This window comes from Mercurialis annua, linkage group LG1-X (assembly GCF_937616625.2).
Source record: "Mercurialis annua linkage group LG1-X, ddMerAnnu1.2, whole genome shotgun sequence".
NCBI classification, from domain to species: domain Eukaryota; kingdom Viridiplantae; phylum Streptophyta; class Magnoliopsida; order Malpighiales; family Euphorbiaceae; genus Mercurialis; species Mercurialis annua.
In genome coordinates, this window is record NC_065570.1 from 15556162 (window position 1) to 15628250 (window position 72089).

Consider the following 72089-nt stretch of genomic DNA (forward strand, 5'->3'; position numbering starts at 1 on the left):
ATAACCAACCCACCTGAATTCACATCCTCGACCTCTCCCGAGACGGCAAATGGTGCTGGAGGGGGAAGTAGAGATGAAACAGCCTCATCACCTGCCGGTTCAACCACATCATCATCTATAATAATAACACCGTCGCCCACAGGCAATACTGTCTTGGCAGGAACAATAGGCGCCTCAGCAGGGATTACAGCAACGTCGATGTCGCCAGGAATAATGTTAGCAATGTGAGTTTTGGGACTGCCCATCGGAACATCCAAATCTACTTGAAATCCGGAAAGGAAATCGTCAGAAGAAGAAGACATCCTACAAAAAGAAACATCAAGAGAACTTAAACAAATTAATATACCTTGAAGAAAGGAGTAGCAAAGATCCGTCAGGCCTCGAGGAGGATCCTCCAAAGGAAACCATCGATGCCGAAGATGACTATTAACCAAAACATCCAAGACAGGACGCTGAAGAACACAATAGAATGATATATTTAAAGCAAGTGTCGACTCGGACAAACTTAAAGGAGACGGACAGCTCCGGACTTGGTGAGAAGAAAAACCATCCGAAAAATGAAGAAAAGCAAAGTTATGATAAACAATAAAGAAACGCCTTCGCCAGCGACTGGTCAGGCAAGGAAGATAAATACGAGACCGCCCTTTTCTACCAAGGGCAAAAACGAAACAACCATCGCATTTCCTAAAGTCTACAAAATAATACAATACATTAAGAGAAGGGGCATAACCCCGAAGCCTACACGCCTCTGCAAAGGCAAGCACTACTTTAATCGTGCCAAGATAAAGTTGTCCCAGGGCAACCCTTAAATCCCTACACACTTCTACTAAAAATGAATCTAAGGAAAACCTAAGACCAGCAGCGAACTGCTCTTCAAAAAGAACCATCCTACAGGACGGGCCCGGAGAATCGGAGGCAGCCATATCGGCACCAGGTAATATTACCCTATAATCAAAAGGAAAGCTATACTTAAAGTAAATATCTAAGACTTCGCTCATACGAAGCCTTGATCTGGTAATAGCCATAGTAGCGTATGCATCTTCCACTCGACTAAGAGGCATCCTAGAACAGGAAATCACAATTATAAATACAAAGTAAAGATCAAACATGAAATATATCGAAAAACATATTGAAGAACACCAAGAACAGAAAAGTATTTTCCAAAACAACGATTGTGAAAAATATATATATATAAGCAGAAAATCCACTTCAACATCCAACTAACTAGAAGAAACATACCTGAAAATCTGGAGAAAACGAGTTATGAAGAATGAAATGAGCAGACGAAGAACAAGGAAGAGATAATTACAGTAATAAGAATAAGTTCGAAAAGCAAGTGAGTGGGAAAAGAAGAAATATAAAGAGATTAAATATGAAGAGTTTCGAACATTCATCAAATCACTAAATGCTGACACGTGGCAATATAAAGAATCTTACCAGAGAAGAAATGCAATCCACCAATATATGAAACGACTCTCCCAGAATATGAATCGACTCGCCCAGAATATAAAAAGGCTCAGCTCCTAAAGAGCTAAAATCTACTAAGGCATAAATACCAATCACTTCAGCTCACTTGCGGTGGGGCTAATGATAGATACCGAATCCTACAATAAATACAGTGGAGCCGAGTCACAGGAGATCCACTCTCAGGTGATACCGGACTCCCCACGAAGATCTGAATATATGAAGGAGACACCGAATCCCTTGAGATTCGGTAATATGCCGACAAAGACCGAATCCCATAGGATCCGCCTAAAGCGCGTTAATCCGGGATTCGGGTAGATCGCCAAACCTGGAAGTATTTTCCTATTTGGACACAAACTCCGAATATGGAAGGATAAGCTCTACCTTAGGAAGATAAGACTATTTAGGAAGACGTTCCTAAACAGAACTCATATCAGAATAAGGTAGATCTCGACAAATCAGGGTGAATCCCTACAATGTAGCCAGATCCCTACAAAGTAGGATTCACTTACCTATTACGACTCTACAAGGTATATTCGGCTACTATAAAAGGAGTATGAGGTATGCCTAGAATCACAATTACATTCATATACTCTAAACGCTGCTCAAAGCTCTAAACTGACTTTAGCATCGGAGAGTTAATCGGACAACCACCGTCCGGTTAGCTTCTATATTATTTTGCAGGTCTTACTCACCGGTTCAGAAGGCAGACTCCATCACACAGTTACCGAAATTATAAATCATAAAACTTAAAAAAAAATCTAATTCATGATTTAAATCTAAAAACAACAAACAGATTGAAAATAAACATAATTATTAAAAATCGAATTAACTACAAAATCAAACACAAATTACATAAAAAAAATCCAATTACAAAACTTAAAATAAAAACTAACCTAAATCAAAAAAAAACTACAAATCATCTAAAATCGTAAATAATAATCAAATTAAATGATGGATACCGAATCCTACAATAAATACAGTGGAGCCGAGTCACAGGAGATCCACTCTCGGGTGATACCGGACTCCCCACGAAGATCTGAATATATGAAGGAGACACCGAATCCCTTGAGATTCGGTAATATGCCGACAAAGACCGAATCCCATAGGATCCGCCTAAAGCGCGTTAATCCGGGATTCGGGTAGATCGCCAAACCTGAGAGTATTTTCCTATTTGGACACAAACTCCGAATATGGAAGGATAAGCTCTACCTTAAGAAGATAAGACTATTTAGGAAGACGTTCCTAAATAGGAATCATATCAGAATAAGGTAGATCTCGACAAATCAGGGTGAATCCCTACAATGTAGCCAGATCCCTACAAAGTAGGATTCACTTACCTATTACGACTCTACAAGGTATATTCGGCTACTATAAAAGGAGTACGAGGTATGCCTAGAATCACAATTACATTCATATACTCTAAACGCTGCTCAAAGCTCTAAACTGACTTTAGCATCGGAGAGTTAATCGGACAACCACCGTCAGGTTAGCTTCTACATTGTTTTGCAGGTCTTACTTACCGGTTCAGAAGGCAGACTCCATCACACAGTTACTGAAATTATAAATCATAAAACTTAAAAAAAATCTAATTCATGATTTAAATCTAAAAACAACAAATAGATTGAAAATAAACATAATTATTAATAATCGAATTAACTACAAAATCAAACACAAATTACATAAAAAAAATCCAATTACAAAACTTAAAATAAAAACTAACCTAAATCAAGTAAAAAACAACTACAAATCATCTAAAATCGTAAATAATAATCAAATTAAATGATGGATACCGAATCCTACAATAAATACAGTGGAGCCGAGTCACATGAGATCCACTCTCGGGTGATACCGGACTCCCCACGAAGATCTGAATATATGAAGGAGACACTGAATCCCTTGAGATTCGGTAGTATGCCGACAAAGACTGAATCCCATAGGATCCGCCTAAAGCGCGTTAATCCGGGATTCGGGTAGATCGCCAAACCTGGAAGTATTTTCCTATTTGGACACAAACTCCGAATATGGAAGGATAAGCTCTACCTTAGGAAGATAAGACTATTTAGGAAGACGTTCCTAAATAGGACTCATATCAGAATAAGGTAGATCTCGACAAATCAGGGTGAATCCCTACAATGTAGCCAGATCCCTACAAAGTAGGATTCACTTACCTATTACGACTCTACAAGGTATATTCGGCTACTATAAAAGGAGTACGAAGTATGCCTAGAATCACAATTACATTCATATAATCTAAACACTGCTCAAAGCTCTAAACTGACTTTAGCATCGGAGAGTTAATCGGACAACCACCGTTCGGTTAGCTTCTACATTGTTTTGCAGGTCTTACTCACCGGTTCAAAAGGCAGACTCCATCATTAAACATGTTAATTAACAAATGCATACGCCGATAAGAAGAAGAGGAAATTTCCTACACTACATTATTTTCTATTTTATTTAGGCCTAATGCCTTAAAAAAACCCCGATCTTTAAGCCCCTTTTTAATCATACCATGACGTTGAAAACTCGTCAATTTTACCCTATTTTTCATTTTATCGTTTCAATTGTACCCTTAAATATTAGATTGATGTCATTTTTATTTGGAAAATATATGAAAACGTTCTCCATATCTAGCATATATTAATTGTATGCGTTTAAAATTTATTTAGGTGTAGTTAAATTAAATAAGAATTTATTTAAGTTTTAATTTGTTTATGGTTTTTAGTTTGTTTTTGAAAAAAAAAATTATTTGTACTTTTTTGAATGAAAATGGATTTAGTTTTATCTTTAAACTTAGTTAATTGAATGATTTCATCATTTAAGAAAACAAAATTGACAAATATTGACAAAAATTAAAAAATTGAGGTACAATTGAAACGATTAAATGCGAAGTAAGGTAAATTGACGAGTTTTTAACGTCAGGATAAGATTGAAAAGGGGATAAAAGGAGGCATTAAGCCATTTTATTTACAACTTTATATTGTTTTTGTTTTGTGTTTTCTTTTCTAACTTTTTTTTACAAAAAATACCTTCTATTTTTTTAATTTCACAAATTCCTTTTTTCACTTTTTAATGATTTATTCTCTTTTTTTATAGATTTTTCTGGTATTTTTTTATTTTTTTATCGTATTTTTTAATGTAAATATGATGTATTATAGTGTATTTATTGTGTTCTTTTAGTGTAATTATGATGTAACAATAGTGTATATATAATGTATTTAGGCTTAATTACTTAAAAAACACTCACCTTGAACTTTTTTTTCGTTTATACCCTGACCTAGGAAAAATAACCTGACGTATGTGTTTATATTTCACCTCTACCCCGAGGCACTAAATTAACCTATTTTCATTTAAAAAAAAGTTTAAAATAGTCCTTCATTTAGAGAAAAATTCATTTCTAATTAAACTCTAATTAGCTTAGGTTAAAAATGAAGAACTATTTTAAACTTTTTTCTTAATGAAAAGAGATTAATTTAGTGCCTCGGGGTAGAAGTGAAACATAAATACACACGTCAGGGTATAAATGAATTTTTTCCTAGGTCAGGGTATAAACGAAAAAAAAGTTTAAGGTGAGTGGATTTTTAAGTAATTAAGCCGTGTTTTTATGACATTTTTTTAGTGTTTTTATGGTGTATTCCATAAAAACAGTGCAAATACACATTAAACACTTCAAATACACCATAAACACTGCAAATGCACTATAAATATACTAAAAAACGTCCAGTCTTTGTAACTTCTGATGCTTTTTCAGTATTTCTATATTGAGAACAGTAACTGTCAAGACGAATCATGGACAAAATTACAAAGACCGGACGAGTAAGGTATGGAGTAGCGGAGATGGAGAATGAAGATTGTGGAGAAAGCGAAAGAAGTAACTCCGATTCAAAGAGAAAAAAAGAAAATCGTAGAAAAATAAAATTCAAGAAATAGGCATATGTTAAGAAGAAAAGTTGTTAGGTAATGTAAATTTATAAATTTAATTGTATAAAAGTAATTGGGCCATAAATTTTCATATTTCATATAAAAAACTCTAAAGTGCAAAAGAGGCTTATTTTGGGCTATTAATATCAGCTATAACACTCCAACTTAGGATATCAATAAACCCTCTGAACTTTAAAATCGGCCACTAAACCACCGAAATTTTAGCTAATAATCAACAAAACTCCTTTTGGCATAAAACCGCCCCAAGCCTCTTTTTTTGTCAAAAATGCTTAAATTACCCTTAAAGTAAAAAAAAACTCAAACCAACCCAATCTAACAAAATTTAAAATCACTTACTCACCCAACCAAATTAAACATAATTTATCTATCCAACCAAATTATACCTACATTTTCAGTCCACCCAATTAAATAAGACCACTCAAATAAAGACCACCACCTGCCGCTGTCAATTTTTCCGTTCATCCAAATTTTATTTTTTTAAATCGAATCCGGTGAACAGACCCACCGGTGGGTCTATTCACCGAACATTTAAAAAAATTTATTTATTTAAATTTTTATTATTATTTTTATTTTTAAATGAATTTAGGTTTAATTTTTTTGGGTTAATTCCTAAAAAAATCACGAACTTTACACGGAATTTCATTTTAATCATGACCTTTAAAAGTTGTCATTTAAAGGCACGAACTTTCATTTTATTTCAAATTTATCACCAAAGTAAAATTCGGTGTATTTTATCTGACTAAAAATTCCTAATCCTAGATACTCTAACTGAAAGATAATAAGATTTGATGTCGATTAATAATTTGGGTCTTTCATTAATGGTTTAGTGAAAAATTTACTCAATAAAAATACACTGAAATGATGAATTTGTAACAATATAAAAGTTCGTGCCTTTAAATGGCAACTTTTAAAGGTCATGATTAAAATGAAACTTCGTGTAAAGTTCGTGATTTTTTTAGAAATTAACCCAATTTCTTTTTACTTGATTAGATTGAGTTTTTGGTTGGATGGGTGATTTTAGGTTTGGTTATATGTGAGTTGTCTGATTTGTTTGTATTTTGTTATGGATTTGAAGGGTATTTTGATCAATTTAAGCCAAAAGGGGTTTTGTTGATTATTAGATAAAGTTTAGGGAGTTTAGCGGCCGATTTTAAAATTCAAGGGGTTTGGTGATAGGAGATCCTAAGTTGGAGTGCCATAGCTGATTAATAGCCCTTATTTTGGCTAGATAAATCATGAAAAACTAAAGAAAAAAAAACAGTTGAACAAAAATTTAAGATATAAACACTAATTATCTGTTGCAAATTAAAGAAAATTAAAGGTGGAAAGTTAAGAAGTTTGAAAGAATTTTTTTAGAGAAGAGACGAAATGGAGAGAAATCTAATTCGTCTCTATTTCTATGAAAGACAAACAAAACATTATATGAGATTGTCTATAATTAATTTGATTGTGTGAGTTGATGGAATTGTGATTTTCATTGAATGTAGTTGTAATTTAATTATTATTTTTGTAGTGTGCTACAAATATAAATATAATTAGCTATATTTATTAAGTATGCAGCTCTCTCTTGCCATCTATTTTTTAAGAGATAAACTGTTATAACTCCATCCATTTAGATCCGTGCAGTGAGTTAATTAATTTAATTAGGTGCGTAAACAATAACTCCAAGTTTATTTACTTTTTTGGCCTAATTATTTAAAAGACCTCCATCTTATAATATTTTTTCGTTTATACCCTCACGTAGAAAATAGTTCATTTGTACCCTTTTTTTGATTTTTCGTTTTCATCTCTATCCTAAAATTTAAATTTTGACAGTTAAATTAATTAAAAGATGAAAACATTATTTAAAAATGTTTAATTAGAATATAAGTTAAATATAAAGAATCATGAGAAAATTACAAGATTGAACCAAACACGCTAAATGTTTTCATAAATGCTAAGTTTGAAATTTCTTTTCATTCATGCTAAGTTGGCAATATCAAATAATAACTAATCGGATGTATTTATTCACTAAATACCATTTCTCCTTAAATTAACACCTGTAACATTTTAAAAAGAAATAAATAAAAAACAAACACATATTGAACTCTCCTAAAATTTCCTTTTTCATTTTCTCTATTTTAATATATCTCCATTTTTTTTATTCTTTCAAATAAATACACAACCATCATCTCAATTTTTAAAATTCAATTTTGCTAGTATTTGCCTTTTATCAATTACAATAATCTAGCCACAATTTCAATTTGAAAACAAATTTTTAATCTCAGTATGTAATTGAACAATAATTATTGATGCAAAAAATTAGGTATGGTATACATGATGTTGAATCAGAGATCATTCATGATTGCTACGTCTGTTTCTATTGATCATGTCATTGATGTCGATCCTAAATCTAAAAGTTGCAATGTTCAGCTTTCTTAATTTTTATGGCTAATTCTCCACTTTCCCATGGTTCTATTACATCAACAACTAATTTTTAATCCTCAATTCCTCAAAACAAGTTATTTTTATATATATTTATATAATTGTTCTGTATTAAATGTGTGAATGATCAGTAGCTCAATATCGATTTGAATATAATTTATAAGTTTATATTGAACATAGATTTTTTTTACTAAAAACACATATAAGACAAACTAATCAAAAGTTAATTATCGGTAATTATGCAGCGATATAGTTTTTCTTGGTTGATTGGTCATTCTTTTAAGCTCCATTAAAATAGAACTTTTCAAGTTGGATTAACCACTTGCTATAATATCACCATTTAAAAAAAAATTATGTCATAAGCGTACCTATACTTGATGACACATTTATTTCAGAAATGCAAAAAATTGCTTGGAAACCCATTGCAGGAGAAGGACATAGAGACATCTTGTTCAGTTTCGTAGAGATACAACAAATGCAGCTGACACTTTCACCTATTTTTATGTCTAATTTATTAGTTATATATGGGTTCGTTTATACTTTACACAAAATCCCCAATATGAATATCTATAATTTATCTCATAAATATGGGGTAAGAGGATTTTGTACATTGATATATAGACTTATACGGATTACGGACAATTTCAACATGCAAAATTGAAGATCAGATATGGATTTTGATTTAATTTAATTTTAGTTTAAGTTTATGGTCCGTTTGATTAATTAATCTTTAAAGAAGTGAAAAAATAAAGATATTTTTTGGGTTTAAATTTCAAAAAACCCGTTGGCTATTGTTTCACTAGAACTGATGTAAAGGAAATTGTGATTCTTGATGTATAAAATAAGAAATCTACTTTTAACTTTAAAATGTTCACTATGCCCACAAGTGCTCGATAAATTTTTTTTGTTGAATTAAAAATTTTAGCTAATAAATTAATACGAGGAGTGAAATATGTTATATTTTTTTTTTCAGATACATATAATTGATGTAAATGAGATGTTTTTAAGATGTGTTTAAACTATTTAAGAGATTTGAGTATTTTTTTTTTACATAAAATAGTATAAAATTATAAATATTTATATTTTTTTTTTAAAATGTGTCAAAGTATGATACATATTCAATGCATCTTATATGTATAATTTATTGTCTAAGAGTTTATTACTTTTTCATGTTAATTTTATATATTTTGATTAATAATTTGTCATATGTAACCAGAGAAATTCTTAGGATATACATCCAGAGCCTGACAATGATTGTAACATTTGATGCTTTACCATTGCTTGTTTTTATTGCAATGAACTCGTTCAGTCCCAGTTCGCGATTATATTGTTATTAGTTCATCTTTTTTTATGACGACATTATATTGTTATTAGTTCATCTTTTTTTATTACTTATATATCATGTATATAAATATTGAATACATCAATGATACATTATAGATACATCACCTGATACGTCATAGATGTACCACTGCTACATTTTAGATACATTATTGATACATCGATAATACATTACCGATACATCTTTGATACATCGTAGATACATCAATCGATTTTTAAACTAGTGAAGTAGCCCATACAAGTGATAATTATATGCTAACGTTAGTTCATCTTTAATCACAAAGTCAATTTAATTATTATGCTCGAGAGAGTGTTAGAAAATGAGACCATGAGTAAAGCATTCCTTCTTATGATACATTGCAGACTAATTTTTTTTTAAATTATAATTTTTTTAATAACATAAGCGTTAAGTTATAATACATTATAGATACATGTTTGATGTATAATTTATACATTGTAATTTTTATATTAAAATAGATGAATTATTAAAATTATATTTAATATGTATTATTTATGTATCGTAAATGTATCATTAAAATTATATTTAATATATATTATTTGTATATTTTGATATGCATTATGTATAAATAGTGTATCAAAAACGTATTGTTTGTGTATTTTGTACGCATTACATGATATCTATTGAAATTCTTTTCTGATTTTTTGATCTATTTTTTATATAATTGATGGCACAATAATGTACTCCCTCCGTCCCACAAAGATAGGCCATCTTTCTATTTTGGGCGTCCTAAATTATAGGTCACCTTCTATTTTTGGTTAGTAATTTTAAAACTAAAGGTCTTAGTTACCCCTAATAAATATACATTGTTAAAAAAAACTCAACTCAAATATGTTTATAATAGTACTATTTGATATTCTAGATTATAGTAGCAGAGATAGATATTATTTTTGTAGTTAATATGTATTTTTGGTGTATTTTAAGATGTACCATTAAAGTTGTATTTAATATGTATTTTTTGTATTTAAGAAGTACTATTAAAGTTGTATTTAATATGAAAAGATTCTGAATTAAATTGAGTCTGTTTGAATAGTTTTTGAGACGCATAAATGTACTCTATATTAAAAATATAGTTTTGAGACACATAAATAATACATATAAATAATATAGTTTTGAAACACATAAATAATATATATATATATATATATATACATTATTTTTATCAATGGTGATAGGTTTGATGAAGGGGATACATATTGTCATTAGTTCTTTTTTTTATATATCACATGTATATAAAGATATTATATTGCTATCATTTGATGCGTGAATTTTAATTAAAGCATGTGATACATATATTTTTTAATTTAATATATATTATACATACTGTTTAGAGACACATAAATAATACATATTAATAATTTATTTATTTATTTATTTATTTATTTTGTCTTAGAAATATAAAAAAATAATCAAATATGTTCTCGATACATATCTGATACATAACAGATACAGATCTAATACATGCTTGAATAGTTTTGATAAACTGACGCGTGACTGATGCATTTGTAAGACGCGCGTCAGACGCGTTTTGACAGCTGTGTGACGCGTTTTAACAGCTGTTTAGCACGTTTTTTTTTTTTTTTGCTTTTTTGGCTATTTGAGTAAGACATGTGTCTCTTATTTAGTGGTTAGGTATAAAATGTAAACTTTTTAAGTTTTTAGGTGCTAATATAATAAATGAGTTTAGCTAGCAATTTTGTAAACTTTATTAATTTTGGCTTAATACATAGTTTGACCCCTGAACTTGTACCCTTTTACCCATCTAACCCTTAAATTTAACGTCTCACCTATCGAACCTCTGAAGTTGTTAAATAATCCAATTTAACCCCTGAACTTGATAAATATGTAAGTATTGAACCCTTCGTGTCCACCTGTCACTTAAAACGTTCTAGAAGAAATTGTGTACGGAGGGGTTAAATGTTTACGTATTTATCAAGTTCGGGAGTCAAATCGGGTTATTTAACAAGTTCATGGGTTCGATAGGTGAGACGTTAAGTTTGGAGGTTAGACGGGTAAAATGGTACAAGTTCAGGGGTCAAATTATGTATTCAGCCATTTTTTATATAGTTTTGTAATCTTCTCAAGAATCATTTTGAATATTTTTCTAAATAAAAAGAGGTCAAATTAGCTCTTTAGTGTAGAGACGAAAATAAAAAATAAAAAAAATGGTACAAATGAACTTTTTCCTAAGTCAGGGTATAAACGAATAAATGTTAAAAGGTAGGGTTTTTTGAGTAATTAGGCCTACTTTTTTTATGCATATATTTATTTGGTGGAGTGTTTGAACAATTATCTATTATTTCGAAAATTAGTCTACATGTATTGTGATTTGGAACTCGACAATCATTAGTGAATTTAAGGAGTCAATATTATTTATAGGTTGCTAACAAATGATTGAAAAGAGAAATTATGAGATTCTATTATGAATTATATTTGAATTGTTTTTTTATATGTGCGATTACGGTTTATGAATGCAGACAACACATGTGTAAAGAGATTTGATAATCATTTACAAATTAACATTTTTTTCTCCTAAGAATTTCAAGAACAGATTGTGCAGTGCAAAAAGCAATAGCTTGAACTGTGACCATAGGATTAACACCTAAAGCTGTTGGAAATACACTTGTATCTGCCAGAAACAGTCCTTCTACTTCCCATGTTTCTCCCATCTGATTCACTACCGACTCGTTCGGATTCACCCCCATCCTGCAGCTCCCCATCTGATGGGCGGAACATATCTGCGTCGATAAGTCTCTCATAGGCCGCGAGCTCTCCTCTTTTATAAACTTCTCGAATTCACGATAGCTTGCTTTTTTCACATTCAACTTTCTTCCGGTGCAGTGATGTGTTCCGATTTCTTCTGCTCCCGCTGCTGCAAGAATCCTTAAAATCTTCTCTATTCCATTCTGTAGATTTTTCTCGTCGGATTCATCCATTTGATAACTGATTGAGCTTGTCGAATTCACCGTTCCTGATCCCTTATCTCTTGCCAATGCAAATATATGGGCTGTCTTTGAGAACTTGCACATCTGCATTTTGATGTCAACTCCAGAAACCCAAGGCATTAAACTGGAGAACATACCAGGGTGCAGCGACGGAGTCTGTATGACCGCACCATACCCGGATTTTTCATAATTAGCTACGACAGTCGACATTGCTGTCATTATTCCTCCTTCATAGCTTTTCTTACTTTCTTCAGGGAAATAACCCCACGCCATTGTTACTGGATGCAGGTGTAAATTTTTTCCAATGTTACGATTCTTTAGTCCACTTCTTTTTAACAATGGCGGAGTGCTGAGAGCGCCACAGGCAACGACTGTCACCTTCGATTCAACCAAACACAACTCTTGTATTCCTTTACGTTCATATCTACAAACAACCCCGGTGGCTGATTTTCGATTACTACCTCTTTTCTGCTTATGTAAAACCTGAATGGCCTCACACCCTGGAAGAATTGCACCATTATTGGATTTGACCAGCTCCAATAGCCATGTCTCACAGGTACTTTTCTTTTTTCCATCTCTGCAGCCAAGACAGCACCAACCACAGTAGTGATCCGGTGATGAATTTCTTGGTATGGTATTGACAGGAAAACCTAATTCTTCGCACCCTTTTCGCAGAACCGCATTATTGAATCCCTCGTCATGAATTTCAGATTGAACACCCAATTTTTCACACACAACATCTAATGCCTCTCTGTATAACTTGCTGTCGAAAATCTCAAGATCGCAGCCATTACTCCATTCGCTAATCACATGCTCCGGTGTCCTAATAGAGGCTGACCAATTGATGGTCGAGCCTCCACCGACAGTAGAGCCAGCGAGTAATACAACTCCCATGTCGTCCGTGGCCATTAAACCACCAGATAAGTACATTTGATCCATTGCAGGCCCTTCCAGAAGCGAAAGATTGTTTCTAGCGAAATACTTTCCCTTTTCAAGAACGACAACTTTATAGCCAGCTTTTGCAAGAACACCAGCAATGACGCCGCCACCTGAACCAGAACCCACGACAACAGCATCGCATCGGATTACCAGAGAATACGGTTTATGTTTCTTTTTCGTGTCATTAGCAAAGGCAGAGAATCCGATTCGCTGGAGGGAGTTAGCAACGATGTCTCTTGGAAGTGTCATGTCAACAAGTCCTTTGTGAAGAGGTCCAAGCAACATTTCTGATTGCTTTTGTTTGTGCTCATCCAATGTTTTGAATTGAGGGTCAGGTCCAGGATAGTCTATAGCTTTCCATGTCAGGTTCTCATCTACCTGAAAATTCATGAAATGTGGATATTAAACTTGGTGGGTTACAGAACTTATCTATTGTTATAAAGAGGGTACTAAACCTTATTTCATTACAAAAAAAGTCACCAAATTTTACCTTCTATTATAAACAAAAGTTTATGTGGTTACAAAAAAAATACTGAACTTCTCGTGAATTATAAAAACATCACCGAGTTATACCTTTTATTACAGAAAGGTCAGTCAATGTATTTTTTTCAAATTTATCTTGCCGCGTCAGCAAAAACTATGTTGTTTTACATGGTTAACCGCTTTGTAACAAATAGTATAATTCAGTGACCTTTTTATAATAAAATAAAGATTATTAATTTTTTATAATATTAGATAAGTTCAGTGAGTCAAAATGTTTAATATCCTATAAAATATAGAGCAAATTACTATGATATCCCTCATATTTGACATAATTCACAGTTTAGTCCTTTTTGTTTGAAAATTGAACTATATAGCCCCTCACTTTTGGTTTTATCAACGATTTACTCCTTTCATCCATTTTGGATGTTAGTCAATGAAGTCAACGAAACTATATGGTCCCCACTTTTGTTTTTGTCAACGATTTAGTCTCTTAGATTTGATAATTAATTTACCCATAAGTCCCTTGAATTCGTTGACTAACACTAAAAATGGATGGAGAGACTAAAATGTTGACGGAAGCAAAAGTGAGGGGCCACATAGTTTAGTTTTAAAACATGAAAGATTAAATTGTGAATTATGTCAAATATGAGGGGTTTAATAGTAATTTGCTCTAAAATGTAATGAAAGCTTACAATTACGAGAACGCTTATACCATTGTAACTATAACTCGTTTGGAAAGAAGATGGTAATACCTGAGTGAAGAAGACAAGTAGAGTGAGAAGTTTGAGGGCCTTGAAAAGCATTCTAAGAGGATAAAAAAAGCTGAGGGACCAAGAAAGCAATATATTTTGCCTTTGATGTTGGGAGAGTTGAGAGAAAGTGTGAAAATAGGGAAAATGGGTTGAGATGCTAAGTAGCCCACAGAGAATGAAAGTCCCAATCCATGTTGACAGCATCCATAGCCCCAACCTTATTAACCACTTCTTTGGGTGCTTCAATCTTTCACTTATTAGCCCTCCAATCTGCCAATCACCATATCAAATTTATATTAAGTTATGAAAAATATTTATTAAATTTTTCGTTTTATATTTTTTCATGTTTTATCCCAATTAATGATAGTCGAATTTTTCATAATAGCTCTTTAAAATGAATAAAAAAGAGAATAAAAGGAGAAATTTAATGTAAAAGTATTTTAGAAACTAAAAGTAAAGTTTTTAAAATGAGACATCTCGAAATGGCAAGTGAGACTTTAAAATAGACGGTGGTAATAATTTATATAAATTTCATTATAAATTAAATACTAACAATGAGTTGAATAGAAAACAATAATGTGCTAGAACTAAAATCTACCTAAAGAAACAGAGCCAAAGAAACAGAGCGCATTTCCAATAGTCAACAAAAAAAGGGGCATTTAATTAAAATTTTAAAAATAAAAAATTTACTAGTCAATCATTATAACTCGTGATATTCAAACCCTTATCTTATTATAATGAAAAAAACAGAGTAAGGTAACCAAAAAAGGAAAAAAAAATTATTTCCAACCTTTGGAAAAACAAATTTAAAAAGGCTTAATGGCAAAAAAAAAGTCAAACTATTCGACTTATCGCAATTTTAATCAAATCTTTTAATTTTTGCAATAATATCCAAATTACATTATTTTGTTGCGATAATATCCAAATTGATCTTTTTATGTGATTTTTTTTGAGTCTTTTGCCATTTCTTGGGACTTTTCCTATATTATTTACATCAAAAAATAATAATAGTCTAATATCTTAATTGAAAACAACAAGTTTAACCATCAATTTGACTATTATTACTACAAAAAATGCAATTTGAATATTATTGCAATAAAAAAATACAATTTAGATATTATTGCAAAAATTAAAAGATTTGAATATAATTGCAATAAGTCATAAAGGTTTGGGTTTTTTCACCATTAGGCTTTTTAAAAAAGTGTACAACTGAAATTTACGCCCCCCCGTCACCTATCAATTAAGTATTAACTATTAAATAATATATTCATAAAAGAAAAGTAAATATTACGGCTAAAAAATGGTAGGTCCAATACGGCTAAAGAAAAGGCTAAAGTCAAAAACCGGAGAACAAAATAAAAAAAGAATTCCGAAAGAAATTCAAACCGTGGGATGATGGTCATGCAAAATAAAAGGAAATGCGTGTGGGATGATGGTCATGCAAAATTTGCTTCAGGTTTTCAGTACGTTAACCCATTGCAATGACTTCATTAATTGAGTTTGGACTAAAATACCCTTTTACTTTCAAAATAACAAATTTGACATTATACTTTTTTTAAATTGATTAAAATATCAGACTTAAGTGAATCTCCTGTATAAGAGTTCTTTTCATTATCTGTTTGGTTTTATATGGTTAAATTTGGTATTAGGGACCTCCTCCGATGGTCAAATAATTGAAAAAAGGGTATAGCCTTTTAATTAACATGAATTACAGATAATATAAGTCCTCGTTTTTCTTTCCTTTTCAGATGATTCTCCTGTTTTCCTACCTTTTTTTAATCTTCTCTTTTTTTTTCATTGCATAATTTGAGAAAACTAGCTATTTTTATAAGTTTCAAGAATATAAAAGTAAAAATTATTACTCCAAATTATTTTATATTTGAACACTGATTTAAGCATAAAATTCTATGACATAAAAATCACATTTCATATTTATAATTTAGTAAAAAATTAGTAAGTTTAATAAATTATAAATAAGTTACTAATCACTAATACGCTGACTTTTTTCTTTCAGATGAAAATTGATTTAAAATAATAATAAACTAAATAATTAAATTGTAGTATTTTATTTTACCACTTGGACTCTTTAAGCCGTATTTTGATATGTTCGAGTACAATTAGCATAAACTGCCATAAATGTTTCAAAAATCTGATTTTTTTTTTATAAAAAGTACTATTTTTTCCGTTCTAGAATGTAATATTTATATATTTCTGTATTTTACTTCTATTAATAATAATTTTATAATTTTTTTAAATAAACGAAGACAAGGAGTGTTTGTCGAGGAAGAATAGTAGTAATTAATTTTTCAAAGAGAAAAAAAACCAAATGAGGAAATTTTATATGAAATAACAATTAAGAATATGAGATACGATTCTAAAATAAAATATGCAAAAATGAGATTTTAGACGGGACGGAAAAAAAAGTTTTATTTAATAAAAAATAGAATTAGTGGAAAATTTGTTATTGAAATAAAGGTACGTGCGCAGAGCATGCATTGAGGTGCACGCACACAGAGGCAGACCCGGCTTTCTAGGCTGAGGTAGCGATCGCCTCCTCAAATTTTATTTTATTACAAAATTATCATCTCAAGTTGTTTTTATATAAATATAATTATCAAATTATAATTTTTATACAATTAATTCCCTCAAATTTTATTTTGTATAAATATGTCACCGTATAGTGAAATTTCTAATTCCGCCCCTGCATGCACACAAACAGACATGCATGAGACACAATTAACCAAACAAACGTAAGGGCGAAAAAAGCGAATCCGTACGAGTTGAGGTGTTCCGGCCATGGAAGCAGACGACTGGAAAAAGGTATCGGCGGAGGTGGCGGTGGTGAGTGAAGGCAAGAAGGTGTCGCAAATAGCTGATAGAGATTCCATTTCTCTTGATGAAAGTGAATTGACATAACAATATTTTTTCCTACTTTCACCTAACTCAACTATCACTCTGCTCTCCTCCATTTTGTTTTATTTCTGTATTGCCTTTTGTTGCTAACAAAACTCATTTATTTATACTAAAACATACCCACTTGTTCATAAAATAAACAGATATCAAGTGTAACAATCTGCGTAATAAAAGAAAATGAAACACGTGGACTATATGAGATACCAAATTTGTTAGAACACAGATGAAGTTGAACTCCATTAATTAGCGCTCTAAAATATTCACAATAAATGTAACAACCCAACGCCATTTCCCTACTTGCCTGCCAACTATAAATTATCATCAATATTAATATTTGTTAGTCAATACAAGTGTCACTCTACGTTCCACCATGCATGATATATGCTGTCGGCTTTTCAACACAAAATTATACTACATAAATAGTACTCCCTCCGTCCCGTTTAAGAAGGGACAAATGAGTTTTGCACAAAGATTAATAAAATAAGATCTACCCTTATTAATTAGTATAGTTTCTCCTAATAATAGAATACATGTATTGTAAATTGAGTTGCATTTAATGCATAATGAAATAACTAAAGGGATAAAAGTGGAAGTTCAATAAAAATTGGCACAAAAAACACGATATGACCTTTTTAAACGGGACAAATAAAAATGGGATATATCCCTTCTTAAACGGGACGGAGGGAGTATTAATATACCAATGGAAATTGGTCCAAATGTTAGGCGGTTTGATATCGTTTAAGTAAGATTTTGGATTCGAGTTTTGTGAATCCAATGACAGACTCACTCACCATATCAAATGCGCGACGCGAGTCGGATCTGAATCAGTAAGAGCGAAACCCTAAAAACCGAATGGGCTAACCATAAAATAAAATAAATCAATAGTATTAATATATTACCATATTTAACTAAGCTATTTAGTGAAATTTTAGTTTCTGACATTAAGTTTTTTTTTTATATATAATTTGGGGAAGGAAGAGCGCTTGTGGAAGTAATCGAATCCACGACCTAGCAGTTTTCTGCTTAGTGCTTATATCATTTCAGTTAAATCTCATTGATAACATTAAGTTATTTATTCAATTAAGTGATTTTTTTATTAGCTTTTATTTATATTATTAGCTTTAATTTTTTAGGAGGCTTTAGGTTTCTGGATTAAAAAAGGAGAAAATTACGGAATAATTAGGAACACGGCAATTATTTTCTCAAATACCAACGTAATGTAATCTTTTCTCTTCTATCTCATGGGCTTCACATTAAATAGCTTAGCTGGCAAAATTATTACATTTTTTACCCATTTCTTTACAAGTCGTGGCACACTCAATCCTATCTCACCACCACCACCTGATTCCGATGAAATGTTCGGTGGATCCATTAAACCAACAAAAAGCATACAGCGCAAATACAGTATTGCAAGGTCCTTTCTTTTTTGGATTCGATTTGGCAGCTTTGGCTTCGGAAGTTGATTGTGAAGAGCGCCAGATGATAATACAAGCTTCCCTCGATAATACTTCCCGCCGGCGATTTCCTCTCCGCTGAATCTCATAGTGTTTCTCTAGGCGGCGGCTTTAGTATCCAGGTTTGTATTTAGTTCTCTTTAAAGTTTGCCATAAATTATTGAGGTGTCTTTATTATTGAAAATCAAAATTAGAGATTTGAAAAAAAAAAGTTCGAATTTTGAAGTCGATTTAAGTGATTGAAGTTAATCTTGATGTTTAGAAGTTAACCCTAGTGCTAAATAAACAGCAAACAGATGAATAATGCTTGTTTCAATGTATAATACTGGATAATGATATTTTCAGCTTTATAGTTTGAGATTTTGCTCTAATTGTGTACATTCATAATCGTTGTTTTTTGTTACAGAAAATGGATGTGGGATCGTGCCCGAAAGTTCACTAACTGCAGCTGAGGAAAGAATATCCTTCGATTAACTTTTTTTATGCATATGCAATCCTTGCAGTATGTTATGACTAGTTAGGAGCCAATTGAAAGCCAATGTTATGCTATTGAGTGTCTTGGTAGTTTTGTTGAATGTGATAAGAGAATCAGTAAAGAGTGGATGGAAACGAATCACGGGCCAATTGATAGTTATGTGCTCTATGATCAAGACCAACATGTCCATGCTGATGTTTAGGAAGGCCAAGTATATATAAAGCAACATTTTTGTCCATACCCCATCTTATAAGGGATTAATAGTAATGTAAAACCATTTGCTGTGGCATATGTAAAGAGTCTAAATAATGAGCTTATAAATAAAAGCTTTGCTAGTGATGCAAATATATGATTCATCTTCTACTAGTTGTATTGGTAATGATGTTTGGTTAAATGTGTATCTAAAATGTATCATTGTTGTATTTCTCTATGTATTATGTGATATTTGTTAGATGTATCTGAAACTTGTCATCTTATGATGTTTATTAATATGTTTTTTTATTGATTTTTCTTTTATGTTTTTGTTTTGTTTTGTAGTTTAATAATTTTATCAATATATATTATAAGAAGTTTAGATTATTTATTTTATTTCGAAGAATGTAGCGGAGCTGTATTTGAGACGTATCGGTATTATTTTTTAAATGTATCTGAAAGTTTTTAAAATGCATACGAGTTATTTTTTAGACGTATCTGAATTATTTCTGAAATTTCAATTTTTTATACATATTAGAAAATTATAAAAATTTACATTTTTAATTTAAACTCATATTTGTAAGATTAACTTAAACCGGTGCTAAATTTAGTGAAAGCATTATATAATTATTGGTTTAATTTATTATGTATATATTATGTATATACATAATGATGTATACATCGTATATATACACCACCGACACATTGTAAATAGATCGTCGACACATTATAAATACACCACTAATACATTGTAGATACATATTCTTTTTTATTATTATTTAAACAAAATGAATTTCGTTGATACACCATTGATTATAAATTTTAGAATCCATCTCCAACTCAGAATTATTATTTTCAACAAAATAATTTTCAAATTGACCGATACATGTGTGTATTAGTGATATCTAGATGATACTTTTCCGATACGTAGCAGATACATAGATGATACATGTTTAAATTTTTTAGATTATTTTAACGAATTAAATTTTAAAATGACTGATACATTATCGATACATCGTAATACATTACCGATACATCATAAATACATCATCGATACATCATAAATATAGATGAGAAAAATTAATAATAAAATTTTAATACATTACTGATGTATCATCTATATCTTGCAATACACTGTAAATACATGGCCGATACATCATAAATACATTATATATATAAACAATAAATTGAGCTAAAAAGCAAAACCTTGTGCAACATGAAAAAATAAAAGGACGTAGCAAGCATCAAATATTTAATAGGAAAATACGTTTTTTAAATACATATATGGAATAAGTATTAGAAGCAATTTATATATATAATTTATATATGATTGATACGTATATTTTTAATCCATAATATACACACTTTTTCATAACGTAATTTATGCGTTTTAAAGCATGTGATACATATATCTTTAAATTTAAAATATATTATACATATACACATAAATAGTACCTAAAATAATATGTGTGTGTGTATATATACACACATAAATTTATTTATTTATTTATATTTTTAAAAATATGAAAAAATGAACCAGTGACACATTCCGGATACGTATCAGATACATAGCTGATACATAACTGATACATGTTCAAATTATTTTGACATGTTAGATTCGCTGACACGCGCTGACGCGTCACTGACGCGCGTGTCAGACGCGATTCTGACGCGTGTTAGACGCGTTTTTGACCAGTTATGACACGTTTTTTTTACCTTTTTTTTGCTTTTTGTGTGTGCCATGTGTCTCCTATTTAGTGGTTTGGTTAGAATATGTAAACTTTTATCTTTTTTTGGTATTAATGTAAATTATTAGGTTGGTGTGTATTTTTGTTATTTTCTATTTAAATAGTAATATTTTTGTGGTTTTCTCTTAAAAAAGAGAGTAAAAATAGAATTTGAAATAAAAAATCATGGCAATGGAAATAGTTATTTAGAAATAGGAATGAGTAAGAGTGTGAAAAAAAATAAACCAAATTTAATATTATTTGATATTATAAAAATCTATTTTTTAGATTGATTCGATTTTGGACATGATTTTTTTTATTATGTTTTAATACAAATCGAATTACTATAGCCATAATTAAGATTACACCGGATGACAGGTCCACTTTCATTAGAAAAGTTTAGAATCATAAAATTTTGATTCACTTTGGATAATTTTACATTATAAACAAAATTAATTTTTAATTTGTTTGATTTTAGATATACTCCTTCCGTCCACTTTATGACATATCTCAATTTTTTTAATCCTACATAAAAAAGTCAAATCATGATTTATGTGCCATTTTACAAAAAAACTTTCTCTTATTCCTCATTTTCTTTCTATAACTAAAATTAATACTCTACACGCAAACAAAACAATAACTCATAGGATAATATAAAAAAAGCCAAGAGTAATTATTGTTTTCTTAATTTATGTGCAAAAAATATATATTCCTTCTTAAATGGGACAGAAGGAGTACTAGTTTTTATTGAAGTTCAAATATAAACTGAACCAAAATAATCGAACAAAACCAAAAATAGGCCGATAATAACAGTGCAACCCAATTTGAAAAAATTTAAATTCTCAAAATTTAGGTTCAGTTTTTAAAATATAAAAATTTTAGTTTGGTTTTCTTTGAGCCGAATGCATACTTTTAGAAATGAGAACTAATGTCTTTTATATTTTATATTAATATAAATTAAATTTTTAAATAATGATTAAAAAATAAATTGCATAAACAATTTAAAAAATTTGTTGAATCTTTTTTAAAAATAAATTTTCTAAATATTTTATAATTATATATTTTATTAAATTTTAATTTTATTTTCGTAGGAACAAAAAATTTATTAACATGGGTAATTTTAACGAAAGGAGAACTCACATTCCAATTTCTAAATAAATTTTGATTTAATAAAAATAAATAATTAGAATCATCCATTTTTATGCTTAATGTCTTTTTGTTTTTTTTACCAAACAAATGTTCTCTGTCCTCATTAAAAAATTTAATTTCAAAGTCATTTTAATATTAATTTGACTCCAAGAAAACATGCAAACCCTCTTGGGTACTCTTAGTTTTTTTTCCATGAAATATAGTCATCTAATTTGCATAAAATATCTTTCTGTAATTTTGTCCCAAAAGGAACAACGAACATACGATAAAACAAATTATAATTTTTTCTTTTTGATAAAAATCGATTCAAATAAAAATAATGATATAAGAAATTTTAAATAGTGAACGTCATGACAGGTATACGTTGGGTAACCCTAACCCTAGACCACTGGTGCAGTACATGAACATGGGTTTTCCGTCCAGCTACTCATGTAATATTCGATCGGAGAAGCCTCTTCGTCATGTTAACTCGAATTATAACCCTGAGCTTGTTGCTATGGAGCATTCACGTACTGTTTATTTGAAAAACTTCCCACGTTCTTGGAGGTTTTCATATTTGGAGAAAGCCTTTGCCAAATATCAAGTGTTTGGAAGGGTTACGATTGCCAAGAAACTTACAAAAAGGAATTGTAGTTTTGAGTTCTTCTTCCCTAAAATTGGCCCGAATATCGATAGGGTTTTGGCACAGCTGAATATGATAACCATTGGCTTTTTTCATTTACGTACTTTTCGCTCGCAATTCCTGATTGCCAATCAGAAGGATATTGCTAAGACTATGATCAAGCAAAATGTGAATCCAAAGGGTATATAGAACCCTTCTTTTTGTGATTCTAAATCATATATGGCTGTTACATCTGGGAATAGCGACTCGCCTATTATGAATGAAGATAAGGAGTTCGGATTTTCTTTAAACCAGAATAGGCTTCTGGATAAAAAAAATTAGAGTTTTTTGAAAGATTAATCGTTACAAGGACTGTCTCGGTACAGTCGGTTTTAGAAACAAAAAAGTATTTATTGGCCAAGGAGGTAGATTTTGATAACATTGCGATCATGGGCGGCAATTTTATTCTTATTTTTTTTGAATAAAAATTGGAGGCTATTGATTTTTTGGATTGCAAATCGAGGTTTTTCAGATGATTTCTTTCAATCATTCTATAAGGCCATAGAAAATTTCAATACTCCCACTCAGCGGATGACTTGGATTTCGATTTCAGGTATCCCTCTATCACTTTGGCGTCTGGAGGTTTTTATTGAGATTGGCAATTTTTTCAAGGGAAACTATAAAAGTTCACCCATTGGTTTATGTAAAAGAATGCTTGGATACGGGCTCGGTTTTTACTACTATAACGAATGGATGGAATAATAAAACTATGCGTTTTTTTATCGGGGATTTTTCTTTTATTACTCATGTGGAGATCGACCCACCTGTTTATTCTGCTAAAAATGAAGGATATTATTCTGACCTGGAAAGGGTTTCTATGGTAACTTTGATCAAGGTTTATTGAATTTCCAAGATTCAATGAATAAATCAAGTACAGTGAAACTTAATGGGAGATCTATTTCTTTGTCGGTTCAGTATGACAGACCTGTTCATCAAGTGACATGATTTTCATCTCTACTGGTGGGTGAGACACGATCCTTAAGAGGGAAGGATAGCCTTGAGCAGCGTCAGCCTTCACAGAAGCACTAGACTGATATTATGCAGCAACATGAGTCAATTATTCCGTCTCAACAAATTTTGGTGCAATGGGTATTATCAAGAACTACCCCATCTCCTTTGTCAATGCTTTTGGATGAAGTTGCGCAACAAACTAATGCTTGCAATATGACCAGAAGTGCATAGACGGTTGGTTCTTTTTCTTCTCCGGATGATTTAGCGAATGTAATAATCAGAAAAAAAGGCCTCACAAGCAAATTCTGGAAAATGGTAATCTGATTCCTCTAACCGATTAGCAATCATCTGATAAATAAGTGTCAGAGAACGATTTTGCTAACATGAATAGCTTGATTCTTCAAGCGAGTGAGAAGGAAGCAGAGTGATCTTTTGAAGAAGCTTTAAAAATTGGGATGCGGGGCATTCATGGGTTTCTTTCACATTGATTCTAAGGCAGCCGTAGTGATACAATTATTAAAGAACATGGAGCAGGACATAGAAAATAAAAAATCTTGATTTTTCTACTTTGTTAAGGTTTTACCATCATTTTTATGTCGATGACTTTTAGTTTTGTTTCTTGAAATTGTAGAGTTGGTTTATTAAATCATCGAAAACAATGCTTTATTCAGAATTTGGTTACTAAACATAATCTTTCTTTTATAGATTTGTTGGAATATTCAAAAAAATAAATTATTGATGTTTTTCTTGTTAGAAAGCTTTGGCTGAACTTAGACTTTGATTTTGGTGGCCTTTTGATTATTTGGAATAATGTGTTACTTCATAATATCTCAGTTGTTTCAGGTGTGCGTTTGATTAGCTTGGACTTCTTTTATAAGTCCTTTTCTATCCGTCATATCCTTATTTGCACTAGCAATCTTGCTTCTGAAAGATTGTCTCTGTGGGAAGAATTACTTCCCTCCACTACTTATTTTGGATTGGTTTTTATCAGTGGGGATTTTAATGAGGTTTTGATTCTTGAAGAGCGTCTTAATTGTGTAGGATACTCACCTTCTATGTTAGCTCTTCGAGATTTCCTTAATTATTCTGAGTTGGTAGATCTTCTGCTTCAAGGCCGTCCTTTTACTTGGCATTACTCAAATTTTAAATTAAGAATTGATAGATGTTTTGCTTCAGTGTTAGCTGCCAATACTTTATCTGTTTTGTCTAGAGGATTATCATATCATGTTCCTATTTTATTTCAATTGAATGTCAAAATTGATTGGGGCCCAAAACCATTTTGATCTATTGATTTTCGGTGGGATCATTATGAGTTTAGTAATTATGTTTCCAGCTCTTGGGGGTCCATTTGTTCTTCTAAGTTATCATTGCCTTTGGTTCGAAAACTAAGCTTCTTCGGAAAAGGGTAAAATCATGAAATGCCGAGGTTTTTGGGGATTCAAACAAGAAATTAAAAGAGCTTTCAGAGGAAGTGTCAAGGCTGGATTTAGTCGCTGATTCGAGGACCCTCTCGGATGCGGAAAAAGAGCATTTAACTACTATAAAAGACGATTTATGGTTGTTCGAAAAATGATTGGAGAGTATGAGTATATAAAAGTCTAGACTGAATTGGGGCATTAAAGGGGATAGGAACTCAAACTTCTTCCACATTACAGCCTCAATGCACTACAGAAACAACCATATTTCGGCTGTAACGGCAGAGGATATTACCTTCTCTAAACATGCAGATATTAAATTTCAGATTTGGCATTTTTATTCTTCTCTGTATTTTAGTCTCATGATGTTTCTATGGATATTTCTAGCCTTGACTTAAATTATTTATCTCCGGATCAAGCTGCAGGATTAATTCAGTCATTTCATGAATCAGAAATCTTTTCAGCTCTTAATTCTTGCAATGAAACTAAAGCCCCTGGCCCAGATGGTTTTAATTACTTTTTCTATAAACGAGCATGGAGTTTTATTAAGAACGACATTATAGAGTTTTTTTTAACTCATTTCATAGTTCGAATTCGCTGCCTAATGGAATTATTTCATCCTTCTTGGTTTTAATTCCAAAGGTTTCTTGATCTTCTAATATTCGAGATTATCGCCCTATTAGCTTGGTCAATGGAATTTACAAGTTACTTTCAAAGTGTCTTTCCGCCAGATTAGCTCCTCTTATTTCTTCTGTGATATCGGATCATCAACATGTTTTTATTGAGGATATGAATATCATGGATTATGCCATGATTTCTAATGAACTAATTCACTTCGCCAGAAAAAGGAAAGACAAACTTCTTGTCCTAAAGCTCGATTTTCATAAGGCGTTCGATAGCCTAGATTGAAATTATTTGCTAAATGTGATGCGCTCTATGTCTTTTCCTGATAAATGGATAGCTCAGATGTCTAAATGTTTATCGTCATCTTTCACTTCTGTGCTTGTTAATTGAAGTCCTAGTGATCCTTTTCCGCTCAAAAAGACGAGTTCGTTAGGAGATCTGATCTCGCCTTATCTTTTTGTGTTAACTGCTGAAGGTTTGAAAAGTATCCTGCAAAAGTTGAAAGATTTGGGTCTTATTAATGGGTTTGTTTATTTTGATGATCATGACCAGATATCGGTCCTTCAATTTGCAGATGATTCTATTTTATTTCTTCCTTTTGATTTGGAGCATCTCTGGAATCTGACTCGTATCTTACGCTGCTTCGAATTAATCGCAGCTTTGAAAATTAATTTTCACAAGAGTTCTCTGCTTGGCATTAATGTCTCTTAACTCAGATATGATTTTAGCTTCTAATTTGGTTGGTTCTCGCATTTAGAATTTTTTAATTAAGTATCTTGGTTTATCTTTGGCCGTGCGGCGGATTTCTACCTCTATGGGACCATGTAATTCAATGTTTTAAATCCAAATTAGCTTTATGGAAGGGTATTATGCTTTCACTGGCGGGGAGGTTAGTGCTTTAAAAGTCGGTTCTTTATAGTCTCTCTATTTAATTTATATCTGTCCAAGGCATATGCCAGCCAGTGTTGGACTTGAATCATACATGAAAAGATTTCTTTGAAAAGGAGATAATTCACCTCGAGTCCTTTGTAGAATTTCTTGGAACGTAATTTGTAGAGACTTCAAAGATGTTGGTTTAGGTGTTTGCAATTTGAAAAATAGAAATCAAAGCTTAGTATTTAAATGGCTTTAGAAGTTACGAATTTCTTATAGGGATTCGTTGTGGTTTGGGGTAGTTTCTACTTGTTCTTCTATTACGAGCTGGAATATTCTTTTAAATGGAGATATAAAACAGCTCTCGCCTATTTAGAAAGGAATTAGACGTGTTTGTTGTCTTGACACGAATGTATGTCAGATTTTCATCTCGAATGTGGGTTTTATTATAAGAAATGGTGAAACGATTTCTCTTTGGCAAGATGATTATTCAGGGAATGGAACTGCAATAGCTCTCTACCCTCGTTTATTTCAGCTTTCTAATATGAAATAAGCATTAGTCGGTAATGTTTTGATGATAGGATGGCGTTGGCGTAGGAGATTGAGAATGGCAGAATCTCTTGAGATGCAGTTTCTTCTTGATCAGAATCGACACTTGGGATTTGTCTTCTGCGTTTTCTGATGAAGACAGAAGGGACGAGCTGCTGTGGAAGAGTAACAGCAAGGGCTTTACGATAGCAAGGTTAAGTAAACTGAAAAACAGCAGAAATTTAGCAGCTGTTTTACCGACAGCAGCCTTTAGAAAGAGCTGGGATTCGGAAGCCCCTCCGAGAGTGAATTTTTTTATGTGGTCAGTGTTGCACAATAGCATTCCAACACTCTCTTTCCTTGCTTTTAGGAAAATCATTGTGGATGGTAACATAACTTGTGGTATTTGTGGTGATGAGAAAACGCAAAATCATATGTTCTTGCATTGTATTTTTGCAAGGAACATTTGGTATGACGTTTTAAAAAAATGGGCATAGTTTGGGTGATGTCTTCTTCATTTGAAGATTTCTTTTTCCAATGGATTGCTATGGTTCCTAATGGATGTTGTAAAAAAAATTTGATTACTATTTGGATTACCTTTATTTGGAAAATATGAAAGTGTCGTAATAGAAGAATATTTTAGCGAAATGAGTCTTCTACGGCGGATATGGTTTTTAGAAGTTTTAATAGTGCGATTTTCTTTTACAAATATAGACATCCATTTGTTTTTTAATTCGGGTTTAGACTTGTTTAAAAATTCAGGTTCTATATTTTATAGCTTATTTTCTCCTCCATCGGAATCGTACCCTTAAGCGGCGTAAGCTTTGATTTGAGGAGTTTTGCACACTTTGTGGCTTTTAATAAAGCTTTTATTCATAAAAAAAATTCAAATAGGTTTATTCTTTATTTTTAGTTTGAATTCATTAAAAATTAAATTTTAAATTTAGATCTCTAGTAGGCATCTCTTTTTTAGAATATAAAAAAGTAATAAGAAATTGGAACATATAATAATAATTTTCAAAGAAATGTCTACGGATGACGAGTTAATGATCCGGTTGACAAATTCTAAGTGGACTATATCAATGTATAGCGATAGATTTGGAGAATTAAATAATAGTTTGTTGTAAATAACTTAAAACATTAAGAGTAGTAGATAAAAGTTTGATAAATCAGACTAATCTCAATACCTTAGAAGTTTATGGGTACATTTGTGCTTTTGAAAATATAAGATATATCAATATTAAAATGAGACCATGATTTCGAATAAAAATGAAATAAAATTTCATTTAGTGTATTGGTTTTTTTGAAAAAGGAAAAAGCAATGTCTCCTTGCATGATATGGATTACAAACATTTATGATCTGGATGATTGGTTAAATTGCACAAATCATAACCTTAGTAATCTAAGTGTCAATTTTGACATTTTTAGAGGCCAAAATGGCCTTTCTTTACTTTTTCACGACATAACATAATTAATCCGAATATAATGTTTTATTAATAAAAAAATTAAGAGTAGAACTTAACTTAAATCCTAATGACTAATTGACCCTAAACCTAGCTAACGGTATATAAACACCCTTAAGCTAAAATTAAAAAGGAAAGACAACTAAATAATCAAAATAAAAACTTAATTATTGATAATTTAAACCTATAATCTCAGCCAACGGGAACAGCCCCCAATCAATCAACAATCAATCAAAAATTTAAGATTAAATTTGCATCGATTACAGAAAAAACTGCGCTAGACTTTTTAACCAGAGCGCAATACAAATAAGACAAGAACTCAAAACAACATTCTGAAGACCCCAAACTAATCTCTGCATCACATGAGTATTATTATCTCGTTCTTATGTTTAATTTCATTAGAATTGTATGATCAAGGTGATGCGCCTTTTGTCAAGATATAAGATAGGAACCTCACTTTTGTGTTTTTTTTTTGTTTCTTCATGTGAAATTGGCCAAAATAGTGCAAAACCGCACATTCGTAGCTGAGAGAGCGATGTGCCATCTCAAAACGGCATTCACCTTCAAGTTAGGATGCCGCAATTGTAATCCCGCTCACCGTCATGACGTAATATTCCAACATGTGATTTTATGTACCTTGAAAACTCTAACAAAATAGGTGTCGATCTTGATACCGTAAGGGTTTATTATAGATGGTGTTGTCTCCCCAAACTGTCAAGAATATAGCCACCATATATAGATAGCGCTCCCGTCAAGCTAGGATGATGCCATTGTTGTCACGATCCAAATTATTGAGTCGAGACCGGCGCTAGGTAATGGGAGTGGTAGCTCCGAAACCCGTGACATGCGAAGAACCACTCTAACCGTTTTGCAAATTCAAATATATTATTATAGATATCAAAATATCGTATTCATTTTTTAAAACCGATGTGAAACGATTCTTAGAAATCAGGGTCTTACAAAGCGACATCTTATATCCAGCACTGCCCTGTCTCTAGTCATAATCACGGCCAATTCCATTCATGGCAATTGGTACAGTAATCAATCGGATAAAACATCTTTTGTAAACCGTATCAGAGTTTACAATATAAAATTATGTTTGAATTTAAATCTTTAATCATACACTAACACCTACTGACTACTGCAGCTCTATAAGGACTCGTACTTTGTGCAAGCCAAACGACTTCTGACACAAAGGAGATGGTTTGTTTGATCCAACCTCAATCACCTGAAAGGTAATAACAGTGAGGGGGTCAGTATGTCGGTAAATACTGAGTGAGTTTACAGCTTACCAATGGTATTATAAAAATATAACATCGCATTTAAAAACAAAGCATGCATATGTAAACATATTATATTTTTCAAGCGTTTGATCCGATCGAAACCCTAAACTTATAAACAATCCTGAACTGGAAAATTCCTAGTATTCATAACGAATACAATCTTTTAATCTTGATGGAGGTTACGGGATAGTTCAACCACGTCAACCAACCATCTGGTCGGGCATCAGGATAGTTCAACCATTATGCCTCATACCATCTTAAGTCCAACACTACAGCGGAGTCCTGGGATATTTCAACCATGGCGACTCACTAGATACAGGCCGCGGGATAGTTCAACCATGCTGACCTCGTATCGCAATCACAAATAAGTTATTCTAATTCTACTTGCTAAAACCTACCCGACACTGGTGATCACACAGCCTATTGACACCCAATAGGTAGTTGTTATGTAATACCCCGTATTTCTATAAGCCACGTATAAAGAATATATTAGCCGGGAATATATATTAAATTTAAGCGTAAATTTAATTTATAAATATTCCTAAACGTATATCGTAATAATCGGAGTTTAAAAGTTAAATCGGGGATTTAAAATTTAACCAAGGGATATGAACGAGGCTAATAAACGGAAAATACGACTTGGTGTCGTATATGAAAATATATTGGTAATAAATATATCAATATACATCTCTAATGGAGAGTTTAAAATTTCGGACAAAACCCTGAAATTAAAATGTCGAAACTTGAAAAGTTCGACGAGTTATGGACGAAATATAAATTAAGATATATATCTATATATATATTAAATAAAAATAAAAAGAAAAAGAAAATGAATGAGGCGGTGCAGTTTGTGCGGCAAGTTAAGGAAAATTGTCCGATTAAATCTCTGGATTCTTTACTTTAATTAGTTTTAATTATAAACTAATTAAATGTTATTCGTTAGTCCAAATTAAAATAAATTAATTTATAAGTCCCGAGCAAATAATTTTGGTGCTAACATTCGCGAAATAATTTGACAAAACTACCGTCAAATTTTTATAAAATTTGGACGTAATAATTTTAATTAAGCGGGACTGATTTGAACCTAATAAATCTTCCGGGATTTATTAAAAATAAAATATAAGTCGGATGCGAATAAAAATATAATTTTTATTCGTTTTATATTTTATTGGATTTTTGGGTAAAGTTTGACGGAATTTGAAATAGTCTTCGTTTGGGTTACGGACGACTGATTAAAATCAGAGTTAAAGTGCATGATTGAGTTAGTACCAAATAGTACTTTAGCCAAATCAATTCTCTGGCAGCCTCGTTTCATACGGCAAATGGATTTGACGTGCTTGCTTAGCAAGCAGAGGGCGCGCGCGACGGTCGAGCAAATTAGGTTTCGCGATTTCGCGATTCCGACTCCGGTTTCTTCGATAATCCGCACGTATTCGAGATAATAATTGTTAATTTAAATTCGATTATTATTATTTGAATTGTAATTAAATTTATAACGTCGACCGGATCGAATCGATCGAATTCGAATCGGTTTAACGTTTTAATTGCGAATTATGATTGGATTGCTATTGAATTGATATTTTTGGATGTTTCGAAAAGTCGGAAATAGGTCGGTGTGACCCGGAAGCAAAAATTCCGAGGTTGTCCGTACTGTGCGGGCGCACAGTAGGCTAGTGGGGAAAAATAATTTGGGCTTTTGCCCTAACTCGGTTGGCTTTGATCTGGTTAGTTCCAATCGATCCAAAAAGAATATAAGTGGACTATTAAAATATGCTAGGACGTTTAAAAGGTTTAAAAGAATCTAGACGTTTGAGGATAGTCGGGTTATTAAAACGGTGTGATGTTTTAATAAAACCCTACGTTAATCAATGTGATTAATGTCAAAAGGACTATAAGTCTATACCAAGAATGGTATTATATATTGAACGAGAAGTTCAATATTGAGATTAGTTTATGTGTTTGTTTATAGAGTCGTCTATAAATATTAGTTGTTTGAGTCTATCGTTTATACGATAGGACTAGAGTTAAAATTCAATGTCTAATGTGTTTTGACATTTGAATTTTAATTAGATCCGACGAGTGGTCGATCTAGTGAGCCAAACACCAACGTGTTTGACTGACAAGTTTGCTTGAAGCTTACGTTTTTAAAAATGGGGACGACAGTACTGTGAGTTTTACTTTGTGGTTTTTACTTTTGAATATTTATATTTAAACTGTTTTAAATAAAAAATCGCACTAGTATAACTTAACCATGAAAGATCCATTGGAACAAGCTTCCTATTGGTTGTCAATAGGACTGTGTGATCACCAGTAGTGTTTCTTGATACGAGCCTGTGTCTGACATAGAGGTCAGTTAATGTCATTGGGCGTTGGAAGTGCTAGTGACCCTGACTTAATAGTCTGAGACGGCAGTAACGGTTACGATCACAGGCAGTACTGTGATGGCAGTTTCACGGTTACGGTCCAGACACCCGGCTTAGACGGCAGTGATTCAGTTCACGGTCTAAGGCCTATATTGTGTAGGTTGATACCCATACACCAGTCTTACTTGTAGGGTTTCATCTGGATCGACTAATTGGTAATATTTTTACATATACAAATGTTTTATGTATTTGCGATTTGAATATTCAATTGTAAAATTGTAGACTCACTCAGAAATATTTATATTTCTGACCCTCCCCAATGTTTACCTTTCAGGTTAACAAGGTTTGAGGTCGGACTTCCATAATAATTCTGGAAGTTAATGTCAACCATACCTCTACAGCTGCAAGTAGTCGGGTACTGGGAAGTCTGTCTTTTTATTTACAGCAGTTCAAACTTATTTTGATATACTCTGATTTGAACTACTGTATATCTATATGATTGAAAAGCTGCGTGTTTTCTAAAATGCTAGGACCATGTGTTTGAATGATACACTGGTTTTATGTGTTTAGCATTTTAGGATTATATTAGAAACAGAGCAGGTGCGTCAACTGAGATTGATGTTTACGCTCTGGTTTCTTTAAATACAATCGGGGTTTTACGAACCCAGTTTTCAGAAATGTGTTTTCATTAAACGAGAAAAGGTTTTAACGATACTTTCTGAAAACAGATTATATGTGATTTATGATCTTGAATTGCGATCGCGTTTTTAATAAAGGTGTTAAAGTATTTATGCAACAAGGTTGCAAACCTTTTTATGTTTTAAAACACGAAAAATTTACAAAGGTTTTGAGGCTAGCTACGGGTTTCGGAGCAACCACTCCCATTCCCTAGCGCCGGTCACGATCCATAAATTTGGGTCGTGACAAAGTTGGTATCAGAGCAATAGTTCTCGGACTCGAGAATTTGAAAACATTGCTGATACATGAAATGAATTGTGGGGCAGATGTCATAGGTACTCATAGAAACTACTGCAACATATAGGATTCGAGTCATGTCTCCTACATATGTTCTTATGTTTCATAGGTTCTCAGCCTTCCCTTTTAGGATATAAGACTGCGATATACGCGTGCGAGTCGTCTAGACAACGCGATAACGATGCTTGAATATCAAGCATGGAAATAACGTGAAGACACTGTCGAAGTCATTCGATAGTAGCACAAGGAGACGATCGATAGAAGAAGTATGCATTCAGAGAAGTGGAGTAGTTGTGGAGAAATCTTACTGGTTACAGAGTTTAGGGTCAGGAGGAAACTTACAAAAAATAAAGATATAACATGTTATGGTTATTCATTTAAATGATTTTAAAAGCATAATTATGCATAGACATGAGACGTCATCACCCTATGCACAACTATGCAAATGTTTTAAAAGTGAATTTTAAACAAATTGTTTTGAAAAAGGGTACCCAAGATGATTGAACCATTTTAAACCAATTTATTTTTATTGTAAGTATACCTAGACCAGAACTCTGTAACAAAAGTAAATACTCGAGATCAAGTAGTAAGCGATTCTCGAGGGGGTAATAGAAGCATACAAGAATGGAAGTTGGAGAATAAAAGTTATTGACATGAAAGCACAAAACTAGTTGTAGTTAAACGAATTACAACTTGTATCGGATAGATATATATTCGAGGTACGACGAGCTAAGGATAAGTATATCCTTAAACAAGATGTCTAGGGTATTGTACCCTGAGACACTAGGAGTAAGAAAGGAGAAATAGAACTTAATAATCGAATAGTTGATTAAGGCGTTAGAAATACGCGAATTCTCACTAGCAATAGTATAACTTGAGTTTAGGAAGACTCAAGATAAGTGGAAGATACATGATTCAAGGTGTAGTAAATTGAGATAGTGTATTGATGAAGCAAGTTTCAGATGATGTCTGAAAATTGACAGGGTGTAGTAAGAACCCTGATAACCTTTAATTGAACCGTTGGATCAGTTTAATTTTGGAATATGATATTCCTAAGACGGTTACCTAGAGATTAACCGTTGCGATCGTCGAACGGAGAGGTAGACGATGCTTGTGTTTTAGAGTAACAATGAGAAACTTGCATGAATTTTGGAAGTGAGCCAAAAGTTCAAATGATAAAATTATGAATTATAGATATTAATTAACTTAGGATTATCAATGTAAGCTCCATATATATGTAAATGAATTTGAAAAATGTTGAGAAACAATAGTTTCAAATTGTGAAAATTCCGATAACTGGGCCTTGTGACTATGAAGTCTTGGCTGGCTGGTGCAGAATATACATGTAGAGTACATGTATTTGAAAGTCGGGCCAGAAATGTGTAAAGTATGGCCGACCAAAAGTGGAAAATGTGAAATAGATGTTTTATTTTAATATGAAATGTTTTGAAAATGGAGCGAGAGGTTGATAATCAGTTAATTATATGTACAAGTGGTTATAGAGCATTGAGAATGACTTTTAGCTGTGTGTAAGAAAGCTATATATGCATAAAGTTAAGAGGTGATACATAGCGATAGTCAGATCAAGATGTAAGGTCTGAGAATGTTATGCATCAGAATGAATGAAAGATTCTGAGTAAGCCATAGTTTGAGGTAAATGACATGCTAAGAGTAGAAATATTTGGACTTAAATAGCAATTCGCCCCCTCAACTTGTAAACAATGGGCAATTCACATATAAATTAATTTTGTGGGCAAATTAGTCATGAACTTGCTGATTATGGGCAATTAGCCCCATTTTGAAAAATTAACTTAAAATTTGATGGGGCAAATTGCCAATTGAGGGACAAATAACTTACAAGTTTAAGGGGCAAATTGTAAAAATGAGGCTAATTGCCCATAATATACAAGTTCATGACTAATTTGCCCACAAAGTTAATTTGTGTGTTAATTACTCATTGCTTACAAGTTGAGGGGGCAAATTGCTACTTAAGTCGAAATATTTGGATATTAAGATAAGAGTTCCGCGATAATAAAAGGAAAAAGACTGTTGACTTGTGAAGGGACACAACCGATAGTAAATCTATATGAGAAGATAAGGAAGTGATATAGAAAGTAACGTCGTAATGAAACGAGTTACGATGGAATAAGCGTACGAATGTAAGATAATTCGCTTATTATATTAAAAGAGGATGTACGTAGAAAATAAGTATAAAGTCTAGGAGCTTATATTAAAGAATTATATGAGCTATAGACGCAGAATAAGAAGAGAAAACATAGGTTGCATTAGTGTGTATCTATATTAAGATTAACATGGAAATGTTTTATCGATACATGCAACAATAATTTTGACTTTACCTAGCTATGATATAAGTAAAGTCACTAATGTAAACTCAATTGAGATTGAGATAAGGTACATTGACAGTGAAAGTGTCAGTAGTATACATACTTAGAAGAGTGCAAACGAATATTGCATGAAGAGAGATAGAGAAGTATAATAGAAATATGTTTCACACGTTTGTAAAACGTGGACACGAGAGAGGTTATGATACAACCTATCATGAAGGTAGCATAAGTTAAATCTGATAAATGGATTTGCAGAACGTAGTATGAGTACTACTAATTCTAATGTGGATATGGAGTGGTTGAACACCTCAACTGTTCTTATGAGATCTATAAGAACAAGGAGTTAAGCTGCTCCTAGATTATTTCTGGAAGTGGTGTTAATGGACAATGAGTATGTGTGACTAATAAAGAAAGGAGACGCACAATGTGTGCGACCAGTCTTGTAAATTCTGAGAGAACGTCAGAATTAAGTTAAGATTTCAAATGTAAGTGACAATTTGGAAATACTAGAAATCTTAGATGATATCTAGTTAATCTGGGAAAGATTCAACTGGTTACCAAGTGGAAGTAATCAATATGATTAAGGAAATTAGTAATTTCTTGAGTTTCACAATATTCTGTAAATATTGCTTGCAAGATTTTCAATAATCTTTGCATTAACAATGAAATTCAATAAAGAAAGTGTGAAGGTTGATTGGATAGATCAACGTGAAGTAGCTTTTGGAGATTTAAAAGGAATGATTGGCACTAGTGCAAGTGTTAGCACTATTCATATAATACATAAGATGTGTTAAAGAGTCAAGTGGAGATATGTTATAATATAACATGATTGAGATATAGAAAATGTTCCTCGATGGCCGATAAAGCATGAGGTAACTGCCAATGTATGAATTGGAATTGGCAATAGCTATAGTCGCACTGGAAGTCGAAAGACACTAGTAGTGTGATAGAAAGTGCAAACTGTTTACGAGAATAAGAGGTATTGTGATAAAAGTCAAGAGGCACTACTTGTAGTATACAAGGAGTAAGTTGCCTACGGATTAAAAGTCAATGAAAATTAAATTTTTGATATAAGAAGAATATTATATAAGGATCCTATAATTTAACTGTAAAGACAGCAGTTAGTGGATTGTGAATCAGAGTAGCGCAGTGAAAGTGTGAAGGTTCGCAAAAAGTATATGCATACTACACTACTGTGCTAGTGATTATTAAACAAGACATTCATACCTTGAATTGTCAAGTATGATCAGGTATTAGACGTAAGGTCTTAAACTTTGAAATTTTATTGGCTCAACTAAGTATGAGACCAATGTGAAGTGATTAATTCTGAGAGAGTACAAACTAGAAATACTCAATTAGAGTATGTAATGAGTATTGACACGCAAAGAAAAGTTTGCTATTTCAGTATTGTTGATGACATACTAAAATAGGACGATAGATTGTGTGAACCAAACATGTATAGTCTGAGTATCACGTAAATTATTTTGTCACAGTACCACGAAAAGGTACTATGATGTCAAAGGAATGTATCGAGGGAATGATATAAAGAAAGAGGTTGCAAGGATGGTAGTAAATGTCTAAAGGACTAGTAAGTCAAACTGGAATGCCAGTGACTATACTGAATTTGGCAACTATTGCCAGAACTAAAATGGAAATGAGAAGAGATGTTGAAGGATTTGGTAGTCAAAATACCTAAGTATTAGGAAAGTTTTGACTCGATATAAATGATTGTAAACAATATGATGAAGATCATATGTTCCATACTCTCAAGACTTTGCAAATAATAGCATGTTGATGAGAGTTAAACGATAAAGGTGAAGTCTACGGGCGACTAAAACTTGTGAAAAGTTTTAGATCAGTAAATAGACAGTAGTATCGTTTGTTGCCCATAAGTAACAAACGACTTAAAGAGGTACACCCAGTAGTAAGAATATACACATCCCAAGTGTATAAAAGAATATGGAGTTAGGTTAACCTAACCGATAATGAAAAGATTATAGAATAATGCTAAGAGGCAGCATTATGAGATCAAAGTGATTGATCTCCTTTGTATTAAGAGAAATAAAAGAAAGAGAGGCTATTGTAATACCCCAAAATATTTAAGTATCTAAGTGGACCAGGTGTCCAGCTCTGATTCGCCAGAGTGGCGATATTAGAAGTAATTTCTCAGAAATTAAGATAAATAAGTTTTAGTAGGTCGGTTTTGGGAAAAGATAATGGCGAAGAATTTACTAATATATTTCAATTCTAAAAGTCAAAATTGGAATTGAAAGGAAAAATGTCAGGAAAAGTCCCAAACTAGGGTTGAGGGACTGAATTGGTAATTTAACCAGTTAAGTCCGAAAATGGAAATTATCTTGCCAAGGTCCGTGAAATGTTTTATAGTATATGTGGTAAAAGTTTCGGGTCAATCAGAGACCTTTTGAAATTTGGACGCGGATGCGTTTTGGGCTAAATCGCAAGTTTGAAAAGTTTAAGGGCTAAAGTGCAAATTAGCCAATTAAAGCTCGAGAATAGTAATTAAAAGGTTAGTGACGGAAAATAATAATTTTGGATTAGTATTATTTATATGGATATAAATAATACGTATGTAATTGAGTTAGAAGGATAATTTAACCGTTTGGTTAAATCAGAAAGTTTAAAAGAGAAATGGTTTGAGTTAAAGAAGTGAGGGATCAAAATGACCTTTTGACCAAAGTATATATATGAATTCAGAAGTGAAAAGAATGATCGAGAGAAGGAGAAAGGAAACAGATGAAGGAAAATGGTGATTATCGTCGATCCGCCGCCGTTTCGCCGTTTCTCGTCCGAATCGAGTGATTCTCGCACCGATGGATCAAGAATTCGATTCTCTATCTTCCCCGAGATTCAAACTAAGGTATGCTTGTCGTTTTGAATGCTGAAATTTATGAATAGTGGGCTGTTTATGTTATACCGTTGCGGTTTGGATCGAAATCACTAAAAACATGTTAAAACCATTGTTTTTAAGCGTTTCAGAGTTGGGTTTTGAGGTATATTTGTACCTAAGCATGTCGGGATGGATCCAGAGGTGTAAAAGTGTGAAAAACGAGTTGTGAGGGGGCTGTTATGGTTGCCTCACGTCGTGAGACATTGTCTCGCGACGCGAGACAGCTTCTCACGCCGTGAGATTATGTCTCACGACGTGAGAAGGGCTAGGCACAATGTGCCTAGCCACCGGCGATTCCCGGATGTCATGTTAAGGCCCGACACGATCAAGTTCCTTAGACTTTGAAAGGAAATATAACGATTGGCAAAAGTGACGGTTTGAGTAAGATTTCAAAATGGATATTTCAATCAAAGTTTAATTGATTAATAGAATATCTCAAAGGGGTATTAAACAAATATAAGATAATGATTAAAGATTAGCGAGTTACAAACCGTATCTAAGTTTATAACTTAGGGTTTTAGCATTAAGTTTACGTTTATGAATTAAACGTACAGGTAGTTCGGATAAGTAATTGACGTACCGACGAGCTACCAGGCCGACGAACTGGAATAGCTACGAGAACGACGCATGGAGCTTACGTTTACGGAATTATAATAATGCGGTCTTGGATAGCGGGTTCTGTGAGTTGCACTTTACTTTTGTGTATTATAATTAATGTTATTTTATATAGATATATATATACTGTTTACACGCATCGCAATACATACGATTGATTGAAATGTTATATGTTTATTTAATTTTTATATACTAGAACTAGTATGCGATCCGAAGAAACTAGCTACCTATTGGGTGTCAATAGGCTGTGTGATCACCAGTATCGAGTCAGTCTAGTATATTTGCATTTGAGAAATGACTTGACACAGCTGGGAGCTGTTGATGATTATAAAATTTATGTGGCTGGGCCACCAGCGAGTTAGACTCGCGATTGATATTTACGATTGGGTTTTTGATACGAGTGAGTACTCGGCTACGGTGTAGTCTGGAGTCCCCGTATCTAGTGGCTGGGCCACCAGCGAGTTAGACTCGCGATTGATATTTACGATTGGGTTGAATGATTATTTGAGAAATGTGTCGCATGCTAGGATATTAGTTTCGTACGGATCAAATACATGTTTATATGTTTTATATTATTGTTTTCTTGAGATGCGATGTTATATTTTTATATTAATACCGTTAGTAACTTGCAAGCTCACTCAGTATTTCCCCAAATACTGACCCCTCACCATTGTTGTTTTCAGGTTATCGGGGTCGGATCAGACAGACCATCTCCTTTGTGTTGGAAGTCGTTTGACTTGCACAAAGCACGTTGTCCTTTAGAGCTGCAGTAGTCCGTAGGTGTCTATATGAGATTTACGTTTATTTTCAAACGGTATTTGAAATGTGAATTCTGATATAAGAAGTTGTTTATAACAGTAATGTTTTTAACCGTTTGAATTCGTCAACCAATTGCCATATGTGGAATTGGTAGTGACTACGTCTAGAAGTAGGGCAGTGTTGGATATGGGATATCGCACTGTAAGACCCTAGCTATGGCGACTTATGTTGTAAAGGTTTTCAGGAAAGTAATATAAGATTTTGATTATATTCGAATAAACTTTCTGGAACCGTTTTATATATAATATAATATGTTTTTAAAATGCGAAAAATTATTTATGGTTTTAGGCTTGCTACGGGTTTCGGAGCTACCACTCCCATTCCCTAGCGCCGGTCGTGGCTCAATAATTTGGGTCGTGACAGCTATAGAGTATACAAATTGTGTAAATATACACGATGGAATAGTGTGAGAAAACACACTTTACCGATGGATGAAATGTATAAATCCAAAGAGAAAGGAAAGTGAAAAGAGATAAAGATCGTGTAAGTATATACAATTGAATAGTGTCAGAACTTACACTTCGTTGGCAGACGAAGAACATTCAGTGAAAGACACTGATTCAAGGAGGAAACGTAATTAAGAAGTTGAGAGGAATATGATAAAGAATATAACCTAGGTTATAACGAAATGTGGAGCGTTAACTCCAAGTCATGATGAATCGTGACATATAAGGAAGTTGCATGAAGATGCAACCGACGAGTTGGTGTCGTGACAAGTATTATGTATATCATACATGAATACTGTAAGGATGAAGTTTAGAATCTACCTCTGGTAGAAATAAGCTTATGCTGCTTAAAGCAGAAGGAATAAGGTATAAAAGATGCTAATGGTTAATAAAGTTATGTGGTTAAGATTTTAAATTCGAGGACGAATTTTTATAAGAAGGGGAGAATATAATACCCCGTATTTCTATAAGCCACGTGTAAAGAATTTATTAGCCGGGATTATATATTAAATTTAAGCGTAAATTTAATTTATAAATATTCCTAAACGTATATCTTAATAATCGGAGTTTAAAAGTTAAATCGGGGATTAAAATTTTTAACCAAGGAATATGAACGAGGCTAATAAACGGAAAATACGACTTGGCGTCGTATATGAAAATATATTGGTAATAAATATATCAATACATCTCTAAATGGAGAGTTTAAAATTTCGGACAAAACCCCGAAATTAAAATGTCGAAACTTGAAAGTTCGACGAGTTATGGACGAAATATAAATTAAGATATATATATATATATATATATATTAAATAAAAATAAAAAGAAAAAGAAAATGAATGAGGCGGTGCAGTTTGGGCGGCATGTTAAGGAAGATTGTTTGATTAAGTCCCTGTATTCTTTACTTTAATTAATTTTAATTATAAACTAATTAAATGTTATTCGTTAGTCCAAATTAAAATAAATTAATTTATAAGTCCCGAGCGAATAATTTTGGTGTTAATATTTGCGAAATAATTTGATAAAGCTACCGTCAAATTTTTATAAAATTTGGACGTAATAATTTTAATTAAGCGGGACTGATTTGAACCTAATAAATCTTCCGGGATTTATTAAAAACAAAATATAAATCGGATGCGAATAAAAATATAATTTTTATTCGTTTTATATTTTATTGAATATTTGGGTAAAGTTTGACGGAATTTGAAATAGTCTTCGTTTGGGTTACGGACGACTAATTAAAATCAGAGTTAAAGTGCATGATTGAGTTAGTACCAAATAGTACTTTAGCCAAATCAATTCTCTGGCATCCTCGTTTCATACGTCAAATGAATTTGACGTGCTTGCTTAGCAAGCAGAGGGCGCGCGCGACGGTCGAGCGAATTAGGTTTCGCAATTTCGCGTCTGATTTCGCGATTCTGACTCCGTTTTTTTCGATAATCCGCACGTATTCGAGATAATAATTAGTAATTTAAATTCGATTATTATTATTTGAATTGTAATTAAATTTATAACGTCGACCGTATCGAATCGATCGAATTCGAATCGGTTTAACGTTTTAATTGCGAATTAGGATTGGATTGTTATTGAATTGATATTTTTGGATGTTTTGAAAAGTCGGAAATTGGTCGGTGTGACCCGGAAGCAAAAATTCCGAGGTTGTCCGTACTGTGCGGGCGCACAGTAGGCTAGTGGGGAAAAATGATTTGGGCTTTCGCCCTAACTCGGTTGGCTTTGATCTGGTTAGTTCCAATCGATCCAAAAAGAATATAAGTGGACTATTAAAATATGCTAGGACGTTTAAAAGGTTTAAAAGAATCTAGACGTTTGAGGATAGTCGGGTTATTAAAACGATGTGATGTTTTAATAAAACCCTACGTTAATCAATGTGATTAATGTCAAAAGGACTATAAGTCTATATCAAGAATGGTATTATATATTGAACGAGAAGTTCAATATTGAGATTAGTTTATGTGTTTGTTTATAGAGTCGTCTATAAACATTAGTTGTTTGAGTCTATCGTTTATACGATAGGACTAGAGTTAAAATTCAATGTCTAATGTGTTTTGACATTTGAATTTTAATTAGATCCGACAAGTGGTCGATCTAGTGAGCCAAACACCAACGTTTTTGACTGACAAGTTTGCTTGAAGCTTACGTTTTTAAAAATGGGGACGACAGTACTGTGAGTTTTACTTTGTGGTTTTTACTTTTGAATATTTATATTTAAACTGTTTTAAATAAAAAATCGCACTAGTATAACTTAACCATGAAAGATCCATTGGAACAAGCTTCCTATTGGTTGTCAATAGGACTGTGTGATCACCAGTAGTGTTTCTTGATACGAGCCTGTGTCTGACATAGAGGTCAGTTAATGTCATTGGACGTTGGAAGTGCTAGCGACCCTGACTTAACAGTCTGAGACGGCAGTAACGGTTACGATCATAGGCAGTACTGTGATGGCAGTTTCACGGTTACGGTCCAGACACCCGGCTTAGACGGCAGTGATTCAGTTCACGGTCTAAGGCCTATATTGTGTAGGTTGATACCCATACACCAGTCTTACTTGTAGGGTTTCATCTGGATCGACTAATTGGTAATATTTTTACATATACAAATGTTTTATGTATTTGCGATTTGAATATTCAATTGTAAAATTGTAGATTCACTCAGAAATATTTATATTTCTGACCCTCCCCAATGTTTACCTTTCAGGTTAACAAGGTTTGAGGTCGGACTTCCATAATAATTCTGGAAGTTAATGTCAACCATACCTCTAGAGCTGCAAGTAGTCGGGTACTGGGAAGTCTGTCTTTTTATTTACAGCAGTTCAAACTTATTTTGATATACTCTGATTTGAACTACTGTATATGTATATGATTGAAAAGCTGCGTGTTTTCTAAAATGCTAGGACCATGTGTTTGAATGATACACTGGTTTTATATGTTTAGCATTTTAGGATTGTATTAGAAACAGAGCAGGTGCGTCAACTGAGATTGATGTTTACGTTCTGGTTTCTTTAAATACAATCGGGGTTTTACGAACCCAGTTTTCAGAAATGTGTTTTCATTAAACGAGAAAAGGTTTTAACGATACTTTCTGAAAACAGATCATATGTGATATATGATCTTGAATTGCGATCGCGTTTTTAATAAAGGTGTTAAAGTATTTATGCAACAAGGTTACAAACCTTTTTATGTTTTAAAACGCGAAAAATTTACAAAGGTTTTTAGGCTAGCTACGGGTTTCGGAGCAACCACTCCCATTCCCTAGCGCCGGTCGCGATCCATAAATTTGGTTCGTGACATGTTCCCTCAGATCGCACACTGAATTCTTATACATAAAATAATCAAATAACGATATACTATACAATTCAAATCATATTATATGCGATGTATGCGACAATACTATTTATAATATATAAAATAGCTTTTATGAATAATACACGAAAGTAAAATGTAACTCACAGTGACCGCTATCTAAAAATGCAGTATCATAATCTCATGAACGTACGTTTCATGCGTCGTTCGATCTCTTAACTATTCCATCTCGTCAGTCTAGCAACTCGTCGATACATTAGTTTCCTATTCAAATCATATGTACGTTCAATTCTTAAATGTATGCTTAGTATCAAAACCCTAAGTTATAAACTTAGGTTAACACGATCTTATTCCAAATACGACTCTTAACTTCGATAAACTTTTAATCGTATTCTTATACTTAGTTGAGATACTTCTTATACTCTTTTTATCGATTTCCAACTATAGGTTTTATACATATCAAAACCCTAGTCGTACACGTCGTGTTCTATATCTAAATTTCATGTTTCCGGAATCCGTACGTCGATATCGACTTGAAATGCATCGTATGGGTATCGGGATGGCATTCCTGAGGCAAAACAGTGAGGGGTCCCCTCACGTCGTGAGGCATGGCCTCACGTCGTGAGGGAGCTTCTCACGTTGCGAAGGCACGACTTCTGGCCCCAAAAATGACTCCGACATTTTACCAACTCCATACCTACCTCCTTTCACATACCCATCAACACCACAACTCATAGAAACAACAAAAACACATAATCCAAGCTTAAAACGATTCGAATACGCGAATTTGATGAAATCGCTAGATTAAAAACCTAGGCAGCAACTAACACCTTAATTTCAGGAACCAAACATTGATTCTTACCATAATGTTATGCTCTAGGATGATAGACAATCCTTTCCTCTTTCCAATGCAACGAGAATCGCTCGTTTTTGAGTTCGAACAAAGAAATTGTGCCAATTGCAAGTTCGCTCGCGTCGCGAGACAATGTCTCACGTCGTGAGACAATTCTTCACAGCTCCAAAACTCGTTTCGACTTGCTTCCAACACCCCAAACTCACTCCGACATGTTTCTACATCAATACATCACAAAATCCAACTCAAAACTAGTCGTAAACACCAAAAACGACATGATTTCTACAAGTTCGATTCGACCGCTAAGCTTTTAAATTGAAATAGCCCATATACTTCAAACCCTAACTAAAAAAATTCATTTCTCACCTTGCTTGGGATTAATTGATAAATAATTGAATTTCCGAAAGATTGGCGCAAGAATCAGTCGATTCAAACGAGAAACGGTGAAACGGTGGCGGATCGAAGTTGATCGCTCCTTCTTTCTTTTCTTTCGTCTGTAACTTCTTCATTGTTCTTAAATCATCTGATTCATATGATTCCTAGTATATAGTTTGTCTAGTTAACCACTTCAATCCCTCATTTCATTAACATAAACCATTTCTCTTTCAAACTTATTCTTTTAACCAAACGGTTAATTATTTGATTTAACTCACACATATACGTATTATTTATATCCAAATAAATAATACTAATCCACAATTATTATTTTCCGTCGATAATATTTTAACTGCGATTCCCGAGAATTAACTTTTTATTTACCAATTTGGGACCTAAACTTTATTTTAACAACTTTCCTTACCATTTCTTTTAGTCCCAACTCTTATCCTTTAAATGAATTCTAATATTAAAATTTTCGTATTAGAATTCTTAAAACTGACCTACTCGGATCTTGCCTATCTAATCACTTTGATACCTTTCATCATACTAGCTCGGGTTATCGGAAAAGGGACAAATTGTCAACTCTGACAATGACAAACGTACAGGGTATTACAATTGTAATACCACTAAACGTCATGATGTAAAGAATTCGACGTGTGATGTATGCACCGTCTTAACTATATGACGATGTGTCGATCTTGATGTCATAAAGGATTATGTATGCTATATATTATGGTGATGCCATGTTGTTTTGAGGTTTCGTGGAGGCTTATTTGTTGAGTTTGGAATTAGGATTTGATATGGACTATTGACATTCATTTCGTGTCAAGAGAGTTCGAGAATATTGGGTGCGAGTCGTGCTAATTATAGTGGAAAAAAGTTCAAATATGCTTATATTGCTTCGTATTGTTACAATTCGCATTTTTCTTATAAAAAAATTTCAAACATGAAATAATTTGAGGGGTATAAACCTTTTTTCACTCTAACTTAAACAAATTTCTATAATTGAAATTGAAAATTAAAAAATAGGTTAAAATTGAGGATTTTGAAAGATGAGATTATAAATGAAAAGATTCGAAAAGGTAAAATAGTTTTATATGATTAAACCTGTTGATTATAAATGAAACAGATGGATATATGTGATGAATAAATTAATATATAAATTAACAAATTATATTAGTTTAGTTATAATAAATTAATATATAAATCAACCAGTCATATTAGTAACTTCGTGCATAACAAGTAAAGTAAAATTAGTTTTTGAAATGCATCAATAATTATATTTTATAGAGACTTTTAATTCAACTTGTGATATTTTGAAATTAGAATAGTTGCCAATTTGAGAAAGAAAAGCGTACTCCAGCTTGCAAGTTGGCTAAATCTCAACTTATTATTTTAGTGGAATCAACTCTAATGCATCGTTTAATATTGCAAGACTTCTGTTTTTGTTGAAAATAACAGTCTCATGACGAAGTGGAGCAGATTAAATAGACGTATACATTTGAAGACTTGGCCCAGTTGGCTAAGTTCTAATGATATGTGTATGAGGTTGAGGGTTCGATCCTCAATACTCACAGGCAGTGTGCCTATTTAAAAAATGTCTAACATTAACTCCCGCTAACCCCCACTAACAATTAGAGTAAACTATCTTTAACAAAAAAAAAAGATTAAATAGACGTATTTATTTATTTAAATAAATCGTGGTCGGTGATAATTAGAAATAATCATAGAAGTCAAATGATTCACCTATTTCTATATGAGGATTAGAAGTTACTACTATTTATGCGGAACTAAATTAATATTGATTTAAATAATTTATTTAAAAAAACAAAATAGTAATGCTAATAGTAAATTATTAAAAAGTATTGACTATCAAAAAAAAAGTATTGACTATTTTTAATATTAATTTTTTTAATAATAACTTTTATTTAAGGTTAATTTAAATAAATTATAATATTAAAATAATAAAAATTAAATAAATGTTTTACATAAAATGTGAACTTGACAAAATTTTGAATTAATTTTATATTTAAACATTAAGAGTTAATAAAATAAATAATTTATAGAGATTAAAACATAATATAAATTAGAACACTATGATCTTTAGAGATTACAAGTTAATATAGATTGAAAATAAAATAATTATAATTTAAATAAATAATCTAAAAAATTAGTAAATTAATAATATTAAAAGAAATTGTTTAAAAAAATGGGAACCTATTAGAGAGTTTTTTTGTTTCTCTCAAATATATATATAAATTTTTATATTTATTAATTTATTTTTTCTAAATAAACTAAACTTTTTAATATTTAAATTTATGCATAATCACCAAAAAAAACCCAACCTTTTAGCCCCTTTTCAAATGCACCCTGACGTTGCAATTTTGTCAGCTGCACCCTAATTCGTACATTTGGTTTTCAATTCCACCCTCAAATACTAAATTGATCTCTTCTTCATCTGGAAAAAGTCAAAATAAGCCATCCATTTTTGTGCGAAAAAGAGTTCAAATGAGTACTTTATAAGGGTTTTTATGAATTTTTTCCGAGTGAAAAAGAGTCCAATTTGATTTTGAGGGTGGAATTGAAACCCAAAGGTGCGAATTAGGGTGCAACTGAAAAGGGGTTAAAAGGTGAGGGTTTTTTTGGTGATTAAGCCTTAAATTTATTCCAAACTTTGTACCAGATGGATATAAAAAGTATGTATTAGTTGAGGTAGATAGGGGTGAGGAATAAACGATTAAAACCGAACAATCAAAGCTTACAAAACCAAACTAATTAAACCGAAATATATTTTAAAAATTTGATTCGATTCCGATCTTAAAAAAATTTAAATTTCAGATTTTCAGTTCGGTTTTTGGTCACAAATTGACCGAATTTTAAAACGACATCGTTTCGCACGTGAATATATAACACCTAACTCTAAAATCAGGACACTACGGCCTCAATCTAAACTATATTTTCTATTTTTTAAATCTATAATATATTCCTTTTAATTTTTAATCTCTTCTACTAACTATTTTCTTTTAATCTTTTATTTTCAATCTTATCATCAATATATTCATTTCATTTCTTATTAGATTGCTACCGCCTCCGGCCGATGCCGCAGCTGTTGCTGCTTTTGCAATAAAATATAAGTAGCAAGGGAGTAAACCTAGGGCCGCCTTAGACAGCATGACGCCCTATGCGATCTTTTTTGGACTATTTATAAAAATATATATTTTTGTTCAAGTGTTTACAGAATATGTTCATTTTATTTTCTTTCATAAAAATATGCTCATTTTTCCCTTTTTATTTTTATAAAAATTCGTCTTTAATAGATTATTGGTAAAAAAAATTAAAAAGTATGTTCGCAAAAAAATTAAAAAGAACGTATTTTTACAGAGAGTTAAAAATATCTATACGAATCTTTTTTTATTAAATATGTAAATACAGATAAATTAAGCCTTAAACGATAAAAAAATATAAAAAATTGTATATTATTTTTGTTGGTGTTAGTTAAAACTGCGTACATATTACTAAGTATCCTAATTGATTTTTAAAATAAAATTTATAACACCTAATTTTAAATGGTTTCATAAATGACGGATACTGAATCCTATCTTAACTACAATGGAGTCGAGTCGCTGGAGATCCATTCGCAGACGACACCGGACTCCTAATCGAAGGACCAAAACATAAGAAACAGGTGGCCGAATCCACAGGATCCGCCACGACCTATCCGATAGGAATGATGCCGAATCCTCGGGGATCTAGACAAAGCGTGTCGACCCTGGGATTCAGAGGCATTACCATATCTACTGAATATTCTCGAGTATCTTACGTATTTGGATTCAAACTCCAACTTAGGAAGATAATCTCTAACTTAGAAAGACGAGACTATTTAGGAAGACGTTCCTAAATAGGACTCATGTCTGAATAAGGAAGATTACTCCTAATCAGGGTCAAACCCTACAAAGTAGGATTCACTTTCCTACTACAATTCTACTAGGTATGCAATCATCTACTATAAAAGGAGCATGAGGTATGCCTAACCACACAATTACATTCATATACTCAAAACGATGCTCAAAGCTCTAAACTAACTTTAGCATCAGAGAGTTAATCGGACAACCACCGTCCAATTAGCTTCTACCTTGTTTTGCAGGTCTAATTCACCGGATCAGAAAGCAGACTCCATCAATTAGCGCCGTCTGTGGGAAAAGCTTAACCAAACTTCAAATCGAAGGAGCCTTTCTGAACTCAAAACAAATATTATTGAAGAAGATGACTTCTGACGGAATGAACCTGGGAAATAAATCAAGAAACACATTACAATACAGGAAACAAAAAGCACCAGAATCCTTGATTCCGCCACCGGTGACTTTCGACGGAGAGGATTTCGTAAGAATCACGGAACACCACAACGAGGTCCTAGTGGTAGCCATGATCATCGAGCATTGAAACGTGGAGAGGATCCTGGTTGACGAAGGAAATTCTATCAACCTAATATCAAGGAAAGCTTACAAAAGCCTGGGAAAGGTTCCAGCAGAATTGAAAAGGAATGTTACACCCGTGACAGGATTTGGTGGATCTCCCATCAAACCCATGGGAACGATTGTACTTGATTTCAAGCTAGGGAGAACAAGGAAAAGTGGAGAATTGCCCACACAGTTTAGTGTCGTGGAAATCGACCTGCCGTACAACGCAATATTAGAGAGACCATTCCTCCACAATTCAGCCGCTACAACAAGCATGAAAGCACTAACAATGAAGATACCGACAAAGCAAGGAATCGTTATAGTACAAGGAAACTGAACCACAGCGAAAGAATGCTACGATCAGGCGATAAAGGAATCTTTTGAAACACTGCCCATTGAAGAAATCCTCAATCACGACATTGAAGAAAAAGAAATAGACCCGGAGGGTGAGACAAAGAAGCTAGAGCTTAATTTGGAGAAAAAGGTAAATATGGGAGCGAGCATGGATCCAAAAATTGAAAAAGAAATTACAACAATGCTAAAAAGGAACATCGGAACATTCGCCGCCAAAGTTTCGGAGATCGTCGGAATAGACCCACACGTCACAACCTACGAGCTGAATGTAGCAGAGACGGTGAACCCAGTTAGATGGAAGAAAATGATATTTTTGGAAGAAAAACAAAAAATAATAGCTAACAAAGTGGAGAAACTTGAGAAGGCTGGATTCATCAGAGAAGTGCACTACCTCAAATGGGTAGCCAACGTGGTGATCGTAAAGAAAGCTAATGGAAAAAACAGGATGTGCGTAGATTACACCGACTTAAACAAAGCATGCCCCAAGGATAGCTACCCGCTACCCGATATTGACCAGCTCGTGGACTCAACCGCTGGAAAGCAATGTATAGCTTAGCGGATGCTGCCCAAGGTTATCATCAAATATAAATGAAAGAACAAGATCAAGAGAAAACGTCATTCATCACTGAAGGATGAACCTACTGCTACACGGCGATGCCCTTCGGGCTGAAAAAAGCTGGAGCAACGTACCAGAGGCTCATGAATTTTATGTTCAAAGATGAAATTGGAAAGCGAGTCCAAGTATACGTGGACGACTTAATCATCAAGAGAGAGAACGAGGAAAGCCACGCAAAAGGCCTAGAGGAAACATTCAAGATCCTAAATAAATTTGGGATGAAGCTGAATCCGGACAAATGCACGTTCGGAGTACAGGGAGGAAGAATTCATGATATTCCAGAGAGGAATAGAGGTGAATCCGGAAAAGATCAAGGCAATAATGGACATGAAAGCACCTCGAAATATAAACGAAGTTCAAAAGCTCAATGGGCGAATCACCGCACTCAGAAGATTCATGTGTTGCTCGGCCCAAAGATGTTTGTCGTTCTTCAAGGTCCTAAAAGGGACACAAAAATTAGAATGGAACAAGGATTGCGAGGAAGCATTCGAGGAACTGAAAAAATTCTTGACCACACCACCGTTGCTGAGTCGACCGCTAAAGGGAGAAACAATCTACTTATACATCTGCGCGAGGAAAGAAACTATAGGGACAGTGCTGGTAAGGGAGGAAGATGGTGAGCTGAAACCAATTTACTATGTCATACGAGTTCTAAAAGGAGCGGAAACGAGGTACCCGAAGATTGAAAAAATGGCGCTCGCCGTAGTAACTACAACTTAAAAATTAAAATACTACTTCCAAAGCCACAATGTGGTAGTAAGAACAAATCAGCCTCTACGAAGGCGATTCAGAGACCTGAGACATCGGGAAGACTCGTCCATTGGTCCATCCAACTTAACGAACATGATATCCGAGACGAACCCCGTCCAACACTCAAAGCGCAGGCTTTGGCGGATTTCGTAGCTAAGATAACTCCTGGCGAACCAGAAGATTCTATACCAGAATTGTTATGGGAACTTCACGTAGATGGAGCTTCAAATAAAAAAGGAGCATGAGCTATTGTCAAAGGACCCGGAAAAGTGAAAATCGAATACGGAGTAAATATCAGATTCGTCTCTAGCAATAACGTTGCAGAATATGAAGCCCTGGTTGCAGGACTCGGCTTAGCTCTGGAAATAAAAACAGAAATTCTGAAGATCTACCCGACATTCAGAATGCATTTGCCATGTATTTATATATTCCGCTACCAGTCTGCCACAACTTCATAATTATTAGGCCCGGTTTTTGGAATTTTTACATGTTGAAATCGCTTTTCACAATATTTTTCAATTTCAATTATAATTTATTTAAAAACATTTACATTTAAACGGAGCTTACGTTGATAATTTTAATTTAATTAAATCTCTTTACTTCGTCCGGCTATCGCTCGTTGTTTGGCTTATCACCATAATCCACACAAGTTTCCCATCAATATCTTCAAAGAACAAGTATCGTCTAACTCTCCATTCGAATATTGTAGCCGTTAAACCTTGGTAACTGTCTTAGGAATATTATATTCCAAAATCAAACCAATCCAACGGTTTAATCCAAGGATATTAGGGTTTTACTAAACCCTACCGGTTTCTAGGTACCATCTATCTGAAACTCTCTTTATTAATACATCATTTCCATCTACTACAATCATGAATCGTATCTTTTACACTTATCTTGAGTCTTCCTAGACCCAACTTTCACCAATTTTTGGTGAGAAACCGTGTATTTTTAAGGTCTTAGTCAATTAGTCGATCTGTAGGTTCATTCTTTTCCTTCTTACTCATAGTTTCTTAGGGTACAACGCCCTAGAAACCATATTTAAGGATATTCCTATTCCTAACTTGTCATATCTCAAATACGCATTTTTAATATGAAACCCTTCTGTGGTTCGTTGAACCATGGCTAACTTCGTACATTCCTGATCATAACTATGTTCTCCAACTTCCATTCTTGTTTTTTTTTTCGTTACTCCTTCGAGAATCTCTTACGGCTTGACCTCGAGCATTTCATTTTTATTACAGAGTTCTTGTCTAGGTATACTTACATAAAAAGAAACAAATCTTTTTGAAATAGTTCAATCATCTTTGAAACACTTTCAAAACAATTTATTAAAAAATTCACTTTAAACCCTTTAAAATATCTGCATAATTTTGCACAAGGAAACGATGTCTCTCATCCTCAAAGAGTTGCCAGAACTCACCTTTTTTTAGTAGAATGCACATGATGCATGTATCATGTATGTAGTGATGCATTTTTATCAATATCGTGGAAGCTATAAATGACTTTATCGGGTTTAGGCACAATTATGTTTTTAAAATAATTTGAAACAAATAACCGTAACAGTTTATAGACATTTGGTTTTAGTAAGTTCTCTAGACCTTAAACCCAGTAAGTTCCTCCACAAATACTCCACCTCTATGAATCCATACCTTTTTTCGTCAATCATCTCTTGTTACCACTGTCGAATGACTTCGACAGCATCTATATTTTATTTTGTGCTTGATATTCAAGTCTCGATATCGAGTCATCGAAAATCATAATCGTCTACATCACACGCAAGAATATAGACTTAAATCCCAAAGGGGAAAGCTGAAAACCTTTGAAAACAAGGAATACGTGCAAAAGACATGACTCGAATCCTATGTCTTGCACTAGTCCTCATGAGTACCTCAGACACTATCACAGTATAGCAATGGCCTAAGATTCTAAAAAATTGCCCTGATAACAACTTTGTCACGATCCAAAATCTCAGGCTGAGACCGACGCTAAGGAATGGAAGTGGTAGCTCCGAAACCCGTAGCAAGCGTATAACCACTATGAAGTTCTTGCATTTCAAAATATTATAACATACAAAATATGTTTTCAGAAAATCCTTTTAAAAATTTACTTTTGTTTAACGTAAACACATTTCTGAAAACTGGTATTGTAACATTGGAAACCAGGATGTAACTTACCTCATAACATAAACGACCATATTTCAAACACAATACTAAAACCTTTACATAATCATAAACCAATATACGAAATAAAATATGTGCAAAGAGTTTGTCTGTTATAAAATATCACAACTTTTAAATCATTATACATATCCAATAGTTCAAATCAGAGTTATAGAAAATAAAGTGAACTACTGAAAATAAAAAGGCAAACTATCAAATACCTAACTACTTGCAACTCTAGATAAAATATCGCAATAGAAAACTTTATAATACATATATTTTTTGATACTGGATCCGGATGAAACCCTCGTCCTCGACTTTCATATCATTACATACCACAAACCTCCATAATCAAACAATCCTCAAATCGTCCAATAAGTCTGTACCGTACGTATAAGACTGTTGTCTCAGACTTCTCTTATTACAGTATCTGGGCCGTGAACTATGTTACCGTTGCCTCTCACCTGTTTCACAATCATGCCTTATTCTATAAGAATCATACACTTATTCTATATTGACAATACTGGTGATCACACAATCTTATTGACGTCTAATAGGAAGCACGTTCCATCCAATCTATATCGGATTAAACATACATTAATATATTCGATATTTATTCAAATAAAATTTTTAAACTAATATTCAAAAATAAATTGTAAACTCACAAAAACTGCTATACTCCTTAAAATATATTCTCCTAGTAGCCCGTTAGTCAAACGTCGTGGTTCTCTAACTCGGCGGATCTACAACTCGTCAAATCTAAGTGGTATTTAAATATTAAAACATAATCAGACATCAAACCCTAACTTTAGTCGTATCGTATAAACGATAAACTTAAACACAAGTTCTGTCTATAAACGACTCTTAATCTTATTCCCGGTATAAATTATAATCTTCTATTCTTTACTTGACTTGATCAAGTTATAACTTAATTAAAATATCGTAACGTTTTAATAAACCAATAACATTTCATTTATTTATTATGTCTAATCATTTGAACGTCCTCAATTATGTTCTAAAGTTCGTTAAAATCTGTTTTGGACGGACCGTTTGAATTTGGGAGAAACGCCCAACAAAAGACCCCCATCACCGACTATTTGTCCGCATAGGATAGACTATGCGTTCGCATATTCCTGTTGTGCGTTTGCAAAGCAAGGAACTGTATGTTTGCACAGCGGGGCATTGTGCGTTCACACAACACCATTATTGTGCGTTTACACATCAATTGTTGTGCGGTCGACAACAATTATACTAGGCTTTCACACATTATGTAAGTTGTGAGGGGTTGTTCCCCGGGTTGACTCTAACGTACTTCCAACCCTTAAAATATATGCACACATCAATTCAATTTAATACAATCCTAATCCGCAATTTAAACGTTAAACCGATAAAAATTTGATCGATTCGATACGATTATATTTAATTATATAAAAACAAATATATAATCAAACCCAAATTAATGATTATCACCTCGTATACGTGCGGATCATCAAAGAAATCAGAGTCAGAACGCGAGATTTGGCGTTGAATTGACTGAACAACAAAGTTAGGGCTTCGTTTCCTCTATTCATACGTGAGCAGAGAAGAAATGAATGATTCATCTCATTTCATAGCAAATGGGCATCCTTATATACTAAATTGCTAAATGCCATAGTCCCTGGCTTAATTGAGCACTTTAACCCAGATTGTTAATTATCGTCTACACTGAATTACAAAAACCAATTCCGTATTTCATGAAATTTTATCCATAAATCTTTAAAAATATAACACGAACAAAGATATAATTTGTATTCTCACGTGACCTATATTTTATTTAATATTAATTTTCAAAGATTATCATTGGTCCCGCTCAATCCCACTTAATTACCAAACTATCTCACAATTTTATGAAACTTGGACGATAAATGCTTAAAAATATTTTGCGGATAATAATGTAAAATATATTATCCCGGAACTTCCAAATTATTTTATATTAATTTTTTAAATTTTCTTTAATCCCGGTTACACCCACTTATTAAAATTTAAATCTCCAAAATTTAATTTTTCAAATCCTATAATTACAATATATTTCGTAGGACACTTATAAATTAAATTTACACTTAAATTAAATTTACGTACTTCTGGCTCTAAATATCACGATATGTGATCTATATTAACACTTAAAAAGTGCGGGGTGTTATAGGTCCTAACACTAATCACCTATTTTTTAGCGGACTAAAACATTCTTTCTCCAAAGGCCAATGTCCGAGAGTGCTGTTACTTAAAGAAGGTTGTCAGGAGATATGAGAATGCTTCCGGGCAGATGGTCAATTTTGAGAAATCCGAGATGATGTTTAGTTTTGGCACACAAAGTAATTCTCGGGCTAATATTGTTAACATATTGGAGGTGCGGGTGGTGGAGAGTTTTCAAAAGTATCTTGGGATACCAATGATGATAGGAAGATCAGGAAGCCCATTTTTTCATTCCTGCGGGATAGACTTCACAAAACAATTTCTTGGTGGAAGGAGAAATTTTTGTCTAACGCCGGGAGAGAAGTTGTGATCTAAGTCCATAGCCTAATCTATTCATACATACATAATTAGTTGTTTTGCATTAGCAAATTCATTTTGCAATGATTTACAAGTTTTATATCCAGGTTTTGGTTGAGCGGAAGGGAGGATAAACAAAAAATTATGTAGGTTAGTTGGGATACTATTTGAAAATCCAAGAAGCACTGGGGTTTAGGCTTCAGAAATCTTCGAGCTTTTAATTTGTCGATGTTGGCAAAGCAAGCATGGAGATTGTTTCAGAACCCGAAATCTTTATGTAGTAAGGACTTTCGAGCCAAGTACTACCCATTCACAGATGTTCTCAAAGCCAATGTTAATCGAGGATCAAAGATTTGTATGGAAAAGTATCTTAGATAACAGGAAGGTGCTCGCGTCAGGGCTTGCTTAGCGAATAGGTAATGGCCGATCAGTGTATGCCAAAACTGATAATTTGATAACCAATGTAAGCTCTATGAAACCGGTTGGACCAACTAATCTACCAGTTGATTGTCCAATTAGTATGTTTATTGATGAAGTTAACAGGAGATGGGATTCATACATAATTAAACAAGTGTTATTAAAAGACGATGCAGCCAACATCTTATAGATCCTAATTAGTAATCGACTGGCTCTGGACAAATTGTTCTGGCCACATAATAAGCTGGGAATTTTTACGATTAAATCTGTGTATTATCTTGCTGCTAATATGGTGAGAAGAGATATAGCTAGCCCGTCGAACGATAACTCCAATGCAGAAATTCCGAGTAATATCTGGAAATTATTGATCCCTCCGCAGGTTCAACATTTCCTTTGGCATATCGGCCATAACACTTTTGCATGTAATGCTAATCATGTCAAAAATAAGATCCTCCTCTCTATTCTTTATTCGAGATGCCACAGTGAAAAGGAAACATTGATTCATCGTCTGAAAGAGTGTGAAGTTGTTCGTAGAATATGGCTGATGTCCCCTTTGAGTCTGAGGGTAGATAACCTTTAAAGCAGGACTGTTCCAGAGTGGTTAACGCTTATGTTCAGAAGGATGCCAAAACCATCTGTTTGTCTCCTCCACGTCCTATGTGTTGAAGATCAACTCAAAAGCAACAGTGTCGGTGGAAAACAAATACTCAATGTTAAGCGTTTTTTGTAGAAATTCTGCAGGTTCAGTGATTTGAAGTGGTGTTTCAATCTTGCATGGCTGCATTAACGAAGAAATTGCAAAAGCTAAGGCTACTAATATTGGGCTGAATCTTGCAAGAACCGTTAGTTTTGACAAAGTTTGGTGCGAGATTGATGCTCTTGCTATGGCGAAGAGACTTCGTAACCCCTGTGATGCATCTATTTTATCTACAAATTCTAGTTGATGATTGCTTAGCTAATTGTGAGGAGCGTGAGGTGAGCTTTCATTTTGTGAACCAAATTTGTAATCAGGTGACCCATGCACTTGTAAAGTGGGGTATCTTTTTTGGTATGGATTGCGTTTTTGACGGAAATGTTCCTTTTTCGGTCAACGAACTTGTAATCGTTTATAGTCATAAATAAAATACAATTCTGGTTCTGAAAAAAAATTCGAACAACCCATATTGAGTTTAGGGGATAGATTTTTGACATCTAGCCAAGTTTAAAAGTTTATCAACATTTTCTCGGCATTTAAGAAACTTTTTTTTATATAATATCAATAAATTTTTTTGCTATTTCCAAAAATTTATTGTTTTTGTATAGAATTATAATTGTATTGACCGGATATTAAATATGTTTTAATTAAAAATTAATCTATTTAGTATACACAAATTTAAAATGATTTTTTATAATAATATACTACACCTATATAAATTATTATTTTCGTGATAGAAACATTTTGCTATAATTGGCTAGGTAGCTTTTGTTATACATGTCATGACAAGACTAGAGATATATCCCTTAAGAAATTTATTGCTTTCTTTTATATTGTTATTGTTAAGTGATTTCCAAAACTAATTCAAAAACGACCTTTTCATAACTTTGAAGGGCCACAATGCTCAGATACACGGATGGAGAAACCATTGTCAACCCCATGCAAGTTGTGTCAATTTCAAAATAATTTTTCATAAATTGACCCTCTTAATTGTCCGGCTAGTTTTTATAAAAAGGTAATAATGTTTGTTTGGTCAAGAAATTTATATTAATCCCACTTTGATTATCATCTTTGATTCATCTGTATGGCTAATCACTTAAAATTATACAACATTTTCCACATTTTTTATTCATCACATAATCTTTTGAAAATGTTAGTTTTGATCCAATTTTAATAAGTATTAGTAAAATGATCCTCGCTTCATTTCAGAATTAGCTAAATGAAAAATATAAATGTAAATTCAAAGACATAATTTACAATATTGTTAACAATTTAAAAATAAGGTCGTCTCGATATGCAAAACCGAGCGTATGCACAATTTATATTTTTTAATATTTAATTTTATATCATGATATAAAAAAATTGTGGTAATTTTCTGAAATACATGTTTTGTTAACTTATTAACACTTTTACCTGTCAAATTTTGATTTTCTTTTCAGACTTTTTTTATTTTCAAAAAATATTTTTTTTAATTTCACAAATACCTTATTCGGTTTTCAATTTTGGTTTTTGGTTTTTTCAGTTTGTTCGACCGAACCGACCGATTGCACAACCCTATTTTTCAGTTTTTAATAATTTTATTTTTTATAGATTTTTTTCCTGGAATTTTTTTTATTTTTTATAGTGTAACAATAGCGTATATATAGTGTTTTTATAGTGTAAGATTAGTGTATATATATTGTATATATATTGTATTTATGGTATTTTATAGTGTTTTTTATGGTCTACACCATGAAATACTGCAAATACACCATAAACACTCTAAATACACCATAAACACTGTAAATGCACCATAGATATACTAAAAAAAGGGCAACAATACACTATAAATACACCAAAAATTCACTAAAACGTAAATATATTATAAAATTACTACAAATGCACCATATATCAATTTGTTCTTTACAAAATCAGTAGCAATAAACAAATCTATAAATAAAAGAAAGACAAAATAAATAATTTTATGAATAATAGAACAATCTTATAAACAAAAAATTATAGATCTACAATAATTTATTTACAAAATATTTAAATTATTACAAAAAACTTAAAAAATTACACAAATCTAAAAACGAGTCAAGAAATCCATAACGTGAACGGAAGAGACGAACGAACTAGCGCGAAAGGAAAAGACGAACGGAAAAACGACCAAAAACGACGAAAAATCCATTGGAAGTAAACGAATGGAAGCGCGAACGGAAAAACGAACGAAAATGACAAACAAGAAAGTAACCGGAGGAGACAAACTGAAAATCAAACGAAAAAGAAGAAAAAAAAAGAGAGAACTTTGAGAGAGAAAAGGGAGAAGAGAGAGAAAAAGAGTTGTCATATAAAGGTTTAACCTAAAATGAGATAAAACTTCTTTATATAGTGGGTATTTTTGGTAAATAAGTTATCTTATTATGCAGCGTAGGAAATAAGGAAAAAATGGGAAAAAGTGGTGTAAATACTTTGCCAAAAACAGGTATTTGGAAAATAATCCTAAAAAAATTACTAGTGAAATGCATCAAGTGCTAAAAAAATAAGGCCTAACTACTTAAAAAGCACCCACATTGAAACTTTTTCATTTATATCCTAACGTAGGAAAGAAAACAATTGTACCATTTTTTTGGGTTTTCATGTTTCACCTCTACCCCAAAACATTAAATTGAATTTTTCTTCATTTGGAAAAAAGTTCAAATTAATCTTTTATTTAAACGCATATTCTAATTAAACATTAATGTTATTAATTGTAAAAAACTACTTCTTCAACAAAAAATTTGAAAATAATAGTAATTTTTTTATTTAAATTAAAATTAATTATCAATAATATTAATTGATAAATATACGCGACCAGAGCAGCTCCTTCTCTAGTGGAGAAGGAGCTGCCCAGATTTGGAGAAGGAGCAGCACCTTCAAAAAAGCTCCTCTTGATGAATTAATCAAGGCGAAGTCGACTATTGAGGTCGGAAGCGGTAGTAGTAAATCTGTTGGGAAACAGCCTATATCGGCTGTTCCTACCGTAACTGCTGCCAAGCCGCTGATGTATGTTCCCTCTCTTTCCAAGGCTGTTAAACGGAAAAGACGGGACAAGATAAAGGTGTATCGCTCCCTGGAAGACGAGTCCCTTGGCTTGGATGAAGAAGATGAGCCCGTTTGTGCTAGCATCATGATGGTCCATCTGTGGTTCTTGGTTTGGGTGCCAAGGATGTGGCTTCTGTCGACCAGGCTACTGATTCTTCTCCGCCGAAGAAGAAGAAAAAAAATCAAATGATGAGGTTGTTTCAATGTGGCGGAGCTGAAACTGACTTCTCGAATCGTTGTTCGCTATTTGAAAGACAAGTCTGAGGATGATACCGCAGACTCTCTTTCTACTGCCGTTCGTCTGGCGAAGATCGTTTCCCAGCCACGTGACCGAGAGGCTTTGACCTCTACTCATCCTAAAGATTTCCTTGACGAGCATCTCCTTTTCTTTTCAGGTATGTATTTATGCTATTTTGTGTTTTTGCTTATCTGTCTTCTTGTGTTATATTTACTATGTTTTTACTCGTTTGTTTAGTTGCTCAATAATTTACTGGGTGCTCGGCCGTTTCAAGAAGGGTTGGCCGCACAAGCTTCTGGAGATCAGGACACGTTGACTACAGCCACCTCTGAGTTGGAGAAATAGCAGCTACAACGAGCTAATATTGAGTCCATTTGAGCGAGTAATAACGAGAAATTCAATGTTAAAATTGAGGAGCTGAACAAGGAGCTTGCTGAGATGACGAAGGAGAAAGAAGAGTTTGCTCTTTTGAGGGATTCTGTTGAGAAGTTTAAAACTGAGATTCGAGATAAGTTGGCCAGAGATTTTGCCAAGGAGAGAGAGGACCTGCAAAATGTCATTGCTGGGCAAAACAAGAAATATATGAAATTTCATGACATTTTTGATGACACCACTAAGGTCGTCGAGACTCAGCAGGATGATATGATGGCCGAGTTCGCCAAGCTGACCAATCTTATGGAAGATGATCTTAAAGGTCGTGTCAGGCCGCTTCTTTGTCCTGAAGCAGATTCTATTGCATATATCTGGATATGGAGAGCATGTACCAGAAGATGTTGGACCAGCAAGCAGCTGATAATTTTGAGCTGAACTGTGCAAGGAGCTTGAGGATGAAAATGATAAATATAAGAATGTTATCGTGGAGGTTGATGATAGTGCGACCAAGTCTCCTATTTTGACGCTCGTCGTTCATCATTATGAAGAGGCTGGTTTGAGCGAGGGAGGAGGTTCCCAGTCCGGGTCTCGTATGTCGGTACCCGAGGAAGTTAGTAATGCTGTAATAGATTAGCTGATCATGTACACGCGTTTTTGGATGAAATGAAATATAAGTTTGCGATCGGTTTTTGTTGACTAGTTGTTATCGTATGTGTATTGTCATAAGTTAATTTGTTTTTTGCAATTTTTATGAGTGATGGCTTGATCGGTTTTAAGAAATTGCTTTAATCTTTCTAAGCTATGGATTAGCTCCGTTTTAAGCAACTGTTGTAATCGTTTTTAAGCTATGGCTTAACTCGGTTTTAAGAAAGTGCTTTAATCTTTTTTAAGCTATGGCTTAACTCGGTTTTAAGCAATTGCTTTAAGCTTTTTTTAAACTATGGCTTAACTTAGTTTTAAGCAATTACTTTAATCTTTTTTAAGCTATGGCTTAATTCGATTTTAAGCAATTGCTTTAATATTTTTTAAGCTATGGCTTAACTCGGTTTTAAGCAATTGTTCTATGCTATGACAAGTTTTGTTTGTTTTTTCTCTTTTTTCTTTTATTGATAGGGGAAAAACTTGCATTCTAATCTACAACTGGCTTTGACTTGAATGCAACTGGAAAAACCCCTGACAGACTCGATCACCTGATGTTTACTGATAGAACCTTTTGAGGACCCTGGCATTCCAAGTCTTTGGTAGGTCTCTACCTGATAGGTAAGTAAGGTAACAAGCTCCTCCTTTCCGAATTTCTTTACTTGATAGGGGCCTTCCCAATTGGCTCTGAGCTTGGCTATTCCGGCGTTGCCTCTTGCTATGTCAGCTCTTCTTAAGACTAGGTCGCATACCTCGAAAATTAGGTGTTTAACCCTTTTGTTGTGGTATATGGCCATTCTTTGCTTATATGCCTCAATATGTATTAAAGCTTGCTCTCTTGGTTCTTCAAGCAGGTCTAAGCAAAGCTTTGTGTTTTCCTCGTTTTCTTGCTCATCAAAATTTTGTACTCGGATGGTGGGCATGCCTATTTCCACTGTGACCATTGCTTCACTCCATATGTTAGGCTGTACGGAGTTCATCCTGTTCCTGCTTTGGGAGTACTTCTGTTTGATCATAAGATACTGTGTAACTCGTCTGCCCATCGCCATTGGCCTCATCTAAGCATTCTTTCAAACCACTTACGATGGTTCTGTTGGTGACCTCGGCCATTCCATAGGTTTGGGGGTGGGTTACCGATGTGAACCTTGGATCTATTCCCTGCTCTGTGCAATATTCTCCGAAGACCTTATTATCGAACTGTTTTCCATTATCAGTGATGATGACCTTTGGTATGCCGAAGCGACTGATTATCTCTCTTCAGAGAAAGTTGCGAACATGTGCTTCTCTTATAGTTGAAACTGGTTCAGCTTCTACCCATTTTGAGAAATGATCAACAGCGACAATTAGGAATTTTCTTTGCCCACTGGCTGTTGGGAATAGGCTGACTTTGTCAATTCCTCATATACTGAATGGCCAGGGGCTGATTATTGGGCTTTGCTCGGCTGTAGTCTGATGATGGACATTTTGATGGTACTGATATTTTTTGCATTTTTGCACAAGGTTAGCAGCGTCTTGTGCCATAGCCGGCCAATAATACCCTTACAACACGGCTTTTCTCCATAGTGCCAGGTGGGAGATATGGCTTCCGCCCATCTCTTCGTGCATTTCTGGTAAAACATATTTCCTTTCTTCGCTGTGAGACACCTGGACCAAGGGTGCGAGATTGATTTCCGATATAAAATTCAATCTCCGTATGAGAAGTGCGGTGCTCTTCTTTTGACTTTTCTTGCCATGTTCTTATCTTCTGGTAGGATTACATTTTCTATGTATGCTATTATATGCTCCATCCATTGATACAGTGGTTGTACTAGGAAAATTGCTTCTGGATTTTGGATTCTACTGACATTCTAGACTAAGAAAGGTGTGTCTAGTATTGTTTCTTTGGCTGCCCCAACCTTTTCTAGCATATCTGCCTCTTTGTTTTCTTCTTTGGGAATCTGTTCCAATTCCCACTTTCCGGCATCTTCGGTTATTTTAGCTAGCAGTTTCTTGACTCTGTCTATGTATTTCTTCGAATCAGGGTCTTTTGCCTCGAATAATCTAAGTACCTGGTTGACTACCAGCTGTGAGTCACTTTGAACCCTTAGGTACTCTTCCTTGACTACCATTGCCATTCTTAGACCCGCAAATAAGGCTTTATGCTCTGCCGCGTTGTTTATAGCTGGGAAGTTTAGGTTGACCGAGTGTTGCATTTTGATGGAAAGTGGTCCTTTGAGTACTATCCCGGCTCCTGATCCTGCTGTGTTTGATGCTCCATCAACTTGTAGAGTCCATCTGATCATGCTTTCATCCACTATCGTGGGTTGATCGTGCGTTGTTGTTTCGGCCACAAAGTCTGCTAGGATTTGTGCCTTCATTGATGATCTTGGCTCATATTTGATGTCATATGCCCCCAAAATTATTGACTAATTGACCAATCTCCCCGATGTTTCTGGTCGGCCCAGAGCTTTCTTGAGTGGTTGATTTGTTCGGACTGTCACTGTGTGAGCTTGAAAATATCTTTTCAGTTTGTCTAGAGTTAGAATGAGTGTTAATGAGAATTTACCAATTTTGCTATATCTGAGCTCATGTCCCTTCAATACCTTGCTCGTGTAATACACCAGTTTCTTCCCTCCGTCTTCTTATTTTACTAGCATCGAGGCCACTGTCTCATTGGTGACACTCAAGTATAAAAATAGAGTTTCTCCTGCCTCTGGCCAGCATAGCAGGGGAGGCGAGATTAAGAACTCCTTCAGCTCGTCAAAAGATTTCTGTCATTCCTCGCTCCATTCAAAGTTTTTTTTCACATTTTTTAGAGCTTTGAAGAAGGGAAGATATCTCTTGCCCGAGTTTGACACGAATCGTTCGAGTGTGGTGACTCTACCGTTTAACTTCTGGACCTCTTTGGTTGTCTTAGGTGCCCTCACGTATATGATTGTTTTTTTATGGGTTTACCTTGATGCTGTCACGACTGGATTTCCACCCGAAAATCGAGACAAGACCGGGGCTAGGGAATGGGAGTGGTTGCTCCAAAACCCGTAGCAAGTCTAAAAATCTTTACAAATTTTTTGCGTTTAAAAACATAAAAGGTTCACAACCTTGTTGCAGAAACACTTTATAAACTTTTCTTAAAACGCGTTCACAAAATCATAATTGTATTTCAAGAAACCAGAGCCCAAACATCAATCTCTTATGACGTACCTGCTCTGTTTCCAATACAATGCTAAAATGCTAAAAACATGAAACCAGTGTATCTCTCAAACAACTGGTTAAAGTATTTTAGAAAACACGCATCTTTTAAAACATATATCTTATACAATAGTTCAAATTAGAGTTTATCAAAATAGTTTGAACTACTATAAACAGAAAGACAGACTTCCCAGTATACAACTACTTGCAGCTCTACAGATACAGACGACGACTTTTAGAATTATTGTGGAAGCCTAACCTTGTAGCTCTATAACCTGAAAGGAAAAACAAGGGGGGTCAGAAATATAAGTATTTCTGAGTGAGTCTACACATTTACAATTGAATATTTAAATCGCATATATATATATATATATATATATATATATATAAAATTTGTATATATAAAATATTACCAATAACTGGATCCAGATGAAACCCAACAAGGTACACAATCGTATGGGTCTCAACCTACACAACATGGGTCTTAGACCGTGAACTGAATCACTGCCGTCTAAGCCGGTGTCTGGACCGTAACCGTGAAACTATCATAACAGTGTTACCTGTGACCGTAACCGTTCAACCTTCTCAGACTGACAAGTTAGCGTCGCTAGCACTTCCAACACCCAATGACATTAATTGACCTTTATGTGAAACACAATCTCATATCTACTATACTACTAGTGATCACACAGTCCTTGAAAACCAATAGGAAGTTTGTTCTAATGGATCTTTCATGGTTAAGATATACTAGTGCGATTTGTTATTTAAAAACAGTTTAAATATAAATATTCAAAAGTAAAACCACAAAGTAAACTCACAGAACCGATATCCCCCAAAGCATAAGATTTTAATAGTCCACTAGTCAAACACCTCGGTGTCTTGACTCGGCGGATCGACACTCGTTGCATCTATACATAATCAAAACGCCGCACACAAAGAATAGACTTCTCAAGTCTAAACTCTACAAACAAAACATCACTTATAACATTTTTGTATCGATAAAACACACGTCGAACTACTTGGGCAAAACACTCGAAACTCCTCCCCCTTCGATAACCGTGGCTGCACGATCGTGCAATCCTGTGCACGTTCGTGCAACCTGGTGCACGTTCGTGCACCCCAGCTGGTGCACGTTCGTGCACATCATGTGCACGTTCGTGCACTATTGGTGCACGTTCGAGCACCTCAGCTGGTGGACAGCCCTGGGAAATTCAATTTCACGGGCTTCCCGACGTGCTAAAACGACTTTTCAATCCCAAACACTAGTTCACACTCCAACCTATCCAATTCCCCAATCGGAAGGAAAAATCAATACTTATACGTTCGATTCGATACGGTAATCGTTGAAAACTAAAATATAATCCAAATTACGAATAACCAAATTCAAATTAACGGTTATTACCTCGAATACATGCGGCTTATAAAAAGAAATCGGAGTCGGAATCACGAAATGAGCGATTCGGGTCGAAACCCTAGCTCGCATCGTGTCCGTGGAGAGAAAGCTGCTCTCCTTTCTCATATAAAATGAGAAAATGAACTTCGTTGTTCATTTCAATTCATATGAAATGTAATATATAGGTTTGGTTAAAGTGCTTTTTAGTGCTAGCTCAATCATGCACTTTAACTCTGATTTTAATTAGTCGTCCGTATCCTAAACGTAGACCTTAAATTTCGCGAAACTTTACTCAAAAATCTAATAAAATATAAAACGAATAAAAATATAATTTTTATTCGCATCCGACTTATATTTTATTTTTAGTAAATCCCAGATTATTTATTAGGTCCAAATCAGTCCAGCTTGAAACCGACGGCTAGGAGTTTATCTACCTCGTTTTTTATAGCAATCTGCGTGTCAACTGCAAAAGCTCTTTTCTTCTGTTTCACCGGCTTGTAGCTTCGGTTTACATCTAGCTTATGTGAGATGATAGCTAGGTCCACTCCTTCTATTTCTCTAAGTGTGTTAACCAATTCCACCTCGTTTCTAACCAGCATACTGGTTATTTTGTATTTCACCGCCTTTGGCAAATCTGCGCCGACCATAACTGATTTTGGATTAACCACTGCTAGGTATATTTTTTCTAACTTTCCATGTAGTTCTAGTTTTCCTCCGTCCTAGTGTTCTATTTCAATTGTCTCTATGGCTAGTGTTTCAGATAAACCTTTCATAGACACCAGGTAGCACATCCTTTTACTGTTACCACGCCCTTCTCTGTAGGTATTTTCATTGCCAGGTATCTGATACATGCGACTGCTCTTGTGTTGTACAATATTGGTCTGCCTAGTATGACATTGTGGGCTAGTGGCATGTCCACTACCATGAACAGTGACTTGAATTTTTTGGTAATGCCGACTAAGCCTCTATCTGGTGTTCCATTTTCCTTTCCTAACTCAACCATGAGTTTGGCTACGCCTTCTACTTGGACCGGTGATCCTCCAAGGCCAACCAAAGGCATCTGACCGGTTGTAGGTTTAGCATTGAGCATCCTATCCCGAGATATGCTTCTTTTGTGATAAAGTTTACCGAGCTCCCTTCATCTACTAGCTGCCTCGGGTAGAGGTGTTGCTACTGTTATGTTCATCACTATGTTTTGTGTCTTCCGCCGACCATGCTTGTACTCGGGGTCTGCCATGCCTCCTGCTATCGTGTGAATTACCCCTGCTACATTTTGACTCTTCTGTGGTGGTCCTTCTTCTCTTTTACTGCTTTGCTCTCCTCGGTTATTTCCTCCCGGTGTGTAGGTTTTACTTTTTGCCACAGTCTTTTAGGTGCCCGACTTGTACTAGTCGCTCGATCTCTTTTTTCAAACTTCCACACTCATCAGTGACATGTCCATGTCCGTCATGAAACTGACAGTATTTTTTTCTGTCTCCCTCGTATTGCAACTTTGGTGGGTATCATTTTGGTTCATTATTATTTAGAATCCACATCAAGATGTGCGATCTCGGCGTGTTCAGAGGAATGTACGCCTGATCTTATATTCTTACCGGTCTGTGGCTTTCTGTTCGGAAAGGCACTGGTGGTCTCTGTTCTCTAGGTTTGAATATATCATGCCTGCTATTTTGGCTGAAGGATGGTCTTGCCGCGCTTGATTGTACATCCGAGTTGGCAGCCATTCTTATACATTCTTAGTCTAGATTGATGAAGTTCCATTCTCGGTTCATCAATTGAGGGTAAGTTTCAACCGGGTTTGTGATAAGGTTGTCTCTGAATGTATTCATGGTAGTGTTGTCTTTCATGGCGTCTATGGCTGTATCATCGTTCAGGTCTTTTACTAGTATGTCTTCTTCATTAAACCTGGTAACCAAGTTTTTCAAGGTTTCACTCGGTTTCTGGTAGCACAACTTAAGGTCACTGGATTTTTTCCTCCTTTGTATGCTTTGCGCGAAGTGAGTTTGGAAAGCCTCTGACAACTCGTCAAAGCTGTGAATCGAACCTACTTTTAGGCTTTGGTACCAGATAGCGGCTAGTCCTTTGGGTGTTATTGGAAATTTTTTGCATATTGTTGCCTCGGATAAGCTGTGGACCATCATGGTCACCTGAAAACAACTCAAGTGGGTTTTCGTGTCACTGCTTCCACTATAGTGGTCTGGTATTGGCATCTTGTAGTTTAATGGGAAAGGTTCATCCCAAATCTCTACTGCCAGTGGATTTCCGAAACTGAGATAGCTCGTCTTCCTCAGTTCTCTTTTCCTTATTTTATCCATCTCGGTTCGCACCCTCTCAGTTATCTTCTGTTATAAATCTCTTCTTTGGTCAGATCCAGCCCCGGAGCTGTGCACGCTCTCCTCAATTTCCACTCTCCTCGGCGTCTTTCTTGCCTCCTCTGGTGTTTTGTGGCCTATCTGATTCATGTTTTCATTCCTCGGAATATGGTGTTCTGGCGGGTTTTTCTTTGGGGTATTACCATCAGGAGGTGAAGTGAACACATGTTGTCCTTCGTAAACTCTAGGGGATGAGGCGGTGCCGTCGGCACGTGTGTTGGTGTTGTGATATTTCCCCGAGATGTGGTTGGGACTGGAGGCCGAGATTGACCCTGTTAAACTTGTTAGCGAAATGCCAATTTTTGGGCATGGTATTCAATCTATTCTTGCACTTGGTCCAGAGTGGGGTTCTCGACTTTTGTCGCAGGTATTTCCATAAGGGTCGAGGTTATCACCAGAGTGAATGTAAGATTTAAGGGTGATATACTAGGTCGTAGGTATAATTTTCTGGGCATTTGAGGTGTGGGTCTGAAGAATTAGATTGATGGGATAGATCCCGAGATGAGCATACCCCATGGATAGTGAGTAGTGACTCCAGACTTTGTGCCCAGGTGATTGCTACCGCCTCATGACGTTACCGGGCAGAAAGAACTATCACCGGTGCCTCGCGCACAGAGGCATTGAGCCCATCTCCGGCCATGTTACCTTGGGTTCTAATTTCTCGTATAATGGGATCATCGTCTTCCATTCTAATTACTTTATGTTGATCGCCGGTGAAATAGAAAGGGAGAAACTTTCTTACTTTGTTTCCCGCAGACGACGCCAAATGATAACTTGTGAATCATAGCAATCGTCTTGAATCTGATATGTCTTTAAATAGGTACCTGAAAATCACAAGTAACCGTTAGAAGGACGTCGAAAGGTGATTCTAACAAGCCTCTCGACAGTCAAGTTAGTAACCGTTTGAGTAAGGGGAAGAAAGGAGAAGTGAAAAGGAGTTTAGAGTTTGATAGAAAAAGAGTATCAACCTTTTTACCTACTTTTCTTTGGTCTTTTATATCATGTCTTTGTCTTGGAATATTTGGTGTGTTGTCTCTTTGTTTGGAGCGACAAATCTGATTTTGTTCTCTTTGTATGTGCAGAGAATGTTGGGGATGTCAAAGTACCTTCTATCAGACTTTGTCCTTGTAATGAGGGAAGATCTTGCTCGATTGGCCGAGCATGTCTCTGAGATGTGTTGTGTTATTGCTTGATCTTGCTCGGTTATCTGAGCAGGTCCTTCTGGATTTGGTGGTATCTTCTCGGGAGTCCGAGTAGGTCTTTCGTTTGTTATTTGTACCTGCTCTGTTTGGCCGAGAAGGTATTTTGTGAGATAGGTGTTGTTTGCTTAGTTGTCTTTGTGATGTTAACGATTTGACCATGCCGTTGGCAATATCGGTTTTGAAGCTGAGGATAGATGGTTAAGTTCCTTTTTGAGATTATTCCATCTATCTTGTTATCAATACGCAAAAGTAAAGTATAACTCACATAAACCGCTATCCAAAAATTACGATATTTATATGACGATGGAACTCTGTTAAGCCAAATCTGTCAATCTCGTAGCTCGTCGATGTGTCTATCACATATTCAAACCGTATATACGTTTCTTTCTAAACATAAACTCAAATATTAGAATCCTAATTTACGCACTTAGGTTGATAACTCTTATTCTTATACGATTCTTTAAGTCAATAATTCTTAATTACTATCTCAAAATTTTATATTCAAGTAATAGTACGTGAAGTCGATAACGTACTTTATGTTTTAACACGTATTTCTTAAATTCTAATTCATAACCATTTAGCATTCAAAGGTTTACTTTAAACCAAAATTCCTTTGTTCCTTTATTCCGTTACATTCCATTCTTTAGCCATATACAATAATGTGTTTGATACTCGTTTAATCCAATTTTTAACTATGCAGAACCACGTCATAATAGAGCGTTGTAAACCCGAGACACAAGGGAAAGGATGGCTTGGCCACTTCTTCATTGTCGTGCCCTCCCCTTGCTGAAAAGGAGAGGGACCGACGTGATCAGCCCTGGTGCATCGCACCATGGCCTGTTTCGGCCTACCTCGCGTCGTGCTGCACTCAGCATGGCGCAAAGCCTTGCTAGACGTGAGTCCATCAGGTATGGAGGCTACTCCGCCTCTGGTTAACCCTACAAAGACAATCTGGTATGCTAGCCAACCCTCACAACTCAAAACTCAGCTTGAATTTACTAAACATGGCATCAAAAACATGATTTTCAGCTCAATTATTCTACCCTTAACTCATCAACAACAAACAGCCCATAAGCTTAATAACCCTAAGTGAAAATCCTCAACCATCCCTAGAATTGATGCCTTATATTGATAGATCCTTTCCTCATTCCAACGCCGCAAAAATCCCGTAAAACCGATGCCAAACGAACAAACCCCTAACTTTTAAAGTTTTGCATGTAAGTTGGAGGAGATGAAGATGTTCTTCATTTTTTTATTTTCCCTTTTGCTGAAAATATGGGTTTGCTGAATTAAATATTCATGTGCAAGTCGTATAAATAGCTTGGCAAAATGTTTCATTGGGTCCTTTAAGTTGCCAACTTAAACCACTCTTTTTCTTAACTTTTATTTTGCTCGTTTTAGTCCACCGATCGCTTAATTGTTTGAACTCGATAAATTTCGTATTATTATAACCAAATAAACAATACTAATCTTATACTTTAATATTTTATATTCCAATAAGTTCTTTTATTATACTTTCGGCCTTAACGCTTAAATTTCAATCCCAGACATAAAGCTCATTTTTCTTATTTTTCCGTTCATTTCTTGCTTCAATGAATACCGATATCCAAATGATCAATACTACCTTGATAAATAAAATAATAATTCCCGTCAATAATCTTTTGATTATAATTTCTGAGAATTAAAATAATATTTACCGATTTGGGACTTAAAGCTATATTTTTATAATATTTCTTACGATCTCCTTTAGTCCCAATCTCTTTCCTTTTATTTAATTCTAATGTTAATATTCCCTTTTTAGAACTTCAAAAACCGACTTACTCGGGTCTTCATTTAATTAATTCCTCCGATAATTTGCCATTATTATAACTTCAGCTACTTAAAATGAGACTTGTCGCCTAGTTTAGCAACGTCAAACTTATGGGGCATTACATTCTTCCCCCCATATAAAAATTTGTTCTCGAATTTTCATATAAATTAATTATTTTATTCTAGTAACAATCTTAGCATTCCTTATATAGTTGTACTTCATTTGCTTCACGATACTGGGTGGTGCGTAGAATTGCCACTTTTACTCTTACTCTCTTTCTTTATAGCTATAAATATTACCACAAATCTCCATTTTGATTTTTTTGTCTATAACGATGTCAATCGCATTCTCATGCGTTTACGATCTTTGCATTTGTTATCCTTTATCTATTCAATGCACACATTATGTTCTTCTTCTTCTTCTTCTTCTTCTGTTGTTTACAACATGTACAATTGTCTTTGTTGTCAAATCTTCGACTCATCTTATGATAACCGATAATATCCATAAAAATGATTAGTCCTGTCATTACATATCTTTGATTCTTACCCTTAAGCCTTTGGTTTCTTCTCATGATAATCAGTAGCATGTTGGTACCGAATGCTCGTTGTTAGCCTTTTTAGTTCACACGTAGCTGCTTCATAAAAGATTGCCCTAACGGGCGGATCCCAATTTTTTTTATGTTTGGAATTTAATCCCGTCGTCTACTAACTTCTCGTTTTAATAAGCTCATACCTTCTTACTTCGTAGTGTCGATATTCTTCAACCTTTATCCATCGTTCTTTCTTTAATACCATAAGAGTCGTATTTGTATCGTATCATT

The 72089-nt window shown here is 33.9% G+C and overlaps 2 protein-coding genes across 2 annotated transcripts; one reads left to right on the top strand and one right to left on the bottom strand.

Annotated features, from left to right (window-relative positions):
* Positions 1-11675: 11675 nt before the first annotated feature.
* Positions 11676-17325, bottom strand: LOC126666265 (long-chain-alcohol oxidase FAO4A). The gene is made up of 3 exons (XM_050359274.2): positions 17087-17325; positions 14310-14579; positions 11676-13452 (listed from the first exon to the last, which is right to left on the bottom strand). The coding sequence occupies exons 1-3, from the start codon at positions 17276-17278 to the stop codon at positions 11707-11709; spliced, it is 2208 nt and encodes a 735-aa protein (XP_050215231.1). The 5' UTR covers positions 17279-17325; the 3' UTR covers positions 11676-11706.
* Positions 17326-25619: 8294 nt separating this feature from the next.
* Positions 25620-26581, top strand: LOC126666065 (uncharacterized). The gene is made up of 3 exons (XM_050359023.1): positions 25620-25810; positions 25930-26136; positions 26263-26581. Exons 1-3 carry the CDS (start codon positions 25620-25622, stop codon positions 26579-26581), a joined length of 717 nt encoding a protein of 238 aa, XP_050214980.1.
* Positions 26582-72089: the final 45508 nt, after the last annotated feature.

Excerpts from the sequence above, each read along its gene's own strand:
- LOC126666265 (XM_050359274.2), bottom strand. The coding sequence starts at position 17,278 with ATGGAGGAGAGCAGAGTGATAGTTGAGTTAGGTGAAAGTAGGAAAAAA. Across the intron at positions 14,580-17,086 it reads TGGCCGGAACACCTCAACTC|ATTGGAGGGCTAATAAGTGA; the intron begins GTACGGATTCGC and ends GGTGATTGGCAG. Across the intron at positions 13,453-14,309 it reads TACTTGTCTTCTTCACTCAG|GTAGATGAGAACCTGACATG; the intron begins GTATTACCATCT and ends ATGAATTTTCAG.
- LOC126666065 (XM_050359023.1), top strand. The coding sequence starts at position 25,620 with ATGGATATTTCTAGCCTTGACTTAAATTATTTATCTCCGGATCAAGCT. Across the intron at positions 25,811-25,929 it reads ATTAAGAACGACATTATAGA|CTTGGTCAATGGAATTTACA; the intron begins GTTTTTTTTAAC and ends TCGCCCTATTAG. Across the intron at positions 26,137-26,262 it reads AAGCTCGATTTTCATAAGGC|TCCTAGTGATCCTTTTCCGC; the intron begins GTTCGATAGCCT and ends TGTTAATTGAAG.